Here is a 70,197-nt window from a genome sequence, read left to right as displayed (position 1 = left end):
AAGTGTGTGCTCAGGTCAGGCACCAGCTCCACGGGCCCTTCACATCAGCAGAGGAGCAATCAGACAGTTGTTAAAAATTGGCCAGTCTTGCTTTATGTCGGGCCTGGGAGGAGGGCGGGAGGTTATCAAATTACACCTCACCATTGGGTCCTGTGCAAGGCAATTTGCGAGAGATGGTCAAAGAACCAAGTGCAAGGTGTTGTGTATTTGGTTGTCATGGTTTTTGTTCCTATGGCAACTGAGTTCGATTATTAGGGGATAGCTCAGCCAGCTTCAGCCGGTTAGCTGAGCTTTGTGTCTATACATAAATGGTAGTTTTGTTAGTTGTCTGGCCTCTAGTGATTTCTTCCTAAACCGGCTGCCCCCAAGGATATATCAAGTGGTGACGATGGATGGGATTCCGGTGCTGCTCCAGTAACAGAAGGAAGTAGAAGACAAGGTAAAGAACAAACGAGCAAAAAAACTGCTTGTTTGCACTGACTGTGAAAGTGAAACTAAAAATCATGGCTACTCTGACCGGGCCACTGGAACCTTTTGATGAGAATATAGTGCAGTGGCCTGTGTATACTGAGCGTTTTGAGCTTTTTGTTATTGCAAATGACATTACAGAAGGAGAAGAAGGTGCCAATATTCTTAAGTGTTGTAGGGGCTAAAACCTACTCCCTGCTACGCAGCTTACTACACCCTGTTAAGCCTGAGACTAAATCTTACAGTGACATTGTGGAAATCCTGGGGTCCCATTTTTCCCCAAAACCACTGGTAATTGCTGAAAGATATCGGTTCCACAAAAGAGACCAAAAAGAAGATGAAACAGTTGTACAATTTGTAGCAATTTTAAAAAAGCTAGCAGAACACTGTGAATTTAAAGAGATGTTAAATGATGCCCTGCGTGACAGGTTAGTGTGTGGCCTGTACAGTGAAGCTATATGGAAGCGCCTACTGACAGAGGCTCAGCTTACATTACAGAAGGCTGTTGATATTGCTGTCTCCATGGAACTGGCTACAAGGGAGGCGCAATACATCGGTGCATCCCCTAGGGTGCAAAAAGTGTCACAAGAACCTACCCACAAAACTGTGCAGAGTCAGGAATGTTACCGCTGTGGTAAGCCAGGGTCACCAGGCATCAGAATGCTGGTGTAAGGACCTGGTGTGTCGACACTGTGGCAAAAAGGGACACATTGAGTGTGCCTGTAAAAAAAAAAAAAGAGGCCTGTGGTCTGGCCGACAAAAGAGGAACCCTGCATACCCTAGAGCAGACCCAGGATGATCAAGGTGACACCTCATCGCAAGAGGAAGTGCCACTGCATGTTTTGTCTTTGGCAGTGGGCTCACATGAATACTGGGTAACCCCGTTGTTGGATGGCAAACCTATACGCATGGAACTGGACACGGTGCAGCCGTCTCGCTGGTCTCCGAGACTGTGTATAAAGAAAAGCTACAGCATCTTCGCTTAAGGCAAAAAAACTGTTCTGAAGACGTATACGGGAGAAGCTGTGCCCAGTTGGGCACTATTGATGTTAAGGTGGAGCTCAATGGACAGGCTGCTAAATTGCCACTGTTTGTGTGTGAGAGGTAACTACCCAGCCTTAATGGGTAGGTCTTGGCTTGGGAAGATTCAGCTGAACTGGGCAGAAGTGCACCGGATGACTAAAGAAGAAACCAGTCTAACCCCTATACTAAGGAAACATGCTGCTGTTTTTGGAGATGATTGGGAAGTATGAAGGGAATCACTGTGACATTGAACATTAAACCTGACAGTCCACCAAAATATCTGAAAGCCCGAACTGTGCCATATGCCATCAGGCCAAAAGTTGAAGCAGACCTGGAGCGCCTGGTCACCAATGGAGTCCTAATACCAGTTACCCATAGCTCATGGGCCACTCCTATCGTTCCAATAGTGAAGAAAGATGGCTCTCTCTCTCCGGATTTGCGGTGATTTTAAAGTCACTGTCAACCCAGTGTTGTGTGCAGAGCAATACCCGCTTTCCCGCATCGATGACCTCTTCGCAGGCCTGGCTGGGGGACAAAAGTTCAGTAAGATTGATCTGAGTCAAGCATATTTACAGATGCACGTCGATGAAAAGTCCCAAGAGCTGTTGACTATTGTGACTCATAAGGGGCTTTATCGATACTGTCGCCTACCCTTCGGAATAACGTCTGCTCCCGCCCTGTTCCAGAGGGCTATGGACCAGATCTTGTGTGGCTTGTCAGGAGTTCAGTGCTATCTGGATGATATCCTGGTCACTGGAAGGAATGAAGAGGATCACTTAAAGAATTTAGAGGCTACCTGCAAAGACTGGAAGAGTATGGCCTCGAGTTCGCAAAGACAAGTGTGAATTCTTCAAGCTGAAGCTCTGTTGAATATTTGGGACACATCACTGCAATTGACAATAATAAGCCTGTGTGTTACATTGCGAAGTGCTATCCTGCTATCTGTTCTTCATAATGCTATGAGACCAGATCTTGGTGGCTTGTGCAAAAGTTAAAGCTATCTGGATGATATCCTGGTCACTGGAAAATTTGAAGAGGATCAGCTTAAGAGCCTCGTTTAGAGGCTAGGACCCTACAAAGACTGAAACTGGAAGAGTATGGCCCTACGAGTTCGCAAAGACAAGTGTGAATTCTTCAGCCCTCTGTTGAATATTTAGGACACATCATTGATTCTGCAGGTCTTCATAAGGCCCCTGCAAAAGTTAAAGCTATTGTGGAGGCTCCCCCACCTGGCATGTAAGCCAGCTGCGCTCGTTTCTAGGACTACTGAACTATTATGGAAAGTTCATCTCACAGTTAGCCACACTGCTAAAACCACTTCATGAGCTCCTGGGCAGCAAACAAGGCCTGGAAGTGGACTGAAGCCTGTGATGTTGCATTTAACAAAGCTAAGGATGCATTGCTAAATTCTGAAGTTCTAACACTTTGATCCATCCTTACCCCTACAATTGGCCTGCGATGCCTCCCCTTATGGAGTGGGAGCAGTCGTGTCACACATTATGCCTTCGGGAGAAGAGAGACCTATTGCTTTTGCTTCACGCACTCTAAGCAAAGCAGAAACTAACTACGCCAAATCGAACGTGAGGCATTAGGAATTGTTTTTGGAATTCGGAAGTTTCATCAGTACCTGTTTGGGCGAAAGTTTACTCTTCTCACAGACCATCGACCTCTGACGTCAATTTTTGGACCCTACACAGGCATTCCCCCATTAGCTGCTAGTCGTATGCAACGTTGGGCATTGTTACTTTCAGCACACACATATGAAATCAATATCGGAAATCCACTCTGCACGGCAATGCAGATGGCCTCTCAAGGTTGCCTTTGCCGGTCAAACATCAAGATAGTGCCCAAAAGGAAATCTTCTACTTTGAACAGGTAGAGAATACACCCATCACTGCTACTCAGATAAAGAAGGCAACTCGCGTTGACCCAGTATTGTCCCAAGTTATGGACCTGGTGATGCATGGAAAATCTCGACAAACCTCTCCGGTCTCACCCGACCTTGTTACCTACATGTCCAGGAGGACGGAGTTATCGGTCCAATCTGGTTGTTTGTTGTGGGGGAGACGTGTCATTATTCCACCACCACTGAGATCACAGATGTTAGAACAGCTACATTCGGTCACTGTGGAATAGTGCGCATGAAGGAAATTGCACGAAGCTATTTTTGGTGGCCTGGATTGGACAGTGCTATTGAAGAGAAGGCAAAAGCTTGTATGTCATGTCAGGGTGTGAGGAATGCACCCCAGTGGGCACCCCTACACCCATGGGACTGGCCTGAAAACCCGTGGCAACGTATTCACATTGACTTCGCTGGCCCCCTTGAAGGAAGCATGTTCTTGGTGGCAGTAGATGCCCATTCTAAATGGCCAGAAGTCTCTATAATGCAGTCCACTACTGCAGAGAGTACTATCCAAAAACTACGGGACTCTTTAGTCGTTTCGGTCTGCCAGAACAACTTGTGAGCGACAACGGACCGCAGTTCGTCTCTCAGGAGTTTCAAAATTTTATGAAGGCAAATGGGATACACCACATCACGTCAGCGTCAGCACCATATCATCCATCCACCAATGGATTAGCTGAAAGATTTGTGCAGACAATGAAACACGCTTTGAAATCAGCAAGGGGACAACACTCCATTCAAAAGCGTCTGGATACCTTCTTACTTTCCTACAGAAACACACCTCATGCTACGACCCAGGCATCCCCGGCCTTTCTAATGATGGGACGACAGCTGCGCACTTGCTTTGATCTGCTGAAACCTTCTGAACCCCGACAAATTGTGCAACATCAGCAGCAATATCAAGTCATCAGACGGGCACCCAGAGCAAAAGACCGAACCTTTAGCCCGGACAGCCAGTTTTGGCTCGGAATTATACTTCCAGAGCTAAATGGGTCCCTGCCACGATCATCACTCAAACAGGACCTGTTTCCTACACAGTCCGGACTGCAGAGAATCTTACCTGGCGGCGACATGTAGATCAGCTGTTGCCAGGTCATGCCAGTCCTCAGGACACATCTGCAGTTGAGTGGTCTGACTTCACCTCTTCTGGTGAGACACCGAATCACGAATCACCTGTTCCTGACTGTTCTCCTCCATTACTGCCGGCGCGGCTGAGATACCCCTTTGCCCAGCACGAGCTGATACCACCTCCTCACCTGTTCGTGCTGCGGACCCTGAGCCTATGGTACTTTCGGGTGCAACAACACCAGAAGTTTGCCGTAATCCACCTAGAGACAGAAGGCCTCCTCATCGGCTGGATCTTTAGCTAGGGCGAACCCACGGTTATGGGGCAAAATAATCCCCAGGGTTTAGCCGGGAATGGAGGCAGTCTACCCTCCTTCTCTGGTCTAGTGTGTGTTTTATTTAGGGGATGTTCTTATTAGGGGGGTGGAATACGTTGTGTATTTGGTTGTCATGGTTTTTGTTCCTATGGCAACTGAGTTAGATTATTAGGGGATAGCCAAGCCAGCTTCAGCCAGTTAGGTGAGCTCTGTGTGTGTAAATAAATGGTAGTTTTGTTAGCTGTCTGCTGTCTGGCCTCTAGTGATTTCTTCCTAAACCGGCTGCCCCCAAGGATATAACACAAGGCCTGGACCACGGAATTTGTAATAAAATGTCTCCAGATTTAGCCCTTTCCCCTTAGAAAGGCATATCCTAGATACTGCCCTGGTGGGCCATCTCGCTGCTATTGCGGACCCACTCATTCCCAGTATGAGGCATGTCTGAGCTGCTCAGTTCAGTCAGGCAAAGGCTTGCCCAGCTCAGGAATGGCTTGAGCCCAGGTACAGATCTGAGGCCACTTGGGCCCCTCACAGGGGTCATGGTGCTGTGGGCCATGGCTAGTGATAACTGCACAGAACTGACAGGGCTAGCAGGCAGGTCCTTCTACCCCAAGACCAGAGGCACCCACCACTTGAGGCACAGGAGAACCTCTTGCACCTCTAGCAGTAGAGGGTCTATGAGACTCAGTTGACAAGAGGGCAGAGTCTGATTATATGCTATCTGGTGCAGTGCAGTGCACCTCCTTGGCACACCAAATTTATATACATTTAGGCTGAGATTCGTCAAAGTTGCCTAATGGATTTGGAGTCCCAGGTACCATTACATTTGCAGGGGTGCAGGCACCGAGCTCCATCATGGACAGCTTCTCTGCTCCACGCCCAGGGTCCCGCCCACTCACCCAGAGAGGAACACAGATGTCGTTATGCTAGTACTGGAGGGGCCCCTGCCAGCTTCCCTGGCTACGAGGAGCCCTGGCGCTACAGGACAGGATGGGCCACCCCGCTTGTAAGGTCTGAGGCCTTTTTCTGCAGTCATATTAGGAGAGCAGCAGCCATGAGCCAAGAAGCAGGAAGTCACATCCTCACATTCCTTCTAAATTATATCAAAACAATGTAATAGCTGGCTGTTCAGAAACCACCCCACACACACACACACAAAATAGTACCCACCATCACCAGAGAAAGGAACAGATCTTAAGATGTTTAATGAAAACGTTGATGGCTTTCTGCCTGGCACGGAACCGCTCCTCAAAAGTTGTGGGTGTGAAATTGTTACTTGTTTATTGTCTTGCTTTTGTGGTCCCCACTTTGCTATTGTTTATCCGTATCGTCTCTGTCTGGTAGGGGTGATTGGTTCAAGAATTGTTTCATAATGGTACAGCTAAGAGGACTCAAGTTTCACTATACAACCTGGGAGTCCAAAGGGAAGTTCTTTGGCAGCAACTCAAGGGGACAGCCCCACGATCAGAGCTGCCAGACCTCAACACCCTGTTGCCAACAATAGCGTGCAAGAGCTGGAGTCCTCAGATGATATGATCCTGCCTGGCCACCAGGAAAAGTTTGTCTGCCTTATTGGCAATGGTAAGCATTGTATGCTTAGCGTGTGCGTTCTGTTTTGGTGATGGTTAATAAATAGAGGTTAAGGCTATTACTGTGTAAGGCTCTTTCACTGGTAAAAGGCCCCACAAACCCACAGAGTGTAAGGTTATGCCCTGAGCCCACGGATGCAGGTGGGTTACACCTTGAGCCCTAGGAACAGGGTCAAGGTGGGTGCCCTAGAGTGTGCGGTTATGTCCTGCATGGGTGCTGACTCCATGGGTGCGTCAGTGTTCAGCACCCACTAGTGGGCCCTCCCCCTCCCCCCAGTGCCTCCCACCCACTGGCGGGCCCTGCCAATCAGCTCTTCCCCTTCCCCCCCCCCACAGCGCCTCCTGCTGGCCAAGGATCTGCTGTTCAGTGGCAGGCAGGAGGTGCTGGGGGGGTGGGGGAGGAGCAGTGGCAGGAAGAGGTGGAGTGAGGGTGTGGCATACTCATGGGTGAGGTGGAATAGGGCAGGGTGGGGCCTTGGAGGTAAAGTGGAAGAGGGGCCTGGGACAGAGCCAGGGGGGTCAAGCACCCCTGGAAAATCAGAAAGTTGGTGCCTCTGACACCCTGAGCCCTAGGAACGGTGTAAGGGTGGGTGGTGCAGGTTACACCCTTACCTCCTTCTCCACCCACTTGGGCTGAGGGGAGCCAGCTGAGGTCCTGGCTTGGGTGATGGTTTTTTTACCCGTCCCTATGGTGTTTGAGCCCCTTCTGCAGCACACAGTGCCTTGCATGCCAGGTCACAGTGCAGCGTGGACCCACTGAGGCTTTGCCTCAGAGCAGGGAGGGCAGCGCACCCATAGCCTCTCCCCATGGCTTGTGCTCTGGAGCACTGCCTCAGAGGGGCCCTGGGCTACCAGGCATGTCTGCTGGCTCCTGCACGCTGCAGCTTATGGGGCTTTGCTGACATGGATAAATGATCTTAAGGGCCTCATGATGGGGCGCTGCCTGTTGGTGAGAAGGTGCCTGTGTCTCTCCCACTCTCCTCATCACGGACTGGGCCTAGCCCAGGGCTCAATGGGTTATGCACTCTCCAGTTTCCCTTTACTGCTGTGACTAGTCAGCGCCAGCACTAGCGTTAGCATCTTCAGGGCTCTGCAGAGGGGCATGTACCCTGCTCAGTGGCCTCCAGTGCTCCCTGCTCCTAAGCATGACGGGATCCACGTCTTAGGCAGCCTATTGAGGAGATCTAAGAAGCCAGGTCCCCTGCATTCAGGCAGCTGTTTGGGCAACCCACCACCTCCCCAATACGCCCCGCTCCATGACACTGGGTCTTCGAGGTGATGGGGCTGGTTCCCCAAAGTGCTGGTGCCTCATCTCCTTCTGACCTGGGTGAGCAAATTAGTCACTAAATCCTGTGGCTGCGGGGACATCATGAAGGCTGGCAACAAGCTCAGCTGTGCTGTGCCTCGACCATAACCACAGGCTGGTTACACAGCAAACATGCCCTGGACTGTGTCATGCACCCATGCTGGAGGAGCAGCAGCAAGTGTGGGACTAACGGCCTACCTGGGGCTCAGCCAAGCCCAGTGCCAGGAGCTGGGAGAGGCAGCGGTGGACAAGGGCATAACAGAGTCAGAGCTAATAGGGCTGCAGGGAGTTTCCTTTCTGTAGCCTTTGTTTTTATTTCACATTAATTGTAGTGCTGTGATATTACACCATTGAGGGCTCGGCTCTGGCAGCTACAGCCTCATGTTCCTTAGGGCATGGCTACACTACCTGCCGGATCAGTGGGCAGCGATCGAGCCAGTGGGGGTCGATTGATCGCATCTAGTCTGGATGTGATCAATCAACCCCCGAGCGCTCTCCCATTGACTCCTGTACTCCAGAGCCATGAGAGGCGCAGGCAGAGTCTACGGGGGAGCGGTAGCAGTCAACTCACCGAAGTGAAGACACCACGGTAAGTCCATCTAAGTACGTCAACTTGAGCTACGTTATTCACTTAGCTGAAGTTGCATAACTTAGATCAATCCCCCCCAGTGTAGACCAGGCCATAGAGTTCGCTCTGCCTATTTTAGAACTAGAGTTCTTAGGAACACATGAAACCACAGGGTCAGACCAAAGGCCCATCCAGCCCAGTATCCTGTCTACCGACAGTGGCCAATGCCAGGTGCCCAGAGGGACTGAACAGAACAGGTAATCATCAAGTGACCCATCCCGTCAGCCATTCCCAGCTTCTGGCAAACAGAGGCTAGGGACACCATCCCTATCCATCCTGGCTAATAGCCATTGATGGACCTATCCTCCATGAATGTATCTAGATCATTTTTGAACCTTGTTATAGTCCTGGTCTTCACAACATCCTCTGGCAAGGAGTTCCACAGGTTGACTGTGCGTTGTGTGAAGAAATACTTCCTTTTGTTTGTTTTAAACCTGCTACCTATTAATTTCATTTGGTGGTCCCTGATAAGAAGGGATTATTGCTACATATCAAATAACAAACCCCAATAATTACCAAAGACAAGAGAATGAGTCTGTATTTAACCAGTTTTATTTTGGAAGTGCCTTAAAATCAGTCATTTGAATTTACACATTCACAGCTCATCTAGATTAATGATTTCACTTTCCAGCTTTGGTTCTGAAACATGAAGCTTAACATTTACAAGTCATGAAAAGGTTATTTTAATACTGGGACAGTCTGCAGTAATCATTATTGCCTTTCTTACAAGAGGCGTGAATAGTCAGTTAGCAAATTACACCAGGCTCTTTGGTGATATGCCAACAAAAATAAGAGCTATGGGAGTAGCCATTAAATACATAAAGGGACCAAACATAGACAAAATGGGTCGGACGTTAACAGCAGCAGCAAGTGCAATGAATGGTTTCTTTTGGTAGCAGCCAGCAAGCACGGCTTTAATGCCTGCACTTGCTCCAATACAATGCACACCTGAGTGGCCAAACAAGGGAGCCACACTTCTCTATGTTGTAGTGGGAGCAGGCGAGAGCCGGGCAAATGGTGGGAATGGGTTTGAATGGGAAAGCAAATGGCGACTCATCCCTCATAGGAGCAGGAAACGGGCTGTGTTATGCAGATGGATACGGTCATTAGCAGAGAGGAGGAACGTTTGTCCCTGCAGGAGCGCAGCATGAGCTCTAGGCACCACTTACGTTCCACGCCAGCCCCGTGGAACGAACCCCCTTTTCACTCTATTCCAATGGCTCTGGCCCACCCAGAAGCCCTTTCAGGGGGCCCCAGCAACCAGCTTTGTCCTGGATTTACTTGCAAGCATCCCGGTGCTCTTTGTACTGGTGTCTGCCAAGCTGAAAAGCCTCCTATGGTCCCTTAGCTGAGGAATCCCCTTCAGCTGGAGTTGTGCAGACACCCTCTGTTGGTTTCCTCTTTCCACCCACCCTAGCACACCACTCTGCTGCGGGCCACATTCCCTGGACATGAAAATGCTGGTGCTGAGCTCCTCTGAGGGCTGTGCTGGGGCAGGCGAGGGCCACGACATCCCCAAAAACACATGGCCTCAGGTCCTCCCAGGCGTTCTGCTTCCTCTCCCTCTGCTCGCCCACCTGCCCAGCCCACAGAGCTGCTTGGGGTCACAGATATTCAATTTCTCCGCATTGGATTGTTGTTTGAGTGCAACCTAGAACTCTGGCCCTCGTGAAGTCAACGGCAGCTTTGCCATTAAAATCAGTGGGACAGGACTGCGCCCAAGGGCTCTCTTATCTGAAGTCTTTACATTTGGTATGATTTGCATTTCAATTGCTTAATGCCAGTGTCTCGCTGTGAAATTCCAGCCACTGCTCTGGAGCACAGCTGAGTGGCGGAACTCTCTCTCTCACACACGCACACACCTGCTCTGGGGAGCTGGCCACAGGGAAGTAGGTCAGAAATCCAGGAGGACTGCATTCCAGTGATGCTACCTGGAACAGAAGCCCCTTGTTTCAGGGCCTCCGTGACACAGCAAGGAGCTGCCTGATGCTAGTACAGAGGCTGACACAGTCCCAATCAAAGCCCCTTTTCATCGGTTCCTAAGGTCAGACACACACAAAAGGAAGCCTTAACGGAATGGTGCAAGACATGCATGCCAGGATCTGGTACGTCCCCACGGGATGGGAGAGCAGCGTTGGCTGGCTGGCTATGCTGCCATTGGGGTTTCCATAAATCACAGGCCAAGCCGCTCTCCGCTGGGCAGTGATTTCCAGGAACCTGCTGCCAATGCAGTGCAGATCTCCAGCCCCTTGCAATTCCCTCCTGGGACAGTGCGGCTCCAGAAGGGCATCTCCGTGAGGCTGTGCGGGGGATGTGCCATGGACAGCCAGCAGCTCCCATCTGAAAAGTGGCAGGGAACCTTTCCCAGGACTCTGGAAGCGCCTAGTTCACAGAGCAGCTGGCCCCATGGCAGCTCAGGGAGCAGTGCTCACGCTGGGGCAGGGCTGTGTGTCTGTAGGGGTGGGGGGGTTAGAAGTTCTCATAGTGATGCACAAAGTAGGTCTGGTCCAGTTTGTTGATCTGCTGACAGGCTTGCTCCACATTCTTGGTCATCCCCGGGGGGCCGCAGCTGAACACGCCGATCTTCCACACCTGGGGACGCAGGAAAAAGGCAGGGGTGTCAAGTAACAGAGCTGCGGAGAGCAAAGGGCTACCCCAGCCAGCCCCCTGCACTGGCCTGGCTTGTCACACCAGCAGTCTCAGTTCTGCCAGAAGCTCGGAGTGGTTCGCCCTGCTGCCCTCAAGTGCCAGCTCTGGTTTCCTCCCACCAGCAGGAGGGGTGGGTGGCTCTACACCCACTGTGCGTGGGATGCTGGGGCCACCTAGCTCACACCTCCCTTCTCTTGGCAGCTGCCTCCCTGGTTTGAGTCCAGGAACTGACCCGTGTGCACACATGCTAAGGGCAGGCTCTGCCCTCAGGTCACACCACCGTCAGCCCAGTGCACTTGTACCTGCTTGTCCTGCACCTTGCATGAACACGCCCCAAAGAGACCTCCCTTTAGGAACAGCCGCGACCTCTCCGGTGAGATGGGGGAAACAAAAGCCGCGTTTGTTTCTCTGTTCACAATGAGCCTCTTTCCCGGAGCGTCTCAAACACCCCAGCTGGAGTTTCAGCCACTGGCAGCGCCAGAAGGCTCGCTGCAACCACATCCTCACCCATCAGTGGTGCACTGGGCAGTACCACGTCCCATCCCCCTCAGAGCGGGACTGTCCCCTTTGGGCACTTGCTACTGTTTTTGCCTAGTTTTCACAATCCCCAAGCAATGGGGCTCCCACAGCTGGGCACATCCCTCCGCCTTGCCTGCTGGTCAGCCACAAGACACATCAGTTAATTTCATCCCACTGCTTCCAGCTGGGCCTCTGACATCCTGCCCCGTGTTTGCACACATGCAGGCCGTGGCTCGTCTCCCTTTGCAGAGCACAGCAGAGCTGGCTCTTCTCAGCTTCCCTCACCCATCAATCCCTCCCCAGGCATTTTCACGGCTCTGCTGTGAGCGTGGCTGAGTTTGTTGGTACTTTCCCAGCGATGGGGTGTGCACAGTCTCTGCCCCAAGGCGAGAGCACACTGTGCGTGCAGCCCTCGACCATGTTGGTCTTTCACTGGCCTCCATCACCCCTAGGCACTTTGGGGATCACTGGCTGAGTGCCAGGCTGCCAAGCCTGTGTTCCAAAGGCTTTTGGCTCTTGCTTTGCAGGGGCAGGGCTCACAGATTTTTGTAAACCTTTGGTGCCAGGACTGGGATCTGCCCGATAGGAATGGTCAGGAGGGAACATGGGCCAGTGGCAGGATCAGCCTGGGCCAGCTGGCATGAGGCTGCCATTTTCCCTGTAGGTGGGACTGGCAGACACCTCTCCCCTCCCTTGGCAAGGCTTCAGGCAATCACTGGCCCAGCCTCACCCTTTGGCTATTTGGGAACATTTCCTCCTGGCCCTCTGGAGCTCCCAGTGCTGAACACAGGGTTCCCCGGGTGCCCCCCAACACGCTGCTCAGCTGCCAGCTTCTACACCCCTTGCTTGGCAGAGATCGGTGGGGGTGAGGGCCGGCCGGCACTGACCTGCGGATGCACCTCCTGCAAGGACTTGAAGAAGGGCACAAAGGGGGGCCGCCCAAAGTGCGTGATGGAGCGCAGCCCTGTGAACAGGCTCCGGTTCAGCACCTTCTGGAAGTGCCGCTCGCAGATGTACTGAAAGGAGAAAGGCGCCATGGGTCAGGGAGGGGACAGGGCAGGGGCAGGGCCTCTCAGCTCTAACGTGGCCCAGAGGGGCCGAACTAGCGTGCAGCAGCACGGGGACCAGGGACACGGTACGGGGGGCAGGGACACGGCACGGGGGGCAGGCCCAGCACAGACTGGCACTGGACTCAGGGACATGACACGGGGGAGGCTGCCCCACCACAGAGAAGAGGGGCCCAGCCCAGAGCGGCACTGGGGCAATGGCTAATCACCTTGTGCTCTCTCTTAGTTGGGTCCTGCCCCCCTAGCCCAGTCTTGGCGGAGGTGAAATTGGCCCTGCCCTCTCCCGTACCCAGACCTCCCCGTGGCACAGAGCAGCAGCCCTGGTGCAGGGCACTCACCAGCATGGTGGTGCGCAGGTCGAACTTCTCAGCCAGCTGGGTGATATAGATGTGCACAGACACCAGGTCGTGCCGGTCGTTCTCCTCCACCTCGCGGATGATGTCAGCCAGCCACTCGAACTGCCGCTGGGTCCGTGTCACCCAGATGAAATAGATCTGAGAGCACACAGAGAAGTGGCTCACCAGCAGGGCCCCAGTGACCCCAAGCCAAGTCTCCTGCAGATAGCCCCTACTCCAGAGAATCCCCTGCAGCCAGCCCCCATTCCCCAGGTCCCCACAGCTGGCCCCACCCTGAGGACCTCCATAGCTGGTCCCACCGGGATTGGCCATGAAAGGTAAAATTTCTGCGCTAAGGGAGGTGATAGGTGGCAGCCCAGAGGGGGCACATTGAGAGTGCTGGACAGAGCTCATGGCGCTGGTCAGTGAGCGTTTCAGAGCCTCTGAGGGAATGGCTTGGGTCCCAGAGACGTGCGCAGGGCCAGGGGACATCGCGCTGCAGCTGTCTGGGAGCTGTCGTTGTCAGAGGTTCCTCCCATGTAACCAGGACAGTGAGAGGAGGGGCCCAGGGAGTCCGTCACACTCTGTGGGCTCTCACCTTCTTGCATGGCATCTTGGAGCTGACCGAGGATTTGAAGACCAGGTCTTTGAGGATGGAGGCGAAAGGAGTCACCCCAATGCCTCCTCCCACCAGCACAGAGACTTCAAACTTGTTCCACTCCTGGTGGCCCTCGCCGAACGGCCCATCCAGATAGAGCTGGAAAGGATCCAGCAGTTAGCAAAGCTGCCCTGCCCACACTGCTGTCTCAGGGAGCAGACCCAGCTAGCACAGTGCAGAGTGCCCCAGGATGAGGGAAGAGGACATTTTACAAGCAGTGCCCGGAGATATCTGATGCCCACTTAAGGCAGACAGAAGCCAGGCTGGCTACGTTTCCTTGGACCGTCCCACACACAGCCAGTGGTAATAGAAACCAACGCAGCGGCCGGGGTAGGATGAAGGACTAGGTCAGCCAGCCAGGAGAGGGACTTGTGGCTCCAAAGAATCTAGGTGCGCTAAGCCAGAGGCTTAGATCTAGGGAACCTGAGCTCTCCGCTCCCCTCCTCCTGGCCCACACAGTAGGTGCTGGCGCTCTGTAGTGCTCAGAGGACTCCACTCTCCAGAGATGTGGCTTTTTCGCCCATCCCCAGACTCACAGGGGAGGAAACGCCCGGCTGTACCTTGGGATATCTGCCGATTTCAGCCACAATCTCAGGGGAGTACAGCTCCCGCAGCCGGGTGGTCCAGGGGCCTGCAGCTCGGATATGCAGGCTCAGCGCATCCTCGTGGGGTGCAGAGGTCAGGGTGAAGGGGTGGTATTCATTTGTCCCCAGCGACAGGCAGGCAATTCGCACCCACTGCCCGGACTTGTAATCAAAATCCTGCGGCCGCTGGAACTTGAGATAAGTAACGCCTAAGAGAAGGGCAAAGATTTCCTTAGCATCTTTCTTAAAAGAACAGCTGCCTGCTCTGTAAAATCAACTTCCCCCTGGTCTGAGCCGCAAGGCTGCTGCACGTAGCTCCTTCCTGAATGGGAGCTGCACATGCACAGAACAGATGCTCCAAAGCTCACCATGCCACCAGGCCCCAGGCGGGAGCCGGACAGCAAGGGAGGGCTGAGATAGGGTGCAGGGAGAGTCCGGCTGGGTGGCGGTGAAAAGTGGTGTGGCGCTCCCAGCAGAGAAGAGCTGAGCCCCCACAGGCAGAGCAGTCGAGCAGGCTGCCGGGAGGGCAACGCCAGAGGAAGGCTCCTGGCAGCCTTGTGAGCCTGTGTCTGCTCCTGTCACTGGGCACGGTTTGGTCTCCAACAGGGACCAGGAGATGGAGGTTTCTAATAGGTGATTTGGCCTGGTTTCTCCTTTTCTAGAAAGTCTTTCCCATTGGTAGCTTTGATCCTAGTCAGGCAGGTATCTGGGGCTCAGTTCCCACCCTGTGAGGCAGGTGTAACGCCCTCCCCTGCCAGCCAAGGGCACTGGGAGGGGCAGCGAGTCACCACATTCGCAGCGCTTGGAAGGTGCACCAACATCAGGGCGCACCCGGCTCTCCTCTTCCAGCAGCAGCATGGTGCCATACATTCCAGCGCCACTGCCGTGTCCGATGGCCTCAGACTTCAGCAGAGACTTACCCAGGGATACTGGCCTGCCCCTGCCAGCCGAAAGCGGCTAACCAGGGACACTAAGAGCTCCAAATCTCTGAGAAAGCTAGATATACCCCCCATGCCTGCGAAGGGTCATGCAGACTTCCTGATACACTAGCACCCCCCCCCCCCCGAGGAGCCGTCCTCACTGTACCTGAAGGAAGGAGCTCAGCTTTCAGCACACTCATCTCCACCTTCTTCCTGCTCAGGCTGATCAGCTTATCTGCCCCGTAGATGAGAGCTGGGATGATGAAATAGATGTGGAAGCGGGGCTGCTGGACTAGGCCATAGCTGCCATGCATAATGACCTGGGAACACAATGCCAAGCACACCCATGATTTCAGCACTCAGCACAGGAAACTGCTCGGTGTTAACGTGCCCCACATGGAGCAGCACGATGGCAAAGCTACCCAGTGGGCAGTAAGGCTAGGGTAGAGGAGCCCTGAGCAGCTGTAAGCTATGACAATAATCATCCCTACTTCTTTGCAGCCCCGTTCTACAGATGGGGAAACAGACCCGGAGCAGGGAGGTGACTTGCCAAAGGTCACCCAGCAGGCCAGTGGCTGAGTGCAGACTAAAACCCAGGTCTCCTGAGTCTCAGGCCCATGCTTTACCCACTAGGACCCACTGTCTGCCACACGTGCACTCTCTCTGTTTGTAAGGTTCCAGCACCTGCACATGCTTTCTAACCAGGGCAGCTTGGTGGCTCATGGTGCCATGCTACAAACTCTGAATGCTGAGTGGATTTGCACCTCTCTCCTGTACTAAAGCATATTCTCCATGCTACCAATAACATTCATTCTTCCAAGTCCTCACTAGTCCACAAAACATTCACCTCCCCTCTGCTCAGCAGCCCCTTCCGCCTCCCGGTTCTGGTCCTGCAGTGAGAGGAGGATAATAGGAACTCACACCTATTGAGTACAGGTTTGCACACTGTGCTCACCCCCACAGGATCTGCGGAGGTAACAGACTGGTTGAGAAGCCCATCCACTCCCTGTACGTCCCTCCAGCTCCTTGCTGACGGCTGTGAGGAACACACTGCACCAGGGACAAAACAGGCCTGGTGCCCAACAGCTAGGATTAGTGCAGAGTGAAGCCGGGCAGCAGGACACTAATCCACGTACCATGATGTAGAGCAGCACGTAGAGGTGGTGCGTGATCCAGAACCCCCGGAAGCTGATGCGCCGGAAATGGTGGGAAGCAAACACATACATCACTGCCAGAATCAACAGCAGCAGCACCCCAGTCATGCCTGCCAAAAAGAGGGTTTAAGAACGAAGGCAAAGGGTTACCGGAATAGCCTGTGCCAAGAAGAGAGCCACCCCTCACTTGGAACCACTGGGGCGGTGGGTGGGGGACCTATGCAGACACTCCCCCTCCCCCCGAATGCCTGGCATGCACGGATGGTCACCCTTACCTGGGATGGTCTCGAAGAACCACCAGTAGTACTTCTGGGGCAGCTGTGACCTACAGAAGAAAGAGATGACTTAACCCTCTGACATCTGATCACAAACTTCTCCACAGAACACACCAAACACCAACTGGCTTTCCACTCCACAAATGGCCTCTAACATCGCCATTTGGGGATGGTGGCCATCCACAGACTGCAGTCTCCCTAAGGATATCATCTCCCAGGCAGGTTGGACGAGATCTCTCAAGCCATCTAGCTCAGCCTTCTGCATCGTACTGTCCTTCATCCATGCTCTTACCTAGCTGCTACTCAAACAGTTGTGCTTTGCCCAGGGCAGGGCCTCCAAAACACACTCACCCATCATCCATGAAGACGTTGGAGAAGAGGCAGGACAGGATGCTTAGTGGGCTGACCGAGAAGATATAGACATTCACTACATGGCCCCCAGTGTGGAGAACTGCAGGACACAGAGACAGCAAATACATGGTCATGCGCCATCATATAGCTGTGCTTGAGAGACCCAAACACACGGCCGGAGCTAGGCAACCAATGAGTGCTTTGCAATGCAGTGGGGCCTGCAATGTTTGCCCGGGTATCTCTGTCTCTGTCTAGGGGGCTGGTCAGTCCCGAACAGCATGGCCTGTGTCCGACTCTGGCTGTGCAGGATACACAGCAGCTGGCTTTGGAGGATGTCTCATTCCCTGTCAGTATCAGGGCCAGGGGGATTCCACCCCTGCCCCCAAGTAGCCAACTCACTTGAAAAGATCAGGGCCGCCATAGCGAGCCAGCGATGGAAGTCCACGGCGGCATCAAAGGGGATGTAGCGGTTGAGGAAGGTTTCGCGCAGGAAGGTGATGAGGTTGCGGCACATGGTGAGCAGGATGTAGGAGTACATGAAGGAGATGCTGGCTGCCGCCCCCCGGGAGATGACGATGCCCACGTATGTGGTGTCTGCAATTCCTGTTGCTGGCGATGCAAATGCATAGTCTGGGGACAAAACGGGGCAGGGCGGTTACACACAGGGTGAGCACAAGCGAGTGCAGGGGAGGAGCTCACTCCCTCTCTGTGTATCCTTAATAGAGGGGCAAGAAACCAGCTCATTTCTCCAACGGTAGGGGTAGCAGGAATGCAAGGGTGGGCTAGTGGGAGGCTGGTTATGACTCTCTGATTCCGAGGTCCAGGCTGTGCCGGTTCCATCCTGACCCCTACCATAATGTAGAGCAGCCTGGGGCCTGTCTGAACTTACACCCCCACTGTATGAGATACTAGTGGAATGCCATGCCAGGGGAGGACTGGCGGAGTGGAGGGGGGCTCTGCCATGTACCCTATCTGCCCCTGGTATGCCCCTCCATGCCAAGGTGGGGGCAGCAGGTACAGGAACTAGCTCTGCTAGCTTTATGCCAGAGGAAAGAATGCCACGCCAGCTGCTTATGGCCAGAGCCAGGCCCCTTTGCACTGCGGGCAACAGGGACAAGTCTCACTAGAGTCTGGCTCGGGACCTCCATTCTCCTTGTCATTCTGATGTCAGTGTGTGAGTGTGTAACTGGTTCATGGACTCCCCTCGCTTTCCCAACCCATCACCCCCACATCATGCTGGCCTAGCACGCAGGGCTCTGCTCCCGGCGCACTCCCCAGAAGGACATGTTCCTGCTTCTCTCCTCCCTGGATGGTGGCACTCTGGGCTGCCTCGTCAGCAGGAGATACTCTACACTACTCACAATATGCTCTCTCCGCAAACACGCCGGCAGTGATGGCGGAGAACAGAACCACGCAGGCAATGTGGCGCCTGTAATTCTCGATGAAACGCTTGAACTGCTGGATCTTCTGGTGAACTTTGCTCCGCTCATATTTCGTCCTTTGGGCCTCGGTGTATAAATGTGGCTGGCGAGATGTTGCCCTAGAAAGAACAATCGTCAGCTCCCGATTCAACAAGTGCAGCACTCCCCCCACCAGATGGAGTGCAAAATTCCAGCTGACTGCAAGCGAGCAGGGCTTAGATCAGCCACGGAACCACAGGGACCCCGCGGTTCCTTAATGCCACTGAGCGCGTAGGCTCTGTGGGGCATAGACTCTTTTGCTATGTGTCTGTGCAGCAGCTAGCGCGTTGGCTGGGCTGGCGCCTCCACTCACTCCTGTGATACAGCTAATGAATGAGAGCAGTAAGACAATGCAAATGTGTCCGGTGATGCCAGCTGCCAGAGTTATAACAACAAATAAATAGATCCTTAAATGAAGGCATATAAGATAAGCTTTAAAGGGCAGCCATAAAAGGATATTAATTACAGTAACAGGAAACCTGAGTGATAGCACTAAGGGCAGGGCAGAAGGCTGGGAACTCCGAGGGTAGGTCAATAAATTCACTGGAGTTCCAATGTTGCCGCAGGGCGTGTTCCTTCCCTGGGTGATGTTTCATGTCACTACAGCCATAGGTCTGGGCCTTGCCCCTCTCCCACTCGTGGGGAGAGAGTTGGGGTGAACAAGCAGAAGTAGGGAGACCATACGTCCTGTTTTGGTCGGAACAGTCCCCTTTTTAAGCTCTGTCTCAACCGTCCAGACTTCTTTGGCAAGAGTGGGCATTTGTCCCATTTCCCCTTGGCAGCCCCATGCAGGGGGAGAGACAGGGATTGGGTGAGAGGCAGGCTCAAGCAAACAGTGACACCAGCCCCAGCCTCGCAAGGGGCGGGGAAGGCAGGCAGGCAGGCAGAGGTCAGGCAAGTAGCGACACCAGCCCCACGGGGAGAGGAGGGCCAGGGCTTGGGTGAGCGGCTTGGGCTAGCTCCACGCACTGTCCAGTTTTCCCTTTGGGAAATACGGTCACCCTAAGCAGAGGCCCCCAAAAGCAGGGAGGTGATGTGTGGGAAGTCCCCCACCCAGGGGAGCTCGGGACCGACCTAGCTCAGAACTGCCCCCAACCCCAGGCCCAGCTTCGCTTGGAGCTGCTCAACCAGAGGGACACTTTCTCACAAACCAGCTCCTTTCCCGACCGATCCGACTGGAGTCGCACTGCAGTCAATGGGCCAGATTCTGACACCCTTACACCCACAGCGCAGCCACTTGTCCTTGTGCAGGTCCACTGAAATTAGTGAGGCTACCCCTGTTGTAAGGTACTACTCAGCCTGGGGAAGGGCATCAGAAACCGGTGCTTGGTAGCTGCATGTGGCATGCAGGGAAGGGCAGGTGCTCAAGCCATGCTGCCATCCTACCCAAACGCCAAAACTGGGAGCTGCTTTCTTCCTTCCTAACAGGCCCCTGAAGTTTCAACTAGATCCAGATTCCTTCTTCACTTTCTACCCTAACTGGTGTTTTATTTTATTATCCAAGCCAATCTGCTACAGAGTCGTGCAGCCATAATACACATGACGCTCCAGGGCCCTTTTTACTGTCACCGTCCATAGAGAACAGCTGCATTAGCAAGGCATCAAACAGGAAACAGCTGAGCCAGAGCCTAACCCCTCAGCCAGCTGGCTCAGAGGCTCAGGCTAGTGCCCAAGGAGAGGGGGTGGCATACGCATTTCTTGCCCATCCTCTTCCCCAGCCCTGGCCTCTTGCACTCCACAAGCTCTGCCACGGTTTCGAGCTGGGGCTTCCTCCCTGGTTAGGATTGTGCTGCCAAAGGAACTATTTATATGCCAGAGATGCCTCTGTGGATAACCTGCATAGCACAGCTCAGAGCCAGATGTGAGGGAATGAGCCTTTTGAAAGCAGCCCGGCAGGCTGAGGGAGGCCACAGCATGCCAGGTTCTCATGCAGCAGGAGCCTGGCAGGCTGGGTTATTGCATGTTTACACTGCAGTGTAAGGAGCCAGACTCCCCAGGCCAGGGGAGCCAGAGGGTTCCCCAGAACAGAAGGCTGCACGTTCCCATGATGCAGTGTAAGCCTGCGGGTTCTGTACCAGAATTCTCATGTGAAATCCGGCTCTTGACGAGCTACCATGTGAATTCAGCAGCCAGCAGAGGCTGAAGTCAAGGGGAAAGACAGAAGGGGCTGTGTTCTCCCTTACTGGGCTTGCAGCTGGCCTGCTCCCAGACATTTGCTGGAGCTTCAGAAGCAGCCATTTGCCTTCCCTCTCTCCCTTCATCCTGCTGGGGCAGCGTCCAAGTCTGAGTGTGCGTGTGGGGAGGAGAAGGGTTGGGAAGACAGAATGCAGCAGCAGCAGCACACTGCCTGCTAGCCAAGGGCAGGCCCCAGGCCAGTGGGCTCAACTTACCCATTGGCATTGGCCCGGTTTATGAAGGAGACGCGGTTGCTCATGTTTTGCCTGAACACGTCAGGAACTCCTGTGGGAAGCAGAAAGGACAAACGTGTGACACGGAGACAGCGCTTCCAGAAACACCCCAATCATGCCCCTGGGCTCTCTGCTTGACTGGCAGGGGCTCTGCTGGAACGGGCAGCCTGCTCTGCTCAAGAGAAGGGCCAGCATGTAGAGTCTCTGCAGCAGAAGGCAACCGCCCCACCTTGTAGCGAATGGCACCTCTGTGGGTTGTGGCTGGAAAAGAGATGCTGGAGGAAAGACAGGACTTTGCTCTGCCCTCCAGTGCCAGCCACCCCAAGCCCAGCTGAGTGCAGCAGAAAGGTCACCTGGACTTTCTTTGCTCTTTGTGCCCCACCACGCTGACCTTTGATGCAGAGCTGGGTGAAGCGCAGCTCGCTGTCATGGTCTCGCAACATGTAATGAAAATCCTCCCACGTCAGCTCCTGTTTATCCTGAAAGCCCGACGCTTGGAACATGGACGCAATCACCTGCTCTATCTGATCGCCCGAGAGGCAGTTGTTGGAGATCTCGATGAATGACCTAGAGCAAAGGGACAAAGCTGGGAGCTGCAGAGCAATCAGCTGACTCTCAGAGGACGAAAATACAGGCCTAGCTGTGCATAGCATATGCTAGCAGCCCTGGTGAGGTGCTGGTTATAGAGACCCCTGCAGGGGATGTGGCAGCACCATTACTGGAGCCACTTCAGATGAGACCGAACAGAGCATCAGGATACATCCAGGTGTTCTCAGCTCTGAGTACTGGACCCAAGGGTTTCACACTGGACCCCCCAGAAGTTGAAACACCTCAAATGAGCAGCCACTTTTGAGAAGGCATATGCTGACTACCTATCCAACTGCAGCACGGACAGGAGAAATACCTCAGCATCCTGAAGAGCTCTTCCTTGGAGAGGAAGCCATTTCCGTCAACGTCGTACATGGTGAACATCAGCTTTGACTTCTCCTCTGGGGACCCTGTTAGGGAAGAAGATGGATGGAATAAGAAATACTTCCTATCTGTGTAGTTCCTTGCAAATTAGGGTCTCAAGGCACTTTACAAGGACTGAGGTGGGGCGTATGGGACCTGCAGTAACACAATCATCGTTCCATCTGAGAAATTCCTGCAAAACAACACACTGCTAATGTTACTTCGAATTTGTAAGCAAGTTTGTTTCAGCTGCATTTGCTGCTCCTGTGTTTGATTTCTCTAAATGCTGTCACGCGAGCTTTACCAGCATGAAGAGACATGAAGAGAAATATCTTACAGCTTGAATAACTGAATGTTCGTCAAATGTAAATTCTTTATGACATATTTGAGTGTGAAAGTCACAGTTCACACTTGTGTTAGTTAAGGACATAACTCGTCATGTCAGGGAGCAGAAACAATACCCTGTGTTTACTTAAGTACCCAACAGGGCACAAATTTTGAATATTCCCAACGAGCTCCTTCTTAATGAGCTCCCAACCAAAGATGAGTTGCTGTGGAAATCTGCAGAGATTCTGACTAATGAATAAGTCTGAGATCTTGGCTACCTGTCTGCAGACAGTTTGCAAAGAGAAAAAGAAGCACAATTTGTCAAACAAAATTATTTGTTGCGAATTATTCTCCTAACCTGTGCAGAGCAAAGATTTTCTGGCAATCACCTTATCTAGTCTGTCAGTTACCATATCTCACCTCCTTATTCCCTCCCAGTGTCTCAGTTAAAGTATTACGGCTGTGCATTTCTCTCCAGCCTGGGGGTAAACTGGGGCAGAGTCTGGTACTCTGGCCAGGAATAAAATCACATTTATTTTGGAACAGAGTGTCCACAGAGGCAGTTATTCTAGAATAGCTGCTGGGAATAGCCTTTTCTGCAATAGCTATTCTGGTCAATTTCCCCATGTAGACAAGCTTTTTATAAAGCTTCCAAATGCACCCAGTATAATGAAACACCACCCAACTTCCCTCCAAGGAAGCTACCCATTAATGATCTGGAGGATGGCGTGGACTGCACTCTCAGCAAATTTGCAGATGACACTAAACTGGGAGGAGAGGTAGATACGCTGGAGGGTAAGGATAGGATACAGAGGGACCTAGACAAATTAGAGGATTGGGCCAAAAGAAACCTGATAAGGTTCAACAATGACAAGTGCAGAGTCCTGCACTTAGGACGGAAGAATCCCATTCACTGTTACAGACTAGAGACCGAATGGCTAGGCAACAGTTCTGCAGAGAAGGACCTAGGGGTTACAGTGGATGAGAAGCTGCATATGAATCAACAGCGTACCCTTGTTGCCAAGAAGGCTACTGGCATTTTGGGCTGTATAAGTAGGGGCACTGCCAGCAGATCGAGGGATGTGATTATTCTCCTATATTCAACATTGCTGAGGCCTCATCTGGAGTACTGTGTCCAGTTTTGGGCCTCATACTATAAGAATGTTGTGGAAAAATTGGAAAGAGTCCAGCGGAGGGCAACAAAAATGATTAGGGGGCTGGACCAAATGACTTAGGAGGAGAGGCTGAGGGAACTGGGATTGTTTAGTCTGCAGAGGAGAAGAATGAGGGGGGATTTGATAGCTGCTTTCAACTACCTGAAAGGGGGTTCCAAAAAGGCTGGATTTAGACTGTTCTCAGTGGTACCTGATGTCACATTTGGCATCTGTAGGAGCAATGGTCTCAAGTTGCAGTGGGGGCGGTTTAGGTTGGATATTAGGAAAAACTTTTTCACTAGGAGAGTGGTGAAGCACTGGAATGGGTTACCTAGGGAGGTGGTGGAATCTCCTTCCTTAGAGGTTTTTAAGGTCAGGCTTGACAAAGCCCTGGCTGGGATGATTTAGTTGGGAATTGGTCCTGCTTTGAGCAGGGGGTTGGATTAGATGACCTCCTGAGGTCCCTTCCAATTCTAATATTCTATGATTCTACCCCCAAAAACTGCCTGACAGTATATAAAATGATAGTATGAAGTGGTCATGGGATGCCCCCCTCTCACTGCCTCTTGAAAAGACAGCTGCAGAGTTTGCTGTAGCTTTACCTGTATGCTAGTGCATCAGAAAAACAGATTTTGAGAGTCACATCACTGGCCTCCTGACAGATGGAGTGATACCTATTCATGGTAGCTTCAGAGACTAACTAGCCAAACTTTGCCCACCAGCATTAACAAAGAGAAGAGATTGCCTTCTCTGCATTAACAGCTGAAGGAGAAATGCTATTCTGGTTATTCTTATTAATTAACAGGTAGAGGTCACTCTCTGCCTGAGTGAAACTGGGGTAGAAACTTGGACCCCAATTTAAGAAAGCAGTTATCCTTTGCTAAATCCATTCCTATTCAGGACAACAATTGAGCACACATTTAAATTGAAACACGTGGTTACGTGCTGGCCTGAATCAGGATCTCAGTCAGCTACTTCTTACACGAGTCATATTGAGAGGGATTTGTTCACACCTGTGTTCTGAGCTTGAAGGAATTTGGCTGAGGCACCAGTGGACTTCAGTGACTACACAGGAACAAGACCTTCACTTTGTGTTTCATTTGATACATGGACCATGCCAAGGTTCAGCTGAGCTGTGATGGCTGGTGAGCAGAGTGTGGACAAAGGAGGAAGCTGGTTAGCTGGGGTTCTGACTGCAGCAAGATGCTTCCTGTTAGCAACATGAGTCAGTGACTCTCAATCCTCCATCAAAATCTCACCTTTCATGAAGACCACCAAGATGTCCAGAAACTCTCGGAAGGAGAGATATCCATTGCCATCTTTGTCAGCAAGCGAGAACATGGACTCCACAAACATGGACTGTGGTTTGAGCCCCAGCGACTCTGCAAACTCAGCCCGGCTCAGCTCACACTTGAGAGATTCTTTTGGTGTCAATGATGTTTCAGAGTTGAGGTCTCCGGCATCCGACTTGTCAATGTCCAGCACCTGCAATGAGAGAGGCAGGCTGAGGGTTAGTCCCATACTCAGCACTCAAACAACAGAACCACCCTAACCCACCCCCCTTCCATTCCATACAAACACTGGTGGTCTCTCCCCAACTCTTAGCCAAGGCTTAATAGCAGATGCTCTGGCAAAGTCTCCTGTGACTCCCATCTGATGGTCATTATTATTACAATACACACTGGAGGGCATTTACTGGTACAGTGCACTCATCATGCTGTCATGCAACAGCCTCTTCCCGGTATTAAACGGCCCAGCACTGCCATTTCCTCAGCCCCCTGTAAATAACAGGGATTCTTTACTGTCAAGCACATTGGCAGCTTGTTCCTGGTGTGTGGTTTGCCTATTATGGTGGCCAACAATAACAGTAGTGCCTAAAGCTTAGTCAATACAAATAGCTGCCCTCCATTTACCGGAGTGCTCACCACACCCATGTGCTGGCTGGGAACATACCTGGGCAAATAAATGTCTGAAGAAAGTTTCCAGGATCTGCTTCCTCTGCTCTTTGGTCACAGCCCTCTTCAGCAGGCTGCGTTCCGTCAGGTCAGACACGTTGAGAGACAGTCCATTCCTCTCCAAGTAGTCAGTTAGCTTCCGGACAAAGTCACTTCGCTCCGCCTCACCATTAAAAAGCAACACCTGGAGGAGCAGCCCCCAAAGAATGAGCCATTGAGCGGGAGCCATTCTCAGCTGGGCTGGAAGTGGCACTCCACTAGCGTGTTAAAACCAGGCTAAAATGCCAAGACCCCAGCAGCAGCCCCAACACCCCTCACAGCTAATCAGGCTCTTGCTTGAAGATCTCATTTCTCTTCCCTCTCATGTTCTCTCTATGCCTAGGCACATAAGCCCTGCTTCCAACCAGCAAGACCCACCCAACCAGTGACATTTCTATTTCTAGGGGGATTATTTGAGAGAAGGCTACAGCTTCTTGTAACTAAAGATCAGAACCTACGGGGCCCACCTGAAGCATTCGCTGTGTAGGCCAGACCATCAGACACCTCTGGGCCATTCCTATGGAGCTCTGGTTGTTATTTAGATAGGCAGGCATAGCCACCATTAACATGTTTCATGCTGCACATACCAAAGAATGGAAATATAGGATCCAAAGTACCACGTGAAATAAAAATGCCTCCTATGGACTCTGGAGTTTCCACCTGTTTGATTGGTTTACCAGCACTAAGTAGAACCCTGATATTTCTTTCATGCATCTGTGGGGCATGCATGCTTTGGAGCCTTGGAGCGTCATGTTTACTAGAAATTCAGTTATTAGACCTCACAGCTCTGGGCAAAAGGCTTTTTCAGAATGAGTACAAAGCATTGGTGTTATTATCCACTGGCCTGGAATCCCCAGTGTAAGGCTACTCCAGCAATAAACCCAGCCACCCCTGCCAAAGCATTTATTTTGGGCTCCCAAGAACATGTCACCAAGGGAGGTGCAGGGTAGGGAATTTATTCCTTGTGATTGGCACAGCCAGGCAGAAAGAAAGCTCAGAGGCAATGCCAAGCACATGTCATGTGTCCCATTACATACCAGGTCATACTCTTTGGGAATCTTCAGGAGCAAAGCTTTGTTCCCTTTGTTGATGGAGAGGACCATGTCCACCTGCTGTTGGTTTTTCAGACTGATGCTGCGGAGCACGGCTCGCCGGCTGTCCAGCACTTTGATAATCCTGTCTGGATGAAGCTGAAGGTAGATGAGATTGCTGTCTGTCTTGGGACCTAGCCACTCCAAGGCTGGCGGGAGAGAAAGCAGGGAGTTGGGTCAGAATGGTTGTATGTGAGTATTAACAAACACCTTTCTTCACTAGGAGAGTGGCCTACAAATACATCTACTGCTGCATGAGATGGGCAACAGAAGCCCATTATTCCTCTGCTGATCAAGCGGTCTATCCAAATTGCAGGGCAAACTGTACTGCTAATGGGCTCAACTCTGGTATCACGTGGACTGGTTCTATCTGGTATAATTCCATTGTCTTCAATATAGTTACTCCTGATTTACTTAAGAGAGATCAAGGTCAGGTCACCAGGCTCAATTTTTAAGGACATTATAGAGCTGGAGGTCTTCATTTCATAGAGGATACGTATTATTCGGTAACCCAGATCTCCTACTGAATCACAAGGCAACACCGAGGGCAAAATTCCCTTATCCGATCCACATGGCTCTCAGAGTGTCAGAGCTGAGATCACTCATGCAAACAGGAGAGGGGGATTTTACTCTAACTGGGCAATGCCAGAGAGAAGCCCCATAGCTTCCAGATCAAATGCCAGCAGCTTGCTCTAGGGCCAGCCCCAGAAGCTGCCAACTGCCCTCACGATGCCCTGTACCGGAGTTTCCCTCCTAGCTCCCAGCTGAAGGTGAGCTGCATGAAGAAGGGTGCCAGCTCCATGCCAGCACTCTCCCAGACAGTAACCCATGCTGACAGCAAAGGGGGTTTGGTGGATGCATGACTTGGAATACAGAGGAATCACCCAACTCCAGTGAAATGGAGGTTCCACCATGCCCCCTGAGACAGCCGAAGGTCCCCGCCTTACCCGGCACTCCCTCGCCCGACACCTCTCTCCTCATGCTGGGGTTCGCTTTTCTCTGCAGCCTCTTGAAATCACGCTTGCGGAAAGTAGCGACGATCCAGGCAACGAATAAACTCACTGGGGGAGCAAATGAGCAGGAGAGGGAGAAATGAGATAACAGAGCGACACAGGATCACCCACCTCCTGGCAGCTCAGCCCTAGTGGTCACCCACGAGGGCTTACAACGATTCCCATCTACACTAGGGCCTGGAGGGAATGTGGCATTGTTCCCCTCCCCCCTACGGCACGTTTCAACTGCAAATGGCTTTATTTAATCAAGGGTTCCAGTCACATTTGTGTCTCTCAGGTGTCACAAGTACTCCTATTACTTCTGTGGATACGGACTAACACGGCTGCTACTCTGAAATTTGTGTCTCTGCCTCCATCTCCGGCATCGCTAATGTCCCACCAAAGGCTCCTGCTGTTGCTGGGACCAGAGAGTCACACAACCATAGATGTGTCAGGCTAGAAGGGACCTTGAGAGGTCATTTGGTCCAGCCCCTTGCAGGACCAAGTAAACCTAGACCAGCCCTAGCAGCTGTGTGTCCAACCTATTCTTAAAAACCTCCAAGGACAGGGATTCCACAACCTCCCTCGTACCCTACTCCAGAGCTTAACTCCCCCTAGAACTAGAAAGTTTTTTTCTAACATCGAACAAAAATCTATCTATCCTGCTGCAGACTATGCCCATTGCTTCTTGTCCTCCCTTCATCAAGACAGGACTATCAGATTGTCTAATCTGACCTCCAATCAAGCACAGACCCCTAAATGCCACCCAGCCAACATCTAAGGTATGTTTCCCCATTACACGTGGCCCCAGTGTCACAGGGGACCTTGGCGTGGTGAAGTGATTCTCAGTCAAGTGCAGCAGGAACTATCCTCCTGCAGGCTGCCAAGCATCCTCCTTCCCCAGTGACTGATGGGAGCTGAGAGTGCTCAACATCTCTTGGAGGTATTCCATTCCAGCCAGGACTGGGCCTTTTGAGAGCAGGGGACAGCACACAGCTGCAGTGGGGCAATTCCCAAGGGCAGCTGAGTGCATGCAACTCCCGCTGATGCCAGACGGCGACACAGGTGCTCAGCCCTCAGGGGGATTTGGCACAACCACCACACTTAAGCAAGGAGTAAATAAACAAAGGAAGCAAAGACCAGTGCAAACCTAAAGGAAAACAGCAGAGGGCGACGAGGATAAGCCCAAATCCAGCTCCGCTGCCTTCAAAATAGTCCAGCACTGTCATGGGTGTGCAGTTTGCCAGCTTTTCCACAGTCAACTGCTGGGGCTGAGGACATGGATCCGCTGTTAGGCAGAGAGAAGATAGTCTGAATGCCATGGTGCCAACCCAGCTCATGCTTGCTTTGCCTCTCTAGGAGCACACTCACGATGGGATGACGAGAAGGCTTCTCTGGAGTTTGGAAGGGTTCCCCTAAAGCTTGGGAGGTCTTGGGGGAAAGCTCTGAGCCCTACATTTAACTCCAACTCAGAATTTTAGGGGCCAGATCCTTGCTGTCAGTTACATGAGTTCCAGTCCCCTGGCTGCTGCACCCATTTTACTGAATTGACCTGCGCTGGATTCCTTCGCACAATAGCATTCTGCAGCGCCCACTCTCCTACGAAACCTGGGAATGGGCAGTAATGGAATTACCATGTCTTATGAATTACTGGCACTACGGACCCAGTCCTCAGCTAGGCTTTAGCGCCACACAACAGGGCTGTGTTGCAATTCTGGAAACCACTCTTGGTGCAATTACAAGTTGGCAGGATTTTTGTGTTTTAAACAGGAATCAATAAACCTCTTGCAATGGGATTGGAAGAATGCAATAAAAACGTTTGCACAGTAAATGGATAACTTTATAGGGCAGGGCGGGGCAAAAACACAGCAGCAAAATGACCAGTGTTGTTACTGGCCACAACTCACAAACAAACCGTGCCCTACTTTTTTCAGGCCAAAGCCAGTAACGGGATGAGCGCATGACATGGAAAGTGAGGAAAAGTGACGGATGCTGGGTTAGCCATAGGCGCTGGCCTGGGACCTCTGGAGCTCCTGCCTGCCAGCTGTGTGGTTCACTTTGCCAGTACCCAGAATGCTTTACCAGCTCAGACCCAACTCATGGCCATGCCAGGGCGTGAGCTCTGGGCCATTCCCACATGAACAGAGTTGGTTTTGCTTATTGCAAGGGGGGTTCCATCAGTCTTGGCCTCCAGACCTTCTCAGCAGCACTGTTCTATTAGAAACCATGGCAATTCAGGCCAGCTTCTTAGCTATTCATTCAACTCCCGTACCCAGTTTATGCTGCCCAACTCAACTGCTAATGGACACGCGGTCCAGATATGCAGTGGGGTGCATTAGAGAACAGCCATGCAGAGAGTGTCACCTGGACAATGCCCGAGGGAGAGCCTCTCAGCTGATGGGCAGGGTGCTGTGTGCAACCTGGGTGCACAAGCCAAGACAGACCATGGGGAAAGGTGAAGGGACATAGCAGCCTGGCTCCCCTGGGTCATCGCCCCAGCAGCACAGAAAGGAAACACTCACTAGCACTCCAGTTAAACACCTGCATTGGGACATCTGTCGGCTTCGCATAGGTGACACTAAGAAGGACATCACGGAATGTGGTCTTTTTAATCTCTTTAATTTCATCATCTGTGAATAACCTGCGGAAAGAGAAAATGGAATCCAGTGTAGGCTTCAGAGAACCCCACCCACACCAGCAGTGTGTGTGACCCCCAACCCATGCCATCCCCAGATCAGTACCTGGAGAGTCCCAAGAGTGTGTCTGACCCAGAGCCCCCAGCCTACACCCTGCTCCAGATCAGCCCCAGGAAAGTGCCAGGATTGTATAGCACAGACTCTGACGCCCACCCTACATCATCTCAGGAACTGGGGAAGAGGATTGAAGACCAAGGCTCCACAGCAGCTTGTTGATGGGTTGCCAGGGCGCTGCTGGGACGGCTTTCTTCAGCCATATGAAAGTCTGAGCTCATTCTCCATTGGCCTGAAGTGCTTCTGGAGCTTCACCATTGGTTCCCACTGTGTAGGGCTCCAGGCCCCAGTCTCAGGCCAGTTACAGTGCATTACAGGATGTTAAATTGCACATCACCATCCTGGCAGTGCTCTGGGGGAACAACGGCCAATGCAGAGGCCACCCATGATGCATGCTGCCAGAAGAGCCACTTACTTGTTCTTAGTGTTTTCGAACCAAAACCTGTCCCCGTCACGCAGGCGCGTAAACTGGTCCAAGATGATGGCGGTGAAGAGGTCTCCAGGGTCTCCATTGCTCTCCAGCATGCCCCCCGGCAGGAGTTCCAGCTTGGAGATGTCGTTGTCATATAAGGCAGATACATTCCCAAGGACCTGGAGAACAGGAAGGGCTGATTACACCCAGTGCCCCCATGCACTAGTGGGTGAGTGTATCAAAAAGCCTTGAGAAGTTTCATTAGCTCTAGGGGGTCTTATGGCAAAGCCAACTGGTGTGGGATGGTGACAATGCCAGCTGTGTGTATTACCCTGTACAGGTGCCACAGCCTTCCCACTGAAACGGAAGGAAGGAAGGAAGGACCAACCAAGGTCAATAGATCCCCTCTGCCCCTCCTCGCCCCTCCCAGAGATTTCAAGACTCGTCTGATGTGGGAGGGTCAGGTGCTGAGAGCCCTGGCTCGCTGCTCCAGAGAACCCCCAGGGCTCTACCAATGAGAGCACAGGAGAGCCTAGCTGCTCTGTCATTAGCAGGAGTATCACTGTGCTTCCCATTGTGCTTGATTCCCAGTGGTCTGTGATCCATGCCTGGCACCTCCACTGTCAGCTCCTCATCAATGTCCCCTGTGGCCTCCTTTACCTCAAACCGCGTAGACTCCAACTCTCCTGTACCATCCTTGCTGGAGCTGGGGCCTGATTATTTGCCATCAGATTTAGGATCTCCCAGCATGCATATCGCCACTGGCAGAGAGACCTTGCAGCAACTGGGTGCGGGGCCTGATGATACTTCTAGCTAGGTAGGAGTGAGGACTGGGGAGAACCTGGCCAGTACTCTCTGCCCTTCCTATTGACCACTCGAAGCCTACGTCCACACTGCTGTCAGAAGGGTGGTGGCAGCAGCTCAGGCAGACTTACCCACACTAGCTTTAATCTCACTAGCAGGCTAAAAACAACAGTGAAACCACAGCGGCATGGGCTGTAGTGCAGGTTGTACAAGTCCACCAGGGACCCTGGGTACGAGCATGTGTTGCTGGCCTGGACAAAGCCATCCAATCTTCACTGCTGTCTGTAGCTGCGCTAGCTAGACTACCTCTGACTAAGGTGCAGACATAGGCTCAGGGTCTGATCTGACCAGAGATGGCAAGTCAGTGGGAGGGGAAGGGGCTAAGCACTGCACTGATGTAGGCAGATGATTCAGTTGTATCAGCCTGGCTCACAGCTGTGACTGCTCTAACCCCCTGGCTGCTCCAATCCTCAACCCGGGAGCAGCAGCAGCTCCAGGGAAGAGTAGAGCACACACAGCTATGTGGGAGGGTGGGCAGCCGCCAGGCACAGAACTCAGCACAGAGCTCACCATCAGGGCAGGGCAGGGCAGCCAACTGCACCAGCCACCACACCTGAAGCCCCAGTGCTGCTCTGAGGGCAGCTGCAGGGAACCCAGCCCTTCATGTGGTGATCTCTCTCTAGCCAGTTTTAAAGCCAGACCAAGGCCTGATTTACACACCGCATTTCAGCTAGTGTAGCTACATCGGTGAGGGCTGTGGCTCGCTCCCCTTCCCTTCGGGAATAACTATCCCAACAGAACCCCCTTTAGACAAGGGTAACTGGGTCCACACTAGGGTGTCGTAGTGCCTTGACTGCACCAGGACAGTTAAAGCCGTACGACTTTTGCATGCAGATGAGGCCCCAGCAGTAGGTGTCAGAGGCTAACACAAGCCGCTGAGGTTAAATAACATCTTGGTGCTTCTGACCTCTTTGTCCACATGGGCGAAAAGTGACCAGTTCACGTCAGGCTTTAAGTCAAAGAGCTCCCTGGCCTTGGCATAGGTGGCTAGGCCGAGGTCTCGCCCCCGCTGGATGTAGCTGGCCACGTAGTCGGTGCGAGAGTACTTCAGGGGCCCATACCAGTAATCTGGGGAGAACAAACAGAGTAGCTAAAGACACAGTAACACAAAATCAACCTCCAACCATCACCCTTCCCCTTGCAGGACAGTGGGGGCCTTGAGAGGACAATGCTGCATGCTGGCCTCTCCCCTCACCAAGTCCCCTTCCCTCATGGACTCATCTTAAAGCGAAGATCCCTGCCCAGCACTAGCTAGGAAGGGCTACAGGAAAGAGAGCAGCTGGGCACAGCCATAGCTGCGGTTAGCACAGGAGAGTGTCAGGACTCCTGGGTTCCATTCCTGACTCTGTCACCGACTCTCTGCCAAGCCATGTTCCCTCCCTGTGCCTCATTGCCCCAGGGACAACGAGACTCCCCCGAACAGCCAAAAGAGACAGACGTTCAGCCAAACTGCACAACTGGAACAAGAAAGCATCTCAACCTCTGAGATCCTCCACCACCACGTTGTCCTCCAGCTCTGCGATCTGGGAGCTCATCCCCAGCAGCAGGTCATCCACATCCTGCGCCGTCCGGTCATTGGGGTTCTAAATGAAAGGGAGATTCTCTGTCATTATGGTGCAAACCTGTGAGAGACCCGTGATGTTCGCACCTGTCTGACCCAGTACCCAAAGGAACCTTGATTCATAGAGTTTAAGGCCAGATGGGATCATTAGATTTTCTAGTCTGACTTTCTGCCTAGCACAGGCAAGTGACTTTTACCCAGCTACCCCTTTACTGAGCCACTCCCTTGTGTTTGACTAAAGCTTTGTCTCCCAGAAAGGCATCCAGGCTGGATGTGAAGGCATCCCAAGATGGAAACACCACCCATTCCCTTGATAGCTTGTGCCAAAGGTTGATTGCTCTCACTGAGAAACATGGGCCCGATCTCTAACTGGAATATATCAGAGGGGTAGCCGTGTTAGTCTGGATCTGTAAAAGCAACAAAGAATCCCATGGCACCTTATAGACTAACAGATGTATTGGAGCATGAGCTTTCATGGGTGAATATCCACTTCGTCAGATGTATGTAGTGGAAATTTCCAGGGGCAGGTATATATATGCAAGCAAGAAACAGGCTAGAGATAACCAGGTTAGTTCAATCAGGGAGGATGAGGCCCTCTTCTAGCAGTTGAGATGTGAACACCAAGGGAAGAGGAACTGCTTTTGTAGTTGGCAAGCCATTCACAGTCTTTGTTTAATCCTTCATAGTCCTGCAGGCATCAAGCTAGATCCTGAGCTGATGGAAGTCACTACTGATGCCAAATCTACACTAGCTGAACATCTGGCCTTACACTTGAATGAGAATTGTTCAGTTAATGCCCGGGACAGGAAAAGGCAGGCTCCTGAGGCTCATTAAGCCAGTTATCTGGCTCACGCACTGCCATTTTCACTGGTCGGCAGAACAGTTGGGTTCTGTTTCAGGGACATTTTTACAATTAGTACCAAAAACATGATTTTTTTTGCCATTATTTGTGAAAATCTTACAGCAGGTGAAAATCAACAGTCAATGGAAGGCAGAAGGTCCCTTGGGGCCCTGGAGGGTGTAACACCCTGTGCCTTGTCTGTTCCCATAGGTGCCTGGTCTCCCTGTGACCTTGGGCAACATGTCACCGTACGGCTGCCATACACATGTGAGTAACCATCTCCAGATCTGGTTCCCAGAGGGCAGATCCATTATCTTGGCCCTATCTGAGTCTCCTGTCTGCAGAAGCTGCCTCCCTAGGGATGGGGATGGAGGAACAGAAGCAGCATCAGAGAACAAGGAGGAGCTTTTCAGGAGTCAAGCTGGTTGGGACTTTTCTGCTGAAACAGTTTTTCAATGGAAAATAGTTTCCACAAAATAGCAATTTTCTGTGGGAAAATTTTCATTGACCCAAAACGTATCAACTTTTTCTAGGGAAAATCTCAACAAAAAATCTCTCATCTGCAGTTGATTCGACCCAGATGAGAACGTTTGGTGCATTCAATCACACAGACACATTTCGTTTCAAGTCTGTTCAACGTGAAACTGCATCTGCCAAAGGCACCTCATGCCCTGGTTCTCCCCTTGACCCCACCTCTCACCCAGCTGCATGGTGCATCATGGGAGTCACATGCCGGGAGGCAGAGTGTGACAAGAGAGTCCAGTGCATGGGCAGAATGAAGGTGAGAGGCACATGAATCCAGCTCCCATGAGGCACCGCATGGGCAGATGCAGTTAATATCGAGCTGGCTAGGAATGAAAAGTCCCAACCATTCCAAATAGAAAACGTTTGTATTTCTTTGGGTGGCAGCAAGCGCAATATTCCAACTTTCCTCGTGATTTGGGGTGGAAAGAAACTTTGACCCAACAGACTTTCTGGATGGATATAGACCCCATTATGCTCAGGGGGTCGCTGCCCACGAGGTAACTCCCTGCTTTATCTCCTCAAAGCTGCAGTGCTCCGTGTGGCTGTTCGCAGTGAGCTAGGGCGAGGCAGTGACTGAATTAGTAAAGCGCTGGGCAGGTGGGTGGGGTGGCCCTGACAGCAGCTCCCTGCCGGCTCCTTCCCGCGTCACTCTCTGTGCAGTGGTATTCCCACCAGGCCATTCTGGTGATGGGGTATGGTTGGCAAGGGCCTTGCCATCATTGAAACAGTCCATTTGGCCCCCTGATGACCAGCAAGGCTCTGATCCCCAGGATGGCCAGTAACTCTCACTCCTCACAACTTGACAACGCAAACTGATACACGGCAGGTCGAACCAGCCCACCGCTACTGCACCAAGACCCTGCCCTCCTAACCTTTGCGTGCTCCACTATTGCCTACTGCAGGCGCATTCAGAACCAGAGACCTGAATCCAGCCCATTCGCTGTGACCGCGGCCAACTCTGCAAGCCTGGGGGCCCTGGGCATACTGCGTGGCTGTGCCAGGAGCCGGCCTGCGTCATTAGAGCTGCCAATAAAGTCTGAGAACCCTGGGGATTCCTCCTCCCTGCCTGCCCCCTTTGAGTGGCTGGGCCAGGGCTTAGCATTCCACGCTCTCAGGAAGGTAAATAAAGGAACAGGGGGAGGAGAGGGAAGTCTTTTAAACAGCAGCTCCTGGAGCCCCTTGACTGGCAGACAGCCACCAGCCTGGGGGGAGGATTAGCCTGCATGCTGGGTCTTTGCTGCCAGTGCAGCAGAGTTTCGGGGCGGGGCTCCTGGAACTTCCAAAACCTGCTGTGCAGAAGTATGGAGCAGCTCCCTAAATCCTGCCCTCTTGCTTCTGGGGCTGTGCCAAGCAGCGCAGCGGGGACAAGACTTGGCCCACGATGCAGGTAGTCCCTGCCCTTGGCCAGGGCGCAGGTGAGACGCTGCCCTTCCCAGGTCCCCTGTACCTTTCTGCACCAGTAGCTGTTGCAGAGTCGGAAGGCCGGCGACTTGCTGTTGTCTTGGTTGAGCACTTCCTGGAAATTGCAGTTCTTGTTTCTGGAACAGAGGAGAAGGGTAAGGCCTGTAGCCCCTCTGGGTGGAGATAATGATGGGGCTGGGAGGGGCTTTTCTGCAGCTTGCTAGAGTCTGAGCCCCCAGAAAACAGTCCTGAGTGTAGACAGTTGGTCGGGAGCTCCAGCTGCCCCGGCCTTTGCATGGCATGACCAGTGCTACACTTCTCTGCTGGCAGGGAGCGGCAGCAGGGCAGGGAGCCTGCATGGCCCCAGACTCTGAAGGGAACGCTTGCTAGGGCGGCGGTGCCAGCCCTGCTGCTAGGAGCTGGCAGGAAAGCACTGAGCTGGGTGATGCTTTGGAGGCTTGAATCTTTCAGGGTTTGGGGTGGATCTGCCACCCTCCAGGAGCGGAGAGTAGCTCTCTCTGCTGCAGTTGGACCTGCGTGCACAGCTGCCAACATGCCTGACACAACTGCTGCCTCCACCTCACCCGCCTGGCACTGCTGCCCCAGCTGATGGGCACCCCCACCTGCCACACGGCTCTCCCTACCTCCTGTAGACTCCAGGGGGCACCATGGTCGCCAGGGAGTGCCCCATGGCAGCCAGGAACTCGGTGGAGATGCTGGGATCCACATGCTGCTTGTAACCTGCAACAAAGAGCAGCTGCTGGGCTGCATCTCCTGGCAAGGGAGTGAACAGCCCCCTCAGGACCCCTTGCTCCCCATCCACCCACTGCTTCCCATAGCCCCCCTTCAGGGCCCCTCGCTCCCCCAGCCACTCAGTGCTCCCCACAGCCCCCCTAGGCCCCTCACTCTACCCTCCTGCTCGCCTCCTGAACCCCGGGCTTCCTCCCCCCTCACCTGAGTACGACGGGATGGTTTTCTCTAGGAATGTTGGCAGCCACTCGTACAGAACGATATTCTGTGGAGGAGAGGAGGAGATGACGTCAGCACAAACACCCACAGAGCTCTGGGCAGAGGCTCCAGCCGTCATCACTCCAGGGGCTCCTCGTGCTGGCACCTCTGCACGGGGCTCCCAGCTCCCTCACCTGGTAGGTAGCAACAACCCATTTGCGTGCGTGCTGGAACACGTCCTCGTCCGACCAGCTGGGGTTTCCCTGGGCCAGCTTCGAGGCCCAGTGATTGTGGTAGCGGAACCAGACAATGCTCTCGGCCTGCAGGAAAAGGTTCTCGTTCCCTCTGGCATTCCCAAAATCTACAACAATCAAGGAGCCCATGAAGTGCAGGACAAACACAAAGACAAGTTAGAAGAAAACATAAAATACTCTTGCTGGCAGGTTGCCACGTAACACAACTGTATTTCTTAGAATCCAAAACCCGCACAAGAACCAAATTCAGAGAGAGACAGAGCAGGCTGCTCTCTAAGGCAGCAAGGCACCATCCTTGCTCTAGGCCAGCTCTTGGCAGACTGCGTACCAAAGACCCAGCTTGCACATATCCCTCCAGACCCCCTGTCCCGTGAGCAGAACCAGGAAACTCCTTGAAATTTAAAGTAGTAGCTTGTTTTTTAAGACAGTTTTCAATACACCATAGAGCTGACTGTTGCTGCAGCGGGAGAGAAAGGAAGCCTGCTGCTAGATTCCCACACGCGGCTTCCCTAGTGCTATGGGAAGGGAAGAGATTGGAGAGGGGATGTTCCTGTTGGGCTGTGTGTGCCGGCACTGGATAGGGGATTTTCAATGTCCAAGTCTGCCAGCCAGAGGCCATTCTGTGGAGAACAGAAGAAAGGTAGAAGAGAAGACAAGAGTCCTTCCTTGTTCTTGTAGGATGCCAGTAACTATTTTCTGGTCCTCTCTCTGTATATCAGAGGGGAGAAGAGTAAGAGGGAACACAACAGAGGAATAGAAAAAAACAAGGAGGCAGCTGATTAATTTAAAAAGCAGCACATTTAAACCTGATAAAGAAAGTCCTTTAACACTGAAAATGGCTACCCGGTGGAACACCTTGACAAAGTGTGGCCAAGAAAAGAGGTTATATTTCTGTCTCCTACTGTTTTTAATCTTTCCTCACGGAAAACGTGAAAGACAAAGCAAACAAAGTTGTCAGATGCACATCAAGTATTTGATAGTTTTATGGTGAGCAATACACTTCGTCAGTCATAAAACATCTCTCAGCCGCAGCGTGACATGGCATGAGCACACCCCCTGCTTTGGCACTGGAGATGCTGTGCTCTTCCTAGCATCAGGTAAAGGGGCAGAGAGCAAAGGATGGCCAAATAAAGAATTAAAAAAAAAAAGCATAGCAGGATTATTACCAAGTTTATTACCTGGAGCCTAGATCACTTCAGATTAGAAGGAGAGAGTAAGTTTCTATCAGCATAGTTTGGGCTGGGCTGGGAGCTGACACAGGGCTCTGAGCTGACGCAGGGCTACCTCAAATTCACATTGCATCTTCAACTTACACAGGAGCTCCTGTCACCTCCCTTGCGTGACTTGGCATTTCTCTCCCTCTCGGACTGGGTTCCTGCTTCCCTCCCCGGCTGGGCACCAACACAGAGTGGTTCCAAAACTTTCCCACTTGCTAGGAACTGACTTTGTGACCTGACCTACATTATCCCAACAGGAACCTTCGCTGGCGCGTCCTCCCTGAGCTTGGCTACCCCAGGGGCCTCCCTGACCTAGATCCCTCGCTCTAGGGAGCCAATCCGGCTAATCAGGATGGAATTAACATGATGTACTTGCTATAATGAATGGGTGGAGCTTCAGCAGCTTCGGGCAGAGTTCTGACCCTCATTGGCAGGGAAGTTCTGCTCCAACACACCACCCGATAACTGTCTCAGGGCTGTGTGGGCTGCAGGGCAGCCTGGGCCTGAAGCAATCCCTCCATAAGGGGTAGGGAGAGGGCCAGCCCTGACAGGCCTTATGGTGCTGAATCTGACCAGGATTCTGCCTTCTTTGATCATTGCCTCCCTCACTCAGGGTGTTGCTGGGGAAGGAACATTACACGGGTGAGTCTTTAAACTGTGATTTGAGGACTTGAGTCACTCAGCCAGAGGTTAGGGGTCTAGTACAGCCATGAGGGGGTGGTTGAGGCTCTGTGGCCTGCGACATACAGCAGTTCAGACTAGATGATCATGAGGGTCCCTCTGGCCTTAAAGTCTAGGTGACCCACCAGCATAGCCTGGGTCTGTAGGAGCAGCACCTGGCTGCAGGGAGTGGCCAGCACTTCGCTGCTGGGGCCTGGCAGGTGCTAAGAGATGTTTCTCGTCAGGGCACTGCGTGAATGCACCTTGGTTCCAAATCACACACCACACCCAGGAAACAAATAGCTTTTTGTCTGGGAATTTCCACTGGGCCGCCCTTTCCAGGGCGAGTGCTTGGCATCAGGTTCCCTCGATGCAGGGGGATCTGGCCTACCCACCCAGCCCCTCACTCCCTGCGCCGAGGTGACGCTCTGCTTGGATGCACCCAGCGGTAGGTTTGCTCGAGGAATTGGGAGGGAGACTGATGACTCAGTGCTGGGGGAAGCCCAGCAGTTCTAACCGCTTTTCTGCATTTCTCTCAAGCAGTCTGTGCAATCGGCCACCTCTAGGCCTGATTCTGATCCAGGATGGGTTGGAGACTTCAGCCTGGGTAGGGTGTGAAATAACCTTGCAAATGCACCAGGGAAGCTGAAAGGTGGGAAACTGGGACATGAGGCTTCCTTACCATAGATCCCTTCAGACCCCCCCTTTCCTGTTGATGGGTCCAGAGCCTTCCACATGAAGTTTCTCCCATCCGTCTGCTTCGGGAAGTTCTCTTTAGTCTCAGAAGCCAGCTTCCCAACAGAGAAACTCCTCAAGGCATCACTCCAGGAATGGGAAGGGCCATAAATGGCACTTCCATCAAGCCAGCCTGTCACCATGTTTATCTGAGGAGAGAAACAAAGGCTGGGGTCAGAGCAGAATGATCAGCTGCCTCCTGGTCTCTGCATGGGGACAGAGAAGAATCAGGGCTTAGCCAAAACCCAGGTCCTCTGTGCACTTGTGTCTATTGATGGCCCACTACACACATGGTGTGATGGACAGCACGTATTCCACAAGGAACAGAAATCTTACCACCTTCTTATCAATCTGGAGCAGAAGTCACCAGAATCATCAAAAAAGGGATGGGCCGGCCAATGCTGATAAACAACCAACTCCGTGACCCTTCCTCCAGATAAAGGGACTTCCCAGACGCTGGAGGAAGTTCCGTTATCATTCTTTTAAATTATTTTTCATTTCCTGCTATCCTTTAGATTCTGAAACAGAAGCTCTTGAATCACAGGCTGAATAAGGCAGGGCAGGAAGAAGTCCTGGACTTCTCCCCAGCAAACCTGTTCTCAGCAAGGTGGTTCTAACCAGACCCCTTCCATTTGGCTGCTGCTCATCCATCCCTAGAGACACATCTCCTGCTGCTGCTTTGTGAAGTCTCTTTCCGCTACAACTGGGCCACGCATTTCACGTGGCAAACATTTCCATTGAAAAATGGCCTCTTTTGAAAATATACATTTCCTTGCAAACATTTTGGTGTCTTTAAAATGTTTCAAGATTTGAAATTTGTCTAGGAAACACTGAGTTAAAAATGTAACCTGCCAGAGAACAAGCTAGATGATGAAAGGAAGGATGGTCCACTCCAGTGGCTAGAAGCTAGGAGATCTGAGCTCTCTTCTAGGGGTAATGGACCTAGGGGAGCGTGCCTCCTGTCTGTAAAATGGCAATTCCCCACCTTGCAGGGGGGCTTGCGCGGCCTGGCTCGCTAATGCTTGTAAAGGGGCGCAGCGTTCCTATCAGAAGCTGCTTATCTTGGTCGCTCCTTTTTCAGCCATGCATTTTCTGTCTAGTCCATTTCACTGCAATGTTTCCTCTCTTGCAACCTGGCCTGGTGACCAGTGGGAACTGTGCTGTTTTCAGGTCACTGTGGGCATTAATGTCATTAATAGGTGGGGCAAGTGACTGGTGTGTGAGAGAACGGTGCCGCTGCTCTCTCCTCTAGATTGCTTTCTTGTACTCTTAATTTCATAAGGCACCTTTATGTCACTGTGCCAGAGACCTGTTGACACATGCCCTGCCTCAGCCCAGCCAGTTATGAAATACTCCTGTAAACAACCAATGCAAGAAATAAGTACAACCCAAAAGGAAACAAAAAAGGAAATGCTGCCCCTTCACCTGTTCTCGGGGGTTGTTGGGGCTCTGCCCTGTCTCCACAGCCCACTTGCTGCGCTGGAAGGGTAGGACCACGTCTCCAGCATTGTCAGGGTCAAACACGGGGTCTCCCGCAGGGATGCGGATGTTTATGAATTGAGCAGGGCAGCCGGGATTCTCCACCGCCATGATCTCCGAGAGCACATGGAAACCTATGAGAGACCCAAGCAGAGACACTGACTGGGACAGCTGGGTGGGAGCGGGTTGTCAATTGCACCCCAAGAATTACAGCATTCAACAAGATTTGGGCAAATTCTCCATGGCCCTGTGTAATGACTGCTGTTCCGACTCAGTCAGAGCAGGTCAGGTGAGATGCAAAGCAGGGGGCTGCACCCAGATGACCATGTTGGCAATGATCCACATTCTCTCTCTGACGTTGCCATTGGCTTGCTGGCTGACCTTGGAGAAGTCACTTGACATCTCTGTTCCTTTGTTCCCCGTCTGCAAATGGGAGTGATGATGCTTGCCTCTCTTTACAGAGCTTTGAGATCCCTGGGTGGGAGGGGCTATGGGGTAGAGTACTGTGAGGCGTGCTGGGCTTTACCCATTTGTGGGGCTGGGCAGATGAATACATGGCTTATGCAGCCTTTCATCAGCCTGACCTGCTCCCTCACTTGTCCTTGTTCCTGGAAATGCAGCCTGACCTGCTCCCTCACATGTCCTCATTCCTGGAACTGCCTTGAGGGACTGGGGGGATCTATTCTCCAAGCCTGGTGACTGCCTGCCATAACCCAAGTGATGCACAGCAAGCAAGGACTGAGGAAGTGTCTGTCCTACAGGCAGGCGCTGAGCCGGAGGTTCACACCCTTCTTCTTCTTCGGGAGCCTCTGAGCTGTCTGGTGTTGGTTGGAGCTGGAGGCAGAGGTGCCACAACCCTGTAAACCACAACCCACTTGTGGGCTAGTCCAGTCTGCCTAGCAGCAGGCAGGGCTGGAAATCTCACAGGCCATTTTAATGCTGCCAACTGCGCGGTGCTTGAGAGGGGAATTTCTGAAGCTTGTGTAAGCGCTGACCTTCACTATCTCTAGCCCAAAACAGAGCAAAGGGCCCGGGGGAAGTGGGGGCATTTTGAGGACGTATCCAACCCAGTCCCCTAAACCTTCCAGGGTTCTCCCACTCCTGCATACTGCATAACTGCCCTCAGCCTGGGGATTGTGTCTCGCTAGGATAACAACTCGCTTGCCCACTTCAGAGAGTCTCTAGCTCAGCTGGAGAGATGGGCTGGATGCAGGACTCTCTGGCTGGGTTCTCTGACCTGTGATCAGAGGAGAGGGTCAGGATGGTCCTCTTTACCATTGAAATCTCTGAGATAAAAAAAGAACATAGCACAGAATCCTGGCCAAACTCTCTGCTAGCAGCCAGCACTGAGCTCTCCTGGGACAGGCTCCTGCTGGGAACCACTCCCCAGACGATCGAACAAATGCTCAGCAACATGGTTAATGAATAGGTGAAGTTCTGCGTGTGACAGGAATGGACATTGATTCATGCCTCTTGCAGACAGCAGGGACACTGCTGATTGCCCTAGGCTAAAGGGACTGCCCCAGGCTAGAGGGACTGCCCCAGGTGAGCTTGTGTTTGCTTTGCCTCTTAAAATCAGTGAGACTAAAGGAAATAATAACTGAACCCCATTTCCTCTTGCTCTTTCTCCTCCACTGAGATGGGCCCTTGGCTTCTGGGAAACCTGCTGCCTGGTTGCTCAACCTAGGTGAACATACCCAGGGGATTAAATTCTCCAAACATGACTCAGACAAATGGAGGAAGTCACCAGTGCACGGAGCATGGCCACAGGCCCCGGCGCGAGACGAGCCCGGATCATGACCCCATCAACAGGAATGTCCTCTGAGATGGATGAGGGACATGCCCCTGCAGGCTGTTCCTAACCCCCAGGGCTCCACAAGGTCAGATGTCTTGGTTTGGAAGTTATAGATTTGAATCTGTCTAACCAAGGGCTTAGGGGAAAGAGCAAGATGGGTCACAAAGATGGGAGTAAAGAAATAGCCCAAGGGCTGTACCCAGTGCCCTGCCAGACACCTCTTACCAAAGAAGACACCCAGCACAGTTCTGTTCCTGCTGGAGGCCAGCCCGGAGGGCCCCCGCGCAGCCACGTTGCTAAGCCTGCGAGCGTTGGGTACGTGCGGCTCCTGCAGGGGCTCGTACACGCCATCGGCATAGTTAGCTGGCAGGAGACGCAGCAGCTTGGAACCTGGTGGTACAACATCAGCATGTCACTGTGTCCAGTATCCCCAGGACAGATGGGATCCCAAGGTTGTTAGCAGCATATGGGGAAAGGGGTTTTGGGAAATCTGGGCTAGGGGGAGAGAATGAGGTAGATGGAGTGTTTGGGAACCTGCCTTCTAGAAAACCTAGTGTCTTTATAAAGGACCGTCAGGGCTGCAGTGTGCTAAACATCCAACTAGACACATTCCTTCTCTGCACAACCAGATCCACACAGCATCTCCTCTTTCCATCGGGGCACAAGGAATGTTTTCACGAGGGTCAACAACCAGCAGCACAGACCATCCAACCTGGCACCCCCGATACCAGGCAACACCAGATACGTCAGAGGAGAACAAACATTTAATTCCAGCAGATCCACATCAGCCAGAAGCATGAAAACTCCCATAACTGACAAAAGCCAAAGCCCACCTGCAGATGCAGGTGTCCTGCATAAAAGCCCTTTTTCTGGGAGAGGTTATTTTGTTTGGGGAAATGATAGAAACTATCCTGGCAAAAGCACTCGTTCATTGGTGTAGCTCTCCTGATCAATGCTATCAGCAAGCCCTCACCAGCGGAGATGAGGCCAAAATAAACAACGTTCTGCAAGCTACGCCAGCTTGAGTTTCTGGAGGGATCACAGGAGGGAGGTTTTAAAAGTACCTAAGGGAGTTTGGTGCCATCACCCTTTGAAAGTTAAAAGAAGCCACGTGCACAAGAGAGTTTGGTGCCAACACCTATTGAAAGTCAGTGGAAGCCGGGTACCTAACTCCCTTAGATGCTTTTGAAAATCCTCCCTGAAGGTGCCGCTCTGTTGAGGACCTGATTAAAGCCCACTGAAATCATTGGAAAGACTCAGGTGGCTTTGGTCTTGACCAGTGGAGTGGGGACTGCTTGCCCCGGAGGTACCAAGGTATGGATGACAGTTGCAGGGCCTGCATCTCAATGTGAAGGTTGCAACCTCTCAGCCAAGCACAGGTGGCAGAAGCCATAGGCTGCTGTATTACTATCACCTCAAAGGACCCGGGGATCCAACAAGAGCCCTGAGCAATACCCAGGAGCAACCAATGGTAGGCAATCCCCCTCTGCCACTTCCTCTGGCTGCCCCAAGCCACCATCTTCAGCTCAGGCAGGTCTGGACTGAGCTTTAGCCTCTTGGTCCCCATCAAGCCCCAATTTCAAATCAACAGTTCTGCCCAGCAGGGCCGGCTTTAGAAAGTGCGGGGCCCAATTCGAACAGTTTTGACGGGGCCCCGGCAGGGATGACAAAAAAAAAAAAAAAACAACACGTGGGGCTTGTACTCACTGGGCAGTGCTCAGTGGAATAGGCCTAAAGCCAGCCCTGCTGCTGAGAGGCAGGACAAGCCAGGTCATCTACTCTGACCAAAGACGTCAAAGCCGCTGGCCCTGCCTTGCCACCAGCGCTGGCCCCCCCCCATGCTCCCGCACTCACCTGCAGAGCCATGGGTGTGGTACAGGAGGTTGTTGTACCAGCCATCATAGCGCTGTACTTCCCAGTGAATGTTCTCTTGAGCACCTGTGAAGACACCAGACCCAGGAATGGCATGAAGCGGGGGTGGCAGCTGTTATAGGGAAGATGGGGACTGAACCCAGGGAACAAGATGCAGATTTGGTTTGTACAGTCACAGCTGGAGCAAACTGACACCAGCGTCTCCTGAGATTTTAAACAGAACATTGAGAGGGGCCCTGGATCGGTGTGCTGGTAGCCCAGCCTGCCGAAGGGCCGCTAAGGCAGCACCTCACGCTGCCAGCAAGGAGAACATGCTTCCCAGTGGGGCAAGACAGCTCCCCCTGCTACACAAGGAACGCTGGATTTCTGTGTCATGGGACTTTTACCTCTCAGCGTGAGGGGCCGGACTGCCTCCCAGCCAATCCCCAGGGCTGCGAGTGAACTGAACAGCAAAACAATATTACTGACCAATCAAAGCCCAGGGACCATACCAACATGTCCCACTCGCTGCACGGGACACATCAGCATGCCAGTGACAGTCACTGTGCAGGCACGCCCACGGAGTACTATTCATAGCACAAAATGGAGCCAGGGCATCCATCCCACAGTCACATGCCAGGGCACACCCTTATCTCAGCACCTCTCCTCCTCCCCCAACAGATGTGGCCTTGGGCGGTAGATTCTTTCTAATCAAAGAAGCCCAAACAGAAGTGAGAAAACATGGGGCATTCCAATATGTCAGTAACCATAGATGGGGGGTGGTGGAAACAAGGTAATAGTACTTACCCACTGCACTCCACGTCCCGGAGAGGAGCCACCCAACCAAGGCCAGGATCCAAGTCTTAGTCCTGGCCATGGTGGTTGAACTTTTCCTGGGAAACCCTCCCACTGATGCCTCTGAAAACAGAGAGGAAAACAGGTGGATTGGAGCTCCACAAAGAATTTCTAAACCTCAGGAGGCCTTGGTGTCTCACAGAGTGCAGGGGGCCAGAGAATGACACTGTAGCTTGCTGGTTAGAGAATGCACACAGGACGTGGGAGACCCAGGATTCAGTCCCCTGGCTCCAATAAAGTTTGAATTATTTATCCACAGGGGAACGGAGAGACTGAGGCAGCCCCATGTCAGAATATCCCATCACCTAGTGGTTAGGGCACTCAGCTGTGAGATGCCTGTTCAAATCCCTTCTCCCCATCAGGCAGAGGGGGACATGAACTGGGGGAGTCTCCCACATCCTAAGTGGGTTACTGACCCACTAGGCTAAAAGTTATGAGAGAGATGCTCCTCCTCACATAATACGGCTTGGGTGCTTAACTCCAAAGGGCTTCCCAACCATGGACCTCTAGGAAGAATGGATGCCTCCCTGCAACCTAGACTTAGGTATCTATCTCTGAGACAGGGGCGGGACTTAGTATGCACTCCTCTCGCTGGCAGCTCCCATTGGCTAACTTAGGTGGCTCCCCTAACATGCTAGATTGGAGTCAGTACTTGAAATCATCCAACCAGGTTAACACTTGTTCTGCTTCTGAGGCAGAAATCTTAAGGGTGAAGACCAGCAGTCTGCAAAGGCATCTTGCCTTTGTATTTCTATAGTGTTCCTGTCCATAAGGCACAGTTCTGAACAGTAGGTCTGCACAGCGGGGGAAAGAGGTTGCAGCAAATAGCAGTATGGTGGGTCTGTTTCCAAAGCTATTTTCACCTGCTCTGTGGAAGGACCTCCTCAATGCACTGCCTCGGCAAGAAGTCACATTGTTTGGATAAACCATTTTCTGGACATCGTTTCTGACAAGGATTACACAATCATCTTTTCCCACATTCCAGGTATATCATGTGTTTTACACAGAGGCTAATGGAACGCATGTATTGTACCTGATTTTTAGAAACCTCTCAACCTGGATCATAATATTATAGGTTCAGTTTTGCATCTGCAGTTAATGATACCTAGAACTTATCTCCTATTATTAGCAGAAGGTACAAATGCTAGCACGTGCACCTCTAATTCCAATGCAGTAGTTTAAGATCTAACTGCTAGCATTTGTGCCCACCTAACCAGATACCATCTCCAGGCCCTCAGTTTGTGTGCAAGAGGAGATACACACTCTAAAACAGGGGTTCTCAAACTGGGGGTCGGGACCACTCAGGGGGTTGTGAGATTATTACACAGGGGGTTGCAAGCTATCAACCTCCACCCCAAACCCCACTTGCCTCCAGCATTTATAATGGTGTTAAATATATTAAAAAGTGTGTTTAGTTTATTAAGGGGGTCACACTCAGACGCCTGCTATGTGAAAGGGGTCGCCAGTAAAAAAGTTTGAGATTTTTGTTGCCCTTTGAACACACGATGCCATTACAGGCGGTTTGATACACTGTAAACAAATCTTCCTTTACTTATGAGAAATAATACTGTATAAATCTCCTCCCAGCTGATCTCAGATCCAAACATCATCAAGTGTTATTACAAGGAAACCACTTCATTAGCTTTTTAAAGAAAGTTACATCTTTATGACATATGGATTTAAGATAACTACTGAAACATTCCTCTACCTTGAAAAGCACAGTACACTGCAAACAGAACGGTGACGTCCCTTTATGGTTGCAAGCGGTATGGCTATGTATGCATATGGGTATGTATTTATCTGTGGACAGAGTAGTTTCTAGAGGAAAGAGTTACAACAAAATTTACAAAAATTGCCAGCTGGGTGTAACATGAACTCAGATAGCTCCGATACAACTAGCACAGTGAATCCTTACTACAGCATTATCCAAAGCACCAGTAGAAAGAGACACTCACAAATGGCTACTTCTCACAAGCAGAAAACCACAAATCCAGACTGTAATAGGATCTGGGCTGGTATGAAATTAACAGGAAATTTCCACTCCTGGCCCAGTTTAAAGAAATAGAAGATAAACAGCAGAGAAAGATAGAATATTATGCAAGGAAAATTATTAGAAGATAGCCAACAGCTGGAGTGTCCAGTCATATATTTCTGCAAAGAGAGAGAGAGACCTAGTCTCTACCACCAAGGCATTTATACAGTGCTCTTCCTGCCATGGTATCAGCCAATGCATTCTGCATTCATGTCACATGTTTCACCTCTGTATGTAAATGTGAAGAGCTGAGCACATGCCTCAGGGATGGCTAGAGACACTAACAAGCAACTTGCCTTTGTTGCATTTTTCATTCTTTCCAGGGTAATACTTAGCTCTTATACAGCACTTTTCATCAGTAGATCTCAAAAGACTTTATAAAAGAGGTAGCTATTGTTAGCCACATTTTACAGATGTGGAAACTGAGGCACAGAGAGTGGAAGTGACTTGCTTGTGGGTACCCAGAAAGTCAGTGGCAAAGTCAGGAATAGAGCCCAGATCTCCTGCACCTGAATTCAATCCTCCATCCTCCATAGCACATGAGCAACTAATGGATTTATGAGAGGTTTCAGAGTAGCAGCCATGTTAGTCTGTATCCGCAAAAAGAACAGGAGTACTTGTGGCACTTTAGAGACTAACAAATTTATTTCAGCATAAGCTTTCGTGGGCTACAGCTCACTTCTTTGGATGCATAGAATGGAACACAGACAGGAGATATTTATACATACAGAGAACATGAAAAGGTGGAAGTTCCCATACCAACAGGAAGAGTCTAATCAATTGAGATGGCTATCATAGCAGGAGAAAAAAAAACTTTGAAGGATAATTGAGATGACCCATAGAAGCGTGAAGGAGAACTTAAACATAGGGAAAGAGATTTCAATAGTGTGAATGACCCAACATTCCCATTCTCTGTTTAAACCTACGTTATTGTATCTAATTTGGCATATAATCTCAAGTTCAGCAGTACTCTCTTTGAGTCTGTTTTGAATCTTTTTGTTGCTAACTGCCACCTCAGGTCTGTCACTGAAGTGGTTAGAGAGGTTGAAGTGTTCTCCACTGGTTTAGATGTTATATTCCTGATGTCAGACTTGTGTCATTTATCTTTTGTATAGAGACTGTCCAGTTTGGCCAATGTATATAGGCAGAGGGGCATTGCTGGCACATGATGCATATATCACGTTGGTAGATTGCAGGTGAATGAGCCTCTGATGGCGTGGCTGATGTGATTAGGTCCTATGATGGTGTCACTTGAATAGATATGTGGACAGAGCTGGCATTGGGCTCTGTTGCAAGGATAGGTTCCTGGGTTAGTGTTTATGTTGTATGGTGTGTGGTTGCTGGTGAGTACGGTGACTGCTGAACTCGAATTAATATGCAAATTAGATACAATTAACTTAGTCTCTATGGTGCCACAAGTACTCCTGTTCTTTTAATGGTTTTATCTTAACGTTCCCTCCAGGAAGTAGGGAAGTGCTATCCGCAGTCTATAACTGGGGACCAGAGACACATGGTAGGTTATGTGATTGACCCATGGTCCCAGAGAAATCAAACCAAATGCACTGTCCAATAGCCCATCCTTCCTCCATTTCCCCATCCCTCACTGTCTCAGAAAGGTTCTGCTCTCATGCAGAGTTCTAACAGACAAGAGTTTTGAAAGTATCTTTTGTTCTTGTCTTCTGGTGCAGCCTGGGGGATTTGTACTAGGCCTGTGAAGCAGGGAAGTTGACTCTTTATATCTGGGATTCTCATCTCTCCATGGTCTGGCCCAGAGGATCCACCCAGCCTCTATCAACTGACAAAATCCAAGACTGTGGAGAGTATTCAACAGGGACTGAGATCCCAAAATCCTCATGGGGAGCAATTAACCAAAGATTATTTTGGTGGCTTCTGTGTTCCACTTCCTTGCTTGTCCTTTTGGGAACTCTCCATACTATCCATTTAGCATGTCTATCCCTGCAAGTCCGAGCAAGGACTCTGGAACTCAGGCCTGCCGAGAGGACCTTCTGGGCCTGAATAATGCGGTCTCCTGGGGGTGGTGCTCCTTGAGCAAGGGAATCTATTTCCCAAGCATGGCCACCTAGAGCTCCAACTGGCCTGTGCTGCAGTTTGTTGCTTTGTTATCTGCTCATCTGGGGGCTGATTTGCCTGATTTCTGGGATGCATTCGTTCAGAACCAGGCCAGTGTTCTCTCCCAGCACTGTGGAGAAAGAGCAAGCACGTTGGTGCTGGTGAGTTCAGGCGTAGCTAGCAAAATGCAGGCCAGCCCCTGCATGCCAAACAAATGCCTTGTGTTATGGCATCTAGCAGCTCTTTGGCCTGTTTATTGAACCACTCCTGAAAACACAGGGCTTTGACTGGGGAACCAGTTTGCAGACTTGGGCGGGCTCCAAAAGCCCTAGGAGCCCCACAAGGAGTTTGCAAGGTTTGAAACCCCTCCTCTACTGTGGCAGAGGGAGGATGTGCTGGGAGGTAACACTAGACAGGGGATCTAGTCTCAGTTCTGCCCCAGGGAAGGTCACTCCTCTCTGTACCTCAGATCCCTGCTGGTACATTCAAAAAGCCAGCTCTGCCCTATCCAGCAATGGAGTTTGATCCTGCTTTTCTGCCCACACCCCACTCTAGCTCTGAGCTTCCCCACCCCATGAAAACACAGAACCCTAGTGCTACCAGAGCCAAACCATGGTCCTTGTCTCCTGCTAGGAGTCTGGGCGTGGGACTCCTTGGTTCCCTTGCTATCTCCAAAGGCTCCAGGCCTTTCATCAAATCGTTCAGTGAACCCTATCCAAATCTGCAAGGCTCTAGCAAACACTCCAGATAAGAGTGATGCAAACAAACCCTCAGTGCCAAAGAAGGGCTTCCAGGAGGAATTGGCAAGGACAAGCTCCCTCCAGGGCTGAGCAGCTGTATATTGAAAAAGGGAGGGGGGACTAGCTCCCCCAAACACTCACCCTCTTGTGTGGGAACTCCAGAGTCTGATGGGGGGCTGCTCACACAAGTACCCCAGAAAGTCTCTATGCTCAGTTAAGCGGAGCTGCTGCAGCACAGGGGATTGGACAGCTATAGGAAGCTGGTTTCTTAAAAAGATTGAACGCTGCAGAATGCGATTTGTGGCTGCTTTACGCTTCTTAATCTTGCAGCACATTCAGTCCCCAAGTTACATTTCCAAGACCCGGCTCCTTAATGTGTCCCATGCATTTAGCAGTAGAATCCGTCTGGGGCCAGACAGTGCTCAGGGCTGGCTGGCAGGGGATGGGGTGGATGGGATTTCGCCACGTCTCAGGGCAGGGCAGGACTTGCTGTCCCTGTGCCTAGAGGGGGTCTGGGACCCCGAGTATGAAGAGAACTAAACCAACGGGGGCTCAGGAGCCCCACAGGGCTGTTCTACATGCCGAGGAGGCAGATTCCCACTGCCTGGCCCCAGATCGCCTACTTGCGCGGAAGGGGGGGGACGGGGTATCCGCGAAGCAGAGCCGGCTCCTGGCGAGCCCCTTGGAACAGGCGCTGGGGCCCTGATCTGACTCCCCGCCTCCCTCTGGCCAGGGCACAGCCAGCAGCTGGGGCTCCCAGCACAGCCCTGCCCGGGGGCAGCTGGCAGAAGCAAAGGGCACAGAATGTGCAGGGGAGCCCAGGCCCCCGCAAAGGGCCAGGGAAAGGAGGCTCCCGTCCCGAGGGGCCTCTGCCCTGAGTCCTGGCCTCGGCCAGGGAAATACAGAGCCAGCCAGCCCCACACGCGGCTCCCCTGGGGACTCAGCCCCTCCCCAGAGCAGAGACCCTCCCGCCTAGCCCCTCCATCAGCGCCCTGAGCAAGGGACTGGCCTGGGAGGAAAAAGCGTCCCCGTGGCCAAGATTTAATTGGGGGTGCGGGCGCGCCCCGCCCAGGGCTCCCGGCCTCGGGGAGTTTGAGGCGTGGGGGGGGGGGGGCTGTGCCTGGCGCTCCGCATTCGGGCTGGGCACCTCCAAAGCGCTGAGCGACCCACGCCGGGGAGGGAGGCTGCGCAGCGGCTGTGCCAGGCTCCACCTGCCCTGGCCAGGCCGGCTCCAGGACGGCGGGCGGCTGGTGTAGCCCGGCTCTCCCCAGGGACGCCACCTGCCCGCAGCAGGACCCTCTGCTTCGCACAGGTGGGCTCCCAACTGGCCCGGCGCCGGCACAGATCCACCTGTCAAAGGACTGGGGGCGCGGCGCCCCCTGGCGGTGTCCTGCGAGAACCGCCCAGCTAGCGCCCGGTCAGACTCTCAGCAGGTGCATCCCGCTGCACCTCCCGATCCAGGGCCCCGGCCCCGAGAGGGCAGCACACTCACCTGGACAGCGGGTGCGCCTTGTGTGCGATGCCGCGCAGCGCTCTTGCCCCGCTGCCTCCTCCCTGGCCGGCTCTGGGCAGAGTGGGGCTGGGCGGGTCCACCGCCGGGGAGGAAGCGCTGGGGGCGGGGCCCAGCTGCCTCATTTGCATAGACACCTGCCCCCAGAGTGTGCGGGCACCCCGACGGGGAGCGGGCGCGAGGGCTATAAGAGAGCAGCCCGCGAGCTATTGCCAGCACTGCTGGACCCTGAGTGCTGCCCTGCCGGACAGGTAAGCGAGGGGCAGGCGCCCATCCTGGGCTGGGGCTCCAGGCAGCAGGGAGATGTTCTCCCGGGTCCCGCTAGGGTATTTCTGCCGGGAACTGGCTGCACGGGAGAAGCCAAACACCCTGGGCTTCTCGGGGCTGCCACACTGCAGGCCCTGGGGACTGGCTGTGTCCCTGCGTGAAGATCCCTGGGGACATGACCCGCAGCCCCTTTGCCTTACCCGCTCCCAGGGGACGTGTGGGTGCAAGGACCCTGAAACCAAGTCCGGGCTGGCCCCCCACGCAGGGCATTGTCCATCCCCGGAGAAGCCCTTGGCGGCCGGGTGGGATTTCGTCACTTGCCTGTCCCGTCTGGGGCACCCCAGAGCCAGCTGCACCCGTCTCTAGCCCCGACAGAAATTGCCAAGGGAGAGTTTTCGCAGGATGCTTTTTGCAGGAGAGCTGGGAAACAAACCGGCCGGTCCCCGCGGCGGGATTCGGAGCGAGATGTTGGCTCCGATTTAGTTTTCAACACCCCCTCCCCTCGAAATGCCGGGGTTGGGTTGTCATTACCCTCCCCGCTTGCCCCCCACCCCGCTTGAGTCCTTTTGGCGCTGAAAGAGGTAGGATGAATCGTGCCAGCCAACTTTTCTTTTCTTTTCTTTTCTTTTCTTTTCTCATTCTTAACTTTTCAAAGCCTCTTCACCCTTTGAACGCTGTCAGAGCCGAGGAGTTCACAAGTTTCATTTTTTACACCTGGGCGATTTTCCCCAGCCTTCTGAAAAGTTTCAGGGGAGAAAAAGATAAAAAGGAAAAACTAACCCCCCAGGTCTAGAAATTCTGGATCCAGCGCCAGAGGGGGGGGGACCCCGCCCCGGCTAGAATTTTGAAAGTTCAACGAATTTTCCGTTTTCAAAGTGAACTTTCCATCCGGAATGAAGCCAGATGAAAATGGTTGTTCGACTTTAAAATTTCTCATTGATAAATAATAATTAAAAAAATTAGAAAGAAACATTTTCCTATGGGGAATAGGTATATATAAAAAACTTTTTCATCATGAGACATTTTCAGTTCAAATGCAGCGACTTGTAGCGGGTTCGGCTTGAAGCGCTGGTGCCTGGAGCCGCCCCTGATTTCTGGGCGATCCAGGGAATTCCGGGCTGCCGTTCAATGATCAAAGCTTGATGCCGTCTGATCGCGGTATCGGGTTTTTCTCCGCATCTCAGAACTGCCTGAGCGGCTTTACCAGAACGCGATTCCCCAATTCACACTTACCCTGCGAGTTACCCCACTCGAGTCCCTGCTTGAAGAAAGCAGGTGGGTTTTAAATTCTAACTCGGGACTTGTCTACACGGGGGAATTGACCGGAAAAGCCCTTGTGGAATAATTGCTCTGGAATAAATGTGATTTTATTCCCGAATAATTACTCCGCTTTGGAAATACGTTAATTATTCTGGAATAAAGTGATTTCTCCTCCGGAAGAGAGGTTCAACATGGGAGCTATTGTGGCGCAGCCATAGCCAGCTCCAGGGGTTTTGCGGCCCCAAGCAGCCAAAAAAAAAAAAAAGCCGCAATCGTGATCTGCGGCAATTCAGCGGGAAGTCCTTCGCTCCCAGCGGGAGTGAGGGACCCTCCGCCGAATTGCCGCGGAATCCCTGAAAGTGCCGCCCCACTCCGGAACTTGCCGCCCCAAGCACCTGCTTGATAAACTGGTGCCTGGAGCCGGCCCTGGGCGTAGCTTATTCCACAGAAGCTATTGCGGTCAATTTCTCTGTGTTGACAAACCTTTATAAACACAGGGAGGGATCCCAATCTAGCGCATAGTAAAAACGCTAAATTCCTTTGTATAAAGGCCAGAGTCCCTGTCGGGTGTTTATTCGACTGAGTTTAGGATCCCGTGCTCTGCCCCTTCTAACTTCTACCTATTTTCAGTGAGTTGGAATATTCGGAAACTTTCCCCTTTGGGGCTGAACTGTTCCGGGGTCTTCCCGGGAAGATAAAATGATTTTTGCTGGAAAGTTTCAGCAAAATCAGTTTAGCTATTTGTGAGAAAGAGGAAAGTGACAAACAGCCCGGACTATGCCTGAGACAGAAATAACGCTTTTTAAGTCTGTCTATTTTCTAAAGAAATCACATAACAATCTTAACAGATAATCAAACTGGACAGAACAGATCCGGCTGCCACGAAAACTTATGGCAAATATGTATCTAAATCGCCTAGGCAGCGTTGGAAAATGCCAGCGAATACACCTGTGCTCCAGCCAGTTTGCGGGGAGGCGGGGACTGCTTAGAGCTGGGAACTCCGAGCCAAATCCTGACTCTGCCAATTGCTCCCTCTTTGACCTTGGGCAGCACCTCGCACCCCTTTGGCGCGCATACAGGATTCCTGCTCTGCCAGGCTGGAACAGGGGGTATTTGCTGCTGGTGGCGATGTCCAGACCACCAATGGCATTTGAGACCCAGGGCCAGGAAACGGAGCTAATACAAAGCCAGCGTTATAGATGCAGAGCTCAGCCTGCGGCGCATCTGAGCGCCTGCTAGTCCGAGATCGCTCGCTCGTTCGCTCCTTCGGGTCCAGTGCGAGGCGCACCGCAAAACACACGTGCCCTGATTCCCGCTGCTGCGGCGCCAGGCAGGTCCCAGCTAGTTCCCGCCAAGCGCGGAGCGGCGGCACTGGCTGCCTTAGGGTCAAGGGGAAGGGGGCGGCTGAGCAGCGAGGAGCAGAGCGGCGCTCGGTGGGGTGCCCGCCCGCCCCCACAAGCCCAGATCGCCCGGGGAACGGGGCCCTCAGACTAGCGGAGCCTTTGTCCGGCGCGTTTCCTCTGGCCCCGGGCTAGTTCCATCATCTCAGGCACGTGTCCTGGCGCCGCTCGGGAACTCGGAGGCGAGGTCAGCCCAGCCCAGCGCCGGGAAGCCAGGGCCGGGCAGCCGCCCCCGAGCCCCGCACAGAGATGCAGCCGATGGTCCTGGGGCCATCCCAGCCCTCTGCCCGGGGCTTCCCACAGGCCCGGGCGGATCCCAGGCCCGATGCGGTGCTAGACACCCCGGCTCTGGGCACGTCTAAGTCTCTCTGTGTCTCTCAGGTTCGCCGCCCTCTGCCCAGCCCCAGCCGTGCACAATGACTCTCTTCGACGGCGTCTACCCCTTCTACCCGCAGCCGAGGAAGGCCTACGCCTTCGATGTCAGCTCCATCATCGTCATCGCCCTCTTCCTATCGCTGGGGCTCAGCTTCCTGCTCATCCTGCCGGGGATCCGGGGCCGAGCGGTGAGTGCCCCAGCCGCCAGCCGGTCCCAGAGAGACCGAGAGCGCTGACCTGCCACACCTCGTCCATGCAGGCCCTGGCACCCCCAGAGCTCTGCCAGGGCACCCCAACCCTGTCCCACAGCGCCCTGCTAGTCCTGCACTATAGCCCTCACCCCCCCCCCCAGAGCTCTGCCAGGGCACCCCAACCCTGTCCCACAGCATCCTCCTAGTCCTGCACTATAGCCCTGCCCCCTGCTCTGCCAGGACACCCTAGCCCTGCCCCACAGCACCCTGCTAGTCCTGCACCATAGCTCTGGCCCCTGCTCTGCCAGGGCACCACAGCCCTGCCCCACAGCCCCCTGCTAGTCCAATCCTGGGCTTCCCCTACCTCTGTATTTGCCCTTCCCCTCTGATAGGCTGCACCTCCTGCTACTCAAGTCCTGGCCTCTCCCCCCCTCACAGCAGTTTTTTGTGTAAGTCCAATGATATTATTGTTTGTCTCTATTAGCCTAGAAGCCCTGATCAGGATTGGTGTGAGGTGCTGCACCAACATGTGCAGAGCCTCTGTCCCTTTCCCAGAGAACTTAGTCTCATACTAGCTTTGCGACTTTTAAGTGGTTTTGTTACATTCACTGACTCAGAGAACTGAGGACCTGTTGGGCCACTCCTTACAGCTGACCCCCCTTCCATCTCTCTCCTCACAGAGGCTGTATTGGTTATTCCGGGTTATCCTGAGCCTTTTCATTGGGGCGGTGATTGTTGGTAAGTGCTCCCTCGAACTAGCTAGTGACACATGGGACTATATTCCCAGAGGAGGGGCACTTCCTGGTAGGGAGGCTTTGGGTGTGTACACAGGAAGCATGGGCTAGCAGTTAGAGCACAGGGGATCTGGGTTCTATTCCCAACTCTGACTCAATCTTCCTGTGTGACCTGGACAAGTCACTTAAACTGTCTGGGCCTCAGTTTCCCCATCTCTATAATGGGCTTGATAGTATTTTAATGAATGCATGGCCATCTAGGAATGCTGTGAATGTCACTATTCTCTCTGTGGCCACTCAGAGCTTCTCAGGGAAGAGGAATCAAATCCCTCTGTGCCAAAACACTCAACCCCTTATGTGATCTACAGAATAATGGTAGTAAGCAGGAGGGAGCCTCTGATGCACAGCTGAACAGTTCTGGTGCCAGCCAGTAGAGGGCAGTGGTGCATGTACACATACCTGCACACACTATGGTATTTGCCCCTCTCACAGGGGTGCTGAGGGTGGCTGAACCCCTGTTTGTAAAGCTCACTGGGACCCTTAGAAGGCAACTGCTGGAGAGATGCTGAGTGTTGTTACAACTGGCAGCACCCAATAGCCCTAGGGATCGGTCCCTGCCATTTTTGCAAGCTGCTCCCTGAGTCCAAGTGACATGGGAGCACTCTGAGGAAATGCAGAAGACTGGCTCTCAGAGAAGGGGCAAAAGGCAGCAGGCACAGCCCCCATCGCCTTCTCTGGGAGTGAGTCCACCGTCCCTGAGGCACTTGAGAGCCACCACATGCAGCTCTCAGCATAACGTGACGTCCAAGTGCTGCTTGGGCACACAAGAATAATGAATCGTTTTCAGAGCTGAAGCCAAGAATTTCTCTGTCTGGCACCACCCGAAAGCCCAGTTTGGATTACCTAGATAGATACTCTGGCTCTGTGACCCCCCCCCCCCCACAGCAAGTACTGGAGGGGGGAGGGGTCCTGAGTACTCAGGGATCATACCATTTTGCAAGCCTCAGTCCTTCTGGACTGCAGTGTGTCTACAAGAAGATCTCAGAGTTTGTCCTGGGGGCATTTCCTCCAAATTCTCCCCCTGGGTGAAAGGAACAGATCTGGGTTTGTGCCTCCACAGCAGAAGCAGGAGGTTCAGCCCCTGAGCCTTGCAGGGAGCGCAGGCAGCTGCTGAAGGCCCCCCGTTGCAGGCCACCCCAGCTCTGATTCCCCCATTCCCTGGCAGTGCAGTGTCATTGGAGCTGGGGTGCTGAGAACTCTAGGGTCTATGCGTGCCCCACCACCCCCCCCTTTGAGGCCTGTTCTCCACGGGTCTTAGGTTGCATGAACTAGACATGCCCCATGGGCTGGAGGGGGGACAATTTGATGCATCCCCTCTGCCCCACTCCTTCTTCACACAGACTCCCAGACCTCCGAGCGTCTCCCCCTGGGGGGAAGGGTTGGGGGAGAGCATTCTGGCCCTGTGGACTGAACCCTGCCTGAGACAGGGAGGCTGTGCAGGCTCCATCTTTAGAGCTTTTAAAATCTGAAAAGTTCAAGGATGAATAAATGGTTTGTTTTAAAAGGGGGCAGCTCAACAAACAAGGGGGCAGCATAAGGCAGCTGAGCACCCTGCTGGAACATGCCCTAGTCGAAGTGACCCTTTGGATCCAAGATGTGAAGGCTCCTCTCTGCTTCTATTTGCCATAGAGCCAGGCAATTCCGCCTGGAGGGATCCCAGACAGGGCTAGGTGTGAGCCTAAAGAGCTTATTTCAGTAGTGAGAAGCCAGTCAGGGCCTTTTGGAGCTTGGCTGGCCTCTGTCTTTGAACAGATGATTGCGCAGAGTCCATCCCTACAAACCCAGACTCTGCCCACAGTTGGTGATCATGAGGGCGGCAGCGCCTGGTGCCAGCCCCTGACTAACTCCACCCTCGATTCCTCTCCCCTCCCAGCTGTGCAGTTCACTGGAGACTGGGAGACTGGCCAGGTGACAGCGAACACTTCCTACAAATCCTTCAGCCGTACCATGGTGAACGCTGACATTGGCCTGCACATCGGCTTAGGGGGAGTCAATGTCACGCTAATAGGTGAGTGGAACGCTGGGATGCATCAGCCAGTGAGACGCAGCCCATGTGCACAGCACATGGGGATCTCTCCCCAACCCTGACTTTGGACATCGTAGCATGAGCTGTTGGCCATTCACTTGGTTGTAAGGCCACCAACTCCACTACCAGCCGCAGGGGCCCCATACATCTCCTCTGGCTTCCAGTGCATGCTGGGTACCAGTCTGCTTGCTGGGCCACCTAGATCCTAGGGGCGGGGAGGAGTGGGAGGGGAACTGCCTGTAACATGCAGTCCAGTCTCTGGTTGGGGACAGCGCAGTTGCTTATCACCCAGTCAATACTGTCTGATTTCTGGATTCGGGGCCACATCCATGACACACAATCCACCAGAACTGGTCAGCCTGGGAAGATCTGGGAAGGGGAGACAATGGGGCTTCTCATCTTTCTGGGGTGACTACCGCAAGGCAGGCTGGTGGTATAAAGGGACAGTAAGCTCAGCAATAGCCGTGCCCTTGAGGTAACTAACTGGCCCCTCAGTTACTGCTCAGCCCCCTGGATCCCCACACACTGCAGAATCTCTGTTCTGCCCCAAGGCTAACAAGACACTTCCCTTTCCTGCAGGGAACCCAGTGAATCAGATCAATGAAACCATCAACTACAACGAGCACTTTGCCTGGCGCTTTGGAGTAAACTATGACCAAATTTACAAGGAGGGCCTGGCGAAGGGGCTGCCCAGCTCCATCCTGTATGTGGCAGAGAAGTTCAGCCAGCAGAGCCCCTGCGGCGTGCACAGTCAGTACAGGATCTCCGGCCACTACGCATCAGCAACTCTCTGGTGAGCCTCCTCCTTCTTCATAGGGAGCCGGACAGTCTCCCTTCCTGAGGGGAGCAGACTGTGCATCCTGGGTTTGTCCCAGGCCTGCTCCAAGTGAAATGGGTTTGCTAGCAAAGCCTGCTGTGCTGGGAGACTCCTCTGGAAAGCCAGCACTGGACTCCCATTTCCTAGGAGCAGACATGGCCTGGAGCGGTGCCTGCCTCCCCTACCCCCCGCTGCAATGGGGTCTACAGAAGTCAACCCATTCACAATAACCATACAGCAGCCAAGTCAATCTGTAGCAGAAACCAGGCCCTGGGGGTCACAGGTGTAGGTCGGGGGGGGGAGGGGCTAGAGAGTGCTCAGCATTGCTGAGGATCAGGCAGGTGCCTAAATATGGATGGAAGAGTCTGACTTTAGGCTCCTGTTTTTGAAAATCTTGGCCTCTATTGCCTACGTCCAGGAAGCACAAGTGGATGGAGACACTGCGGGTGAACTTCACTGGGGCTGGACACACGGGCAAGACTGGAAATACGGTCCTTCCGATCTGACTTGGAACCTTCCTTTGACTTGGAGTTGAGGGTTGGAGCCCACCCCCTCTGGGCACAGGGGGCTGAATTTGCTGCAGTCTGCCTCTTCCCTTAGCCTGCCCCTGGCATGCCTTTCAGCACCTCCTGGCCCTTTGCAGAACTATGAAAAAAAGCTGCTCCACCCCCTACAAAGGAACAGCCGTGTCCCACATTCTGTCCATGGGTACCACCCCTCTGTCTTGGCCCGTGGAAGCTGGGAGGGGCATCCAGTTCTCTGTGCTGGCAGTGCCTGGGGAAAGCTCAGGAACAGCCTGGAGCTCCTAGACCAGCCTGGAGGTGAGCGTTCAGGGAGTGAGGGGGTTACAAGGCTGCAACTTGCCCAGCAGTCAGTTTGGTGCCAAGACAGTGGCCCGTTCCAGTGGCTGTGTGTGGGTCTCATCATTTTCTGTTCCCACTAGGGTGGCATTTTGTGCTTGGCTCATTTCCAACATGCTGTTCTCCATGCCAGTCCTCGTCTACGGGGGCTACATGATCCTGGTCACTGGGACCTTCATGATCTTCTCGCTGCTCTCCTTCTCCACGGTCAGGAACTCACCCATGTGCGCCATCCAGTTCGGTCCCGCCTCCTTGCAGATCGTCTATGGGGCATCCTTCTGGCTCACGCTTGCAACAGGTAGGCATCACATTTGCTTTCTTTGTAACATGGTTCCAGGGAAGACCAGGTGACTGAGGAGGAGGCAGATTTGCCCCGTGCACCTGCTGCTTCTCGTCCAGTTCCGAGTCCCTCACAGCCAACCTGTGAGGGTCAGAGCCATCAGCTGTGAACCTTGCCATGTCGCTCCATGCTCTGCAGCTCCCCCTGGGGCTGATGCAATGCACGTGTTCCCACGGAGCACAGGAGCTTGTGTTTTTTCATTGGACGTTTGATTGTGATTGACATTTCTGAAAATGTTTTGGCAGACTATTAGTTTTGGGTAAAAAGTTTTGGCATTTGGAAAAAAATTGGGATTTTTAAAAACTCATTTTTTTAACTGAAAACCTTTTTTTTAAAAAACAACTTTTTTGTTAAAAAAAATCACAGGCAATTTAAATATCAAAAGGAAAAAATATTAAAATTTTCTGCAAAAAACCCCTGTCATTCTCCAGACAGCTCTGCTGAGCAGGCTGTATCCGCAGCTGATGGAACTCAGCTCTGAATTGCTAACACCCAGCTAGCCTGGTCTCCTGTGCTGTTTGGAGGAACAGGCCTCGTGCTCAACAAAACATACCAGTTCCTTTGCACAGTGAAAAGCATCACTCGTGGCAAAGGGGTGGAGTGGGTTGGCAGGTCACTGTGAGACTTTTTCAGTAGATTGTGGGGTTTGTATGCACTTAATGGCCGAAGTGGTAAGTATTCCCACAGTCTATGTATGTTCCCCAAAACGTCCAGCTGATGGCGCTGCAGGGTGTGGCATGGGATTTGAAAGGGGGGCAGAGCACAGCAGCCCATAGTGCCCTCATTGCAGTGAGAGGAAGGTGGTGTGATAGTTCCCCATTTGGAGGCCGTTCCCTCTTGCCTGTCAGAATACACACAGGGGGCATCAGCTGGGTGGAAGCTGGGCTATGTCCCAGGCTGGTAGCTGGGTGTGATCTGTCGCCCTGCAGGAGGGACACGCTGCTCCCAAAGGACCCTCCTTGTGTGGAAGGTGCACAGAAGGGGAGTTTGCTGAGTGTGTGCGCGTTGCTTGTGTCTTCCAGCTCTGCTGTGTTTCCTGATTGGGGTGGTAGTGGTCGTGCTACACTACCTCCGACCTAAGGTACTGAAAGCCTTCTTTGATCTGAGCGAGGACAAAGAGGAAGGGGATGCGATGCTGGGGGAAGCGTATGGCAACCCCCACTTCCGGGCAAGCAGAAAGAATCCTTATGACAACTTTGCAATGACCATTGAGGCGGTCTAGAAGAAGCTCCTCCTCTCTCCCTAGTTGGACCCTAAGCACAAGGGACCGGAGCACTAAGGAGTCCAGATCCTTCTCTGTGTCTCCGCCAAGATCAAACTCGCATGTCCTGCTGGCACCTGAGAAATCAGCAAGCACCTTGCCATGCTCTGCTGAGCCGAGAACCCTCCAAGTTCGTCTCCTCTCCAGCGATCTCCAGAGAAAGGGAAGGCACTGCCTTGGAGCCAGCAGGGACTCAGCATATGGGTTGCGCTGCATAGTCGCGCTGCTCAAATGGGTTCCCAGGGGCCATTTCCGCTTGCACTTCCACACCGTTTCTGGAGTCAGGTCAAAACCCTCCCTTCTCCCACTGGACTCACATCTGGCTACAGATGTTGAACCCACGAGTAGGGGGAATGCAATCTCGCATGGAGGGGCTGTGACACCCACATACAATAAGTATGTGAGACACACTCGGATCCTGCAGGCAGGACTGAAATGCTACTGGCATCCAGTATTCTACGTAACAGACTGAAAAGGCTAAACCCAATATGAAGAATATTCAATGAAGAATATGTTCAATGAGCAACTCTGGGCAGGGGTGGGGGGATGGGGGTAGATTGCAAAGAACAACAATCAAGCCATGCAATGACGATCCCTAATGAGCTGCCTCCTGGTGCAGTCTCGCTGGTCAGCACTGCACCTCTCTCTCTGTTAGGGAGGGCAGCTGGAATATTGGCACGACAAGACAGCAGGGGAGCATTGCACTAAAGCACTGCCAGCAACCACAGGTATAGATACAGCAAGGGGGTAGAAGTACCTTCAAGGGGAGCAAGCGCTGCAGACTAAAGGGCTCTAATCTAGCAGTGAAAGGCAGCACAAGAACCAATGGCCAGAGGTTAAAGCCAGCCAAATTAAAGTGGAGAGAAGGCCCCAGTTGTTCACAGTGAGGGAGCTTAACGACTGGCACAAACTCCCAAGGCAGGAGTGGATTCTTCATCTCTGGAAGTTTTCAAGTTCCAGCTGGCATCTTTCTGGGCCTCATAGCCTTTAAGGCCAGAAGGGACCATCACAGCCTCCTGCGTGTTACAGGCCACAGTACCTCCCCCACCCATGCTGGCAAAAGGCCCATAACACAAGTTATGAGGCTCAATACAAGGGCAACGGGGGTGAAGTTCTCTGGTCCGGGCCATACAGGAAGGTTACATTAGATGATTGAATGATCCATTCTGGCCTTAAAAACCATGTATCCAGGCCTGCTTCAGCAGCCACATTGGGTAGGCGCTGTGTGCTGCCTGTAGCTAATAGCACAGTCATGGCCCTAATCTACTTGCTGGAACAAGGGCTTAGGGAGGTTTCACTTTAAAAAAGAGATGCATTGGGTGGGTACAAAGCTGAATGACTCCTAAAGCCATGGATTCAGTCGAACGTACCAGTCACACCCCAGGTCCCACAGCTTTGCTGGCACCTGAGCCAGCCAGTCCTCTGTCTTAGGCCAGCCCACCTTCATGTTCCTCCTGTAGCTCTCAAACCCTAGGGGCCACACCTGAGGCCTCGCCCCTTGGAGATCTAGCTCCCTGTTCCCCCTGAGGAGGCAGCATTTGGGCTCACCATCACCTACTGGTTCCAGAGACCCTGCTGTCACCTCCCTGGTGCTGCGAGTCACCACCCCAGGCCCAGCTTTCTGAGCCCTCTGTAAAACTCCCTGTGATCAGCCAAGCCCCTTGCAAGTGGTTCCATGAATATGCTGGGGCAGAGGATTTGTGGGGTAAGTGCCCACAGGCAGGCGAGCTCCACAAAGGAGACACTAAGGCTGAGCGTGGGCCCACAGGCAGGTGGTCACAAGGCAGCACCTGACTGACTGACAGTGGGCAGGCGGTGGGGGACCGTGCCCTGGCGCCGCATGTCTGGTGGGCTAAGAGCAGGAATGCAGGTGTGGGGGATGGGCCTGTGCGCAGACTGCCATGCCATTGTGGGGACTGGCTTCCTAAGAGAATCTTCTCACAGAGTCCGATTCTGTGAGGTGCTGAGAGTCTCTCCAGCTGGAGGCGCATGCGCCAGTCCTAGGGCTGCACAAAGGAAAGCAGCGTGTTTGAAGCAGCCTGGCTCCCTTTGCTAAACCTGGGCCTGACCTCAAGTGAGCTGTGACCCAGCACCCATTGCCAGCGCTGCGGTGTGCAGCCGCTCAGGGGATTGGGCGACTCTCTGTACTGAGTTGGTCCTGAGAGCGGGCGTCACATCACACTGAGACTCCATTGTCTCTTGGCTGGCTTCCCTCGGCTAGGCTGACCTCTGTTTATCCAGCGTTCCCTGCTGCATTTCAGCATCTGTGCACATGTGATTTGTGATGTGTCTGGGTGAGTTTTGGAGTTTGTGTATTTATGCTAAGAACAGCGTAATAAAAACAATAGAAATGTAGCAATGTGCAGGCTCCTGACCTTTTCTGACTGGCTGGTCCAGCTCCCAGGGGCGATTCACACAGTGGGATCTGAACCTGCAAGGGGCTGCTCGCTCCTGTCTTTTCCTCCCCCCAATAGTGCCTCAAAGCAGCCTCCCAGCAAGTGTCAAATGACACATTTTGAAGCAGAGGTGAAATGGGATTTTCTAAAGCACTTATGTGAGTTAGGAGCACAAGTCCCACTGAATGTCAACCCAGGGGCTGTTCTAATTGCGCCAGGGTCTCAGATGGCCCTCAGCAGACCCAGAATTCAGAGGCTGCAAGGTGGTAGAAAGCCTGAGGAGAGCAGAATCTAGTCCCCAATCTCTGAGGCCCAGATCAAAGGTATTTAGGCTCCCCACTTCCACTGAAATCACTGGGAACTAGGCACGTAAATGCCTTGGAGGATCTGGACCCAAGTCATAAGCCCACAATGCCTCTACTTTTTGTCACTTAAACTCAGCTTTCCCATCTGCAAAATGGGTATCATCCTACCTGAGGCTGTGGGAATCTGACATCTGGCACATTCAGGGGACATTGCATATGGCAAAAATCTTTATTGGGCAGTGGAGCTGCAGCTCAGGGATTACATGATGAGTCAAGATACAGTTCCTGGTATCAAAGGCTGTGAACAGACATGATGACATCATGATTGACACCTCTCTAGCAGTCATAGCTAGGAGTGAATCAATTACCAACAAGAACATTCTCCACCCTGTAATGCCCTGAGATTTGTGTTATCTACCCAGAGCTGATAGGCGCTGCCTGATTCACTGCCAGCTGCTTCCTTTTAGCTGGGATTGCGCTATATTCTTCCTTGTAGAGGCTGGACACAGAGCCCAAGATCCACAACTGTTCCAGGAATAACGCTGGATTTGTTTAAGAAAGGGTGGCATCTGTCCTGAGATCTGTGTTATCTACCCAGAGCTGATAGGCGCTTCCTTTTAGCTGGGATTGTGCAGTATGCTTCCTTGTAGAGGTCGGACACAGAGGCCAAGAACCATACACCATGACTGTTCCAGGAATGATGCTGGATTTGTTTATGCAAACATGGTAGCAACAACACTGAAGCTGAATGGTGACTGTGGGGAGCTAACAGCTAACATGCAGAAAAGCGTGTGGAGGTTCATGGGCTGTTAAGTTACAGCCCAATGTCTTAAAAAGACAAGCTTATTACATGAGTGAGAGGGTAAAAGATCCAGACTGTACTTAAGAACGTCTGAGCTAGAATCATAGGGTTGGAAGGGACCTTAGGAGCTCATCTGGTCCAACCCGCTGCTCAAAGTAGGACCAATCCCCAGACAGATTTTTACCCAGTTCTCTAAATGGCTCCCTCAAGGAGGGAACTCACAACTCTGGGCTTATCAGGTTAATGCTCAAGGCACTGAGCTATCCCTTCCCCCGAATGAAAGCCTGACTCTGGCACTGATTAGCAGATGGCATCCTCTGTGGAAATGCCAGTTACTGCTGGAGTGCCCATGTATGCCTGCACACATGGGCTGAGCCAGGAGATCCCTTGCCCTGTTGTGAGGAAGAGAGGTGCTGTACAGCACTATGTGTGGAGAAGCAGAGAGCCCTGTATTAAGGCTGGCTAATGCTTTCCAATATAAAAATTCTTGGGATGGTTTCTTTCAAGAGTACTTGCATGTCCCTGGGCTGTACCAGGACTTGAGCTCTGGCCAAGGAACGGTCTTGGGGTCAAGGAGGTGCCTTTTCCTGGCCTCATCCACCCTGCTCTGAGTTATACACTGTTGAGACATCATCTCCCATCTATGGGTCACTTGGTTTCAACGGTGTGCCCCACAGCCTCAACATTCTCCAGCCCTGGGCATGCACCAGCCTGGTGTCTCACTTCAGCCTGGCACACAGACCTCAATCACCAGCCAGACTGCATCCATCTCCTTCGGCTTTCCCCTGCAGGGCCGCCGGGGAGGGGGGGGGCGGCAAGTGGGGCAATTTGCCCCAGGCCCCACAGGGGCACTCACAAGAGTTTTTCAGGGCTCCTGGAGCAGGGTCCTTCACTCTCTCCAGGGTCCCTGGAAAACTCTCGTGGGGCTCGGGCCCCCGGAGCTTCTTCCGCTCCAGGTCTTCAGGGGTGGAAGGACTCACCCCACTGCTGAATTACCGCCGAAGACCCGGCACTTTGACGACAGGTCCCACTTCAGCGGTAATTCAGCGGCGGGGTCCCCACTGCGGGTCTTCGGGGCACTTTGGCAGCAGGTCCCGGAGCGGAAGGACCCCCCCACTGCTGAATTACCACCAAAGTGGGGGCCCCCCACCGCCAAAGACCCCAGACCCCCCTGAATCCTCTGGGCGGCCCTGTTCCCCTGTGGGCTAGGGAAAGGGCACTGTGCTAGGACCCAGGAGTCCATGAACTCTAGGCTGTCATTCTACAGACTGGGACTAAGACTTCTGGCAAGGTTAGTTCTGTGGCTTGCGTGGGCGCAGCCTGTACTGACTGCTCAGGGCCCAAAGACTGATAATGCAGTCATGAACTGACTGTTGCAGATGCACATAACTGGAAGTGACTTTTGCCTTTTTCATCCCTAGGAAATGGCATTAAAAAAACCATAACTGAGGTTGCAGAATCAAGCACTTGACAGTTGGAAAATGCCAATTTTAACCTTGCTTCTGCAACCTTAATTCATTCACCTTGTGCCTCTGCATCCCCCACCCAGTCTTTAATCACATGACCACATGCTCTAACCCTGCCTCAGTCCACTATAAGAGTCTGACGTGACAGGGCAGAAGTCGGGTGGGTTGGTTGGGCGCACACCAGCCTATGGTGGGTGCACTTTGCTTCTGTTCAGCAAACTAATTAATAATGTTTACATGGAATAATAGTTCCCCATAAACCTGGGTTGCAGCCCTGCAGCTTAGCATAGGTCAGGTACTCCTGCCCAAGTGCCCATCTTTGGAGGGGAATTTGGGATCTAATCTCAGGTCCATCGCTGTAAGGAGGGACAGGCGGCAGGTCTGAGCAGGCAGCGGCTGCCCCTGGTCACAGAAACACTGAGAGTCACATAAGCCACCATCAAAGCCAGGGAAAGCAGAGGGCACCACTCCGTTTGGGACAGTGGACAAATGTCTGCACCCTTTGCCATCAGGTGCTACGCTGAGAGAGCAGGGCAGCACGCTGCCAGCATGCCACCTGGTAGAGGAATGCAGACTAGTGCCGTATGACTTGCAGCACTCATCTAAGAGCTGCAGCACCACAAGGGGTGTTGTGTTGGGGAAGCAGGGTGGGACGATAGGGTCTCCAATGTACTAGTTCCATGGCACAGCACAACTTCCTGAGACAACCCCAGCCCCTCCCCCTCCCCCTCCCCCTCTCCCTCCCCTGGCTACTGGGTGAGGAGCTAGGTAGCCTTCTCTCTTCCTTTCTCTCCATCTCCTCCTGGCCCTAGGCACGGAAACAGAGCCCTGTGCGCTCCCTACAGCAGGGAAGGATCGCTCCTACACCTCTTCCTGGGGGATCCCCACTTACTGATCAGAGGGGCCCAACTTTTCTGTATCTTTCCCTCCTGGGATGGGGGGCTCACAGGTGCTGCCACAGCGAGTCCAAGCCAGGCTCCATCCAGTCTAGTGCCCAACAGCAGGCCTCCCAGGTAGGCTCAAGAATCCCCACACTGGATAACAATGCACTAAGCCAGCCACAGCTGGAGCCTGCTCCTGGGCACAGGATGTCAGGGCTCAGCTTTTGCCCTGAAGGACAGGGTTTAGATACTAGCTAAACAATCACCTGTGGAACTGTGCATGGAATTCTTCTGATTCCTAGAAATGTCTAATCCTTTTGGGAGATCCTCCTATGTCCTTGGCTCAACGATGTCTTGTGGCAGCGAGTTCCCCAGGTGAATTATGGGTGGGGTAAAAAAGTATTTTCCTTCATCCTTTTTATTTCAATGACTGTTCATACATCCATCTACCTACACCAGACACACCCCATAACCCTCTCTATGTATCTGGTTCAAATTATTTTTATTATTTTTTTTTAATTGAAGCATGGGGCATTGATAACACTTTTCACTGGGGGAAAAAAACATTTTTATTTAAATGTTTCATTTGTCAAAGAAAATTTCAAAATAAACCATTTTGCCCTGATTGGGCCTGTGTTAAGAGTGCCGTGAAAAAGTCAAAGTGCTTGAAACGATGGGAAACTAGAAGGGGGGATGGTGCTGTTCTTCTCAGAGGATCTGATTCTTACTGTCACTAATGCCATGCCTACACGTATGGCACTGCAGCAGCCCAATACAGTCACGCTGCTGCAGCATGCCTGATGAAGACACTCTATGCTGACGGGAGAGAGCTCTCCCGTCACCATAAAAACAACCCACCTCCGCAAGTGGCAGAAGCAATGTCAGCAGGCGACACTTTCAAGCTGACACAGCACTGTGCACACGAGCACTTATGTCGGTGTAATTATGTCACCCAGCAGAGGGTGGTTTATTCACACCCCTGAAGTGACATAAGTTATGCCAATATAGGCTACACAGGAAAGCTGCACCTCGTTAAAGTAGTGTTAACCGCTCCATGGACACCCTTATTCCAGTTGAAGAGGGGCTCGTTTCTGTCCAGTTTAATTGATTCCTAGGGCTTGTCTACATGGCAAGTTACTGTGAGTCAAGCTGGAGTTTGAATCTGCAGTGTGCCAACTTGCTGCGCAGTATCAGCTCCTGGGGGATATTCAGTGCGCAGTAGCAGTGTCCACAGGGGATGTGTAGACACACAGGCTGGTGTGCTGTAGATTTAGACCGTGTCTTGCAGTGCAGAAACTCACAATGGAGATAAGTCCCTAACTAAAATTACGCAACATCATAGTCTGGTTTAAAACTGAGATCACAGTGTCCACAAAGACTCTGGCACTGTTGTGGTATGGCACCCACCTCCTGCGAGTGCTGCCTTCTGGACAGGTGTTTCAGCGTCCCAGGCCTGGCCTCAGGCTGTACCCCTCAGGGCTTCCTCCCTGGAGGCAATGCTTTTGCCCTCTTACTCCATTCTGGCCCCAGCTCTCCAACCAGGCCCCTTAACAGTTCATATCCCCTTATGGGGGCTTATCTCTGTCCAACTGCAGGCCACTTCCCCAGGGGCCTATGAGGGGACCCAGGCCCACCCCCTATTCCAGGTCCCAGCCCAGGAACCCTAAGAATAGCAGCCACATGCCACTATGTCCCTTTAACTACACTGCTTTCAGTTCTCTGGGCCATTTCTCCCAGCAGGGACAGATTAACCTTTTGTGGGCCCCTATGTAGTCATTGTGGGCTCCGAGTGTGGGCCTTGTATGGCAGTGCCATAGTATATCTGGTACTGAATCTCAGAGACATTTTTCATTTTGATCACACCCCTCTACGTGACTGCATGCATTGCCATACACAGCTCCCTCAGCCCCCAGTTTTTCTCATTGAGCTGTACACCCATGTGAGTTTACCAGTGTCAACAGTGAGCAGAACTTTCATAGAAATCAGGGAAACTCCCCACAGATTTATCTACTTCCTCATTCAGACCTTCTCTAGCCATGTCTCCAGTACCACCCTATGTCACCAGTCACTGCACGTGGTTCTGGTCTCAGCTCAAAGTTCCGAAGCCAGCAGATACTTGATCAATTCTCATAAATCTCTCCCTGAGCACCCATCCTGCCATTTGAGCAAGCCACTTGCAAACACCATTTCCCCAAAGTGAAGACTTAGCTCTTGGGAATCTGAAGACACCAGCCTCTCTCTCTCTGCTCCCATCTACATGCTAGTCTACTACCTGATCACCACACCTCTCCCCATGCTTGTTTCCTTTCTACCTTGGACGTGCTCCCCAATCAGCTGGGGCCATTCTCCCACTGCAAGCCTGACCTGCTTCCTCTTTCTCTGCTTCCCTTGACATTCCTTTCCTACTGGTGACCTCTGTTCCTTGAGGCTAATTCCAGTTTCTTTACCTGCTCTAGTTTAATAGTCCCCAGTAGTCACAGAGCCACCTGCAGCTTCTCTAGCTATAATCATGGGGCCAATTGCCAGCTTTGGACAGATGCACTTACTAGCTGTGGGAAGGGTGGCAATTCCAAGGCTGAGCATGGTTGAACCTTGCAATGGCAGCACTAGGGACTCTTAATTCGTGGCACTGGCCCTAGGCAGCTGCAGATTCTGCAATTAAGTGCTTCCCTCTTCTAGGCCATGGCTTTAAGTACATGAGATGTCCATCACCTGCAGCAGAGGGCACTACTTCCCACACACCCCTCAGCTGGCACAAAGTTGTGCAGAAAGTGCAACTTGAATGATTTTGGAGGCTGGGATGCCAGGAGGTTCCCATCCCTGAGCAGCAGTTCTGCAACAAGCTCACATGGCCCCCTCTCCGCTGTGAGGCCAGGACCCTGTGAAGACAATGGACTTACCCTGTGTATAACCAGTTCTGTCCAAAGACTGAAGTGAGTGGGAATCTTTTCATTATTTTTAATGGGCTGTGTACAGAAGCAAAGGACCTCATTCTGGACTCTAGGAGCAAAGTGGATTCTATGCTGCACTGATTTGCTATTGTAACAGGAAGGTCTCACATTACCTTG

At 52.5% G+C, this 70,197-nt stretch overlaps 2 protein-coding genes across 2 annotated transcripts; one reads left to right on the top strand and one right to left on the bottom strand.

Annotated features, from left to right (window-relative positions):
* Window positions 1-10,683: 10,683 nt before the first annotated feature.
* LOC116827174 (dual oxidase 2-like) lies at window positions 10,684-45,358 on the bottom strand. The gene is made up of 32 exons (XM_032784507.2): window positions 45,289-45,358; window positions 44,485-44,568; window positions 42,856-43,020; window positions 40,782-40,969; window positions 39,304-39,505; window positions 36,685-36,851; window positions 36,497-36,557; window positions 36,187-36,283; window positions 35,589-35,679; window positions 32,695-32,797; window positions 32,122-32,282; window positions 30,354-30,529; window positions 29,711-29,829; window positions 28,339-28,476; window positions 27,144-27,257; window positions 26,143-26,345; window positions 25,065-25,250; window positions 24,371-24,596; window positions 21,584-21,677; window positions 21,071-21,246; window positions 20,662-20,731; window positions 18,173-18,351; window positions 17,211-17,441; window positions 16,812-16,911; window positions 16,461-16,510; window positions 16,168-16,295; window positions 15,198-15,351; window positions 14,088-14,320; window positions 13,468-13,626; window positions 12,873-13,028; window positions 12,355-12,483; window positions 10,684-10,891 (listed from the first exon to the last, which is right to left on the bottom strand). Exons 1-32 carry the CDS (start codon window positions 45,356-45,358, stop codon window positions 10,769-10,771), a joined length of 4,533 nt encoding a protein of 1,510 aa, XP_032640398.2. The 3' UTR covers window positions 10,684-10,768.
* A 9,673-nt stretch (window positions 45,359-55,031) lies between these two features.
* DUOXA2 (dual oxidase maturation factor 2) lies at window positions 55,032-61,240 on the top strand. The gene is made up of 6 exons (XM_032784508.1): window positions 55,032-55,178; window positions 55,862-55,919; window positions 57,849-57,983; window positions 58,581-58,794; window positions 59,762-59,976; window positions 61,041-61,240. The coding sequence occupies exons 1-6, from the start codon at window positions 55,032-55,034 to the stop codon at window positions 61,238-61,240; spliced, it is 969 nt and encodes a 322-aa protein (XP_032640399.1).
* Window positions 61,241-70,197: the final 8,957 nt, after the last annotated feature.

Source organism: Chelonoidis abingdonii, chromosome 9, assembly GCF_003597395.2.
Source record: "Chelonoidis abingdonii isolate Lonesome George chromosome 9, CheloAbing_2.0, whole genome shotgun sequence".
Classification (NCBI taxonomy): Eukaryota; Metazoa; Chordata; order Testudines; family Testudinidae; genus Chelonoidis; species Chelonoidis abingdonii.
Note: the sequence above shows the minus strand (reverse complement) of the source record. Positions and strands in the feature narration are given on the sequence as shown.

Coding starts and splice junctions, on each gene's coding strand:
- LOC116827174 (XM_032784507.2), bottom strand. CDS start 45,358: ATGGCCAGGACTAAGACTTGGATCCTGGCCTTGGTTGGGTGGCTCCTC. Junction 44,569..45,288: donor CGGGACGTGGAGTGCAGTGG/GTAAGTACTATT, acceptor GTGTCTTCACAG/GTGCTCAAGAGAACATTCAC. Junction 16,296..16,460: donor GTTCTTCGAGACCATCCCAG/GTAAGGGTGACC, acceptor TCTTTTTGGCAG/GCATGACTGGGGTGCTGCTG.
- DUOXA2 (XM_032784508.1), top strand. CDS start 55,032: ATGACTCTCTTCGACGGCGTCTACCCCTTCTACCCGCAGCCGAGGAAG. Junction 58,795..59,761: donor TACGCATCAGCAACTCTCTG/GTGAGCCTCCTC, acceptor TGTTCCCACTAG/GGTGGCATTTTGTGCTTGGC. Junction 59,977..61,040: donor CTGGCTCACGCTTGCAACAG/GTAGGCATCACA, acceptor TGTGTCTTCCAG/CTCTGCTGTGTTTCCTGATT.